Source organism: Ictidomys tridecemlineatus, chromosome 3, assembly GCF_052094955.1.
Source record: "Ictidomys tridecemlineatus isolate mIctTri1 chromosome 3, mIctTri1.hap1, whole genome shotgun sequence".
NCBI lineage: Eukaryota > Metazoa > Chordata > Mammalia > Rodentia > Sciuridae > Ictidomys > Ictidomys tridecemlineatus.
In genome coordinates, this window is record NC_135479.1 from 90,706,727 (window position 1) to 90,778,815 (window position 72,089).

The 72,089-nt window shown below is 34.4% G+C and overlaps 1 long non-coding RNA gene across 1 annotated transcript; it reads right to left on the reverse strand.

Annotated features, from left to right (window-relative positions):
* Nucleotides 1-29,077: 29,077 nt before the first annotated feature.
* Nucleotides 29,078-58,605, reverse strand: LOC120884324 (uncharacterized). The gene is made up of 3 exons (XR_013435705.1): nucleotides 58,399-58,605; nucleotides 32,670-32,902; nucleotides 29,078-32,022 (listed from the first exon to the last, which is right to left on the reverse strand). It is a non-coding gene; the product is annotated as an uncharacterized LOC120884324 (long non-coding RNA).
* Between the last annotated feature and the right edge of the window lie 13,484 nt (nucleotides 58,606-72,089).

Sequence of the window (72,089 nt, forward strand, 5' to 3'; positions counted from 1 at the left end):
TTCAGATTATTATGACATTTTGATCTTCATGACATATCTGTTTATAGATATTTCTCTATGAGTTTTGTAAACCACTTATAGCATTCCATTAGTTTGTGGACAAAGGTAAGTTTTAGTGTCTGAGTCAGAACAACAAATCTGAGAAACAGATCCAAGAAAAAGATCACTCACAAAAATGAATATATGTGATTTAAAGTTGACTAGATAATTTCCTAAACTTCATGAATGATCAGCACTAAATGTATTTTGCATTGTCATATGACTGTGAGCTTTTGGGGACCAGGGGCAGAGTATTATGGTTTTGATTTGAGGTGTCCCCAAAAAGCTCACATATGAGACAATGCAGGAAGGTTTGGAGGAGAAATGATTGGGTTATAACCTTACCTTAACCAGTGAATTAATCCCTAATGGGATTAACTGAATGGGAAATAGAAGGGTGTGGCATAGGGAGGAGGTGATTCATTGGGAATATGTCTTTGAGGTATATATTTTGTGTCTAGACAGTGGAATCTGTCTCTCTCTGTGCTTTCTGATCATCATGTGAGCTGCTTCCCTCTGTCACACTGTTCTACCATGATGTTCAGCCTTACCTCAAGCCCCAAGGAATAGAGCCTACAGTCTATGGATTGAGACCTCTGAATCCATGAGCCCCCAAATAAACTTTTCCTCTCCTAAAATTGTGCTGGTCAGGTCTTTTAGTCACATCAACAAAAAAGCTTACTAAAACAGAAATTGGTTCCAGAAATGGGGTAATTGCAGTCCTTAACCTGGTCATGTGATTTAGAAGCTTTTGGAGCTTTTTGGAATTGGTGGAAGGAATTTTGAGATGCTTAGCAGTGAAAGCTGGAAATGCTTTATATTGTTGTAAGCAGAGCTTAATGACCAGTTCTGTGGAAGCTCCAAAAACCAGAATGCCAATAGAATTATGTAGAATGAAAACAGGGCTCAAGGGGGTTTAAAGGAAAGGGAGGAAACTATTGGTAATTGAACTAGAAGCCATTCCTGTTATATTCTGGATGGGAAGTTGTCTGCATTTTGTCAGTGCTAGAGACTTTCTTAGAGGCTGATTTTAAAAGCGATAGAGTTCTTAATCTGGCAGAAGAAATGTTTAGGTGGCATAGTATTCAGGAAGTGGCAGGGGACTACTGGTGGCTTTTAGCCAAGTTTATTGTGGATATTCAGAAGCAGAAAGCTGAACTGCAATATTTGAAATCCTTGAACTTGAAAGGCAGAATTCAAACCAGAGCTAAGGAAGTTGCAGTTGTTAAAGACTTTATAGCCACTAAAGAAATACTAAAAACTTTGCCCAGAGATAAGAAAGATGGCTTGAGGGCATCTCAGAAGCTGGCAAGACCACACCCATCTCAGGCTCCAGGGAGCAAAAGTAAAAATTCTCTTGAGAAGAGACTAGTGAGGTATCCTTTTATACAAGGGGGCATAGGAGGTTTTTTTCAACAAGCTCAGCCACCTAGACACTCAGAGGCTGTTACAGGCAGGGTCCCTGGAGGGTTGGCTACAGCTTTAGATGGCAGCAGACTTTAGCATCAACAATGAGGTACTGGTTGTGCAGGAATACAGGGTACTTTAATTAGGAGGTGGAAGAGGTTTCCACCAAGATTTCAAAGGAAGGCCTTAGAGACCAGACAAAATATAACAGGCTTGGAGTCCCTGAAGGGTACCCCATGAGAAGTCAAAATATGAAGTGAGCAGATGTGAGGAAGAAGACAAAGCTGTAGTTAGAACTCCTGAGATTAAAAAATGCCACTAATGTGGGACTTCATCCTGGGAAAGTTGCAGGAATTGAGCTGGACAAGCCAACAGAAGGGTCAGTTGGGCTGCCATCAACAAGGCCACCAGGAAGGAACTATTCAAGCCCTTTGGATAGAATATCACAATGCCATGTGCCCCAGATGCAGGACATGGAGCTTCAGGACTTGTTTGCCCAGCTGGATTGTGGTCTTGCTTTGCCTATCCCTTCTTTCTATGCCACTAATTTGGTGAATGGAAATGTTTACTCCCTACCATTATATATTGTATATTTGTAAATTGTTTGTAATTTTACAGGAGCTCACAAAGCAAGATTGCCTTGAGCCTCAGAAAAGACTCTGGAATAGAGCAATTTTGGAACTGTTGAGACCATGGAGACTCTCCGGAATGGACTAAATGTATTTAGCATTGAGAGGTGAGTGTCAGCTTTTGGGGGCCCAGGGCAGAATGTTATGGTTTATATGTGGAGTCATTCAAAATCTTAATGTAAGACAATATAAGAAAGTTTGGAGGAGAAATGATTGGGTTATAACCTTAAACTAAGCAGTGTATTAATCCCTGATGTGATTAACTGAGTGATAACTGAAAGCAGGTAGGGTGGGACTGATGGAAGTGGTTCATTGGGGGCATGGCTGTAGGCTATATATTTTGTATCTGGAGAGTGGATTCTCTCCCTGATTACTGGTCATCATGGGAGCTGCTGCTATCTACCAAACTATTCTGCCATGATATTATAACTCATCTTGAGCCTAAGGAATGGATCCTACTGTCTATGGATTGAGACCTCTGAAATCATGAGCCACAAAATAAACTTTTTTTCTTCTACAATTGTTCTGGTTGGGTACTTTTAGCCACAGCAACAAAAATAACTTATTAAAACATCATCTTTCTTCTTGGTAGCTCTACCTCTACCCCAATGAATAGTGCATCTGCTTCGGTGGATTTCTTTTCTTTTTGATCAATTAGACCAGTTTTGGGTTCACAGCAGTTTCTGGTGGAGGGTACAGAAATTTCTCATTGACTCCCTGCCCCATATATGCATAACTTACCCACTATCCACACCCCACACCACATTTTTACATTAGTATATTTGTACATTAGTACATTTGTTAAAATTGATGACTCTACATTGCTATACCACTATCATCCAAAAATCTATAGGGTTCACTTTTGATTTTATACATTATATGGATTTTCTAGTGTATTCAACACTAAAAGCCATTATAAAATCATTAAGCTACCTGTTTTAGTTAGCATTTTTGCCACTGTAACTAAAATGTCCAAGAAGGAAAAGTATTTTGGCACTCATGGTTTCAGAGGCCTCAATCCATAAATGGACAGCTCCATTCCTCAGGGTTAGAAGTGAGGATGAACATCATGGCAGAAGAGAATGGCAGAGGTAAGCAGCTCACATGATGATTTCTAAGCAGAGAGAGAGAGAATTCTACTTGCCAGGAACAAATACAACCCAAAGTCACACTCCCAATGTCTCACCTCCTCCAGCCACACCCCACCTGCCTTTAGTTCCCACTCAAATAATCCCATCAGGTGTTTAATTCACTGATTGGTTTAAGCCACTCATAACTCAATCATTCCTTCCCTGAACCCTCTTGCTTTATCTCACAGGTGAGCTTTTGGGGGATATGTAACATCCAAACCATAACACTTCCCTAATATTCCCCAGTATTCCACCTATTCATCTCTCTCAATCCATTCATCCCTGGAAGATTATGATGCTATCATTGTTTTCCATTTTTTTGCCTTTTCTAAAATATTACATATTTGGAATCACTAAAACACATTGCCTTTTCAGATACATTTCTCTCCTTTAGAAGTATGTATTTATGTTTCCTCCATTTTGTGTGTGTGTGTATGTGTGTGTGTGTTTTGTGCTGGGGATCGAACCCAGAGTCTCTTGCATGCAAAGCAAGCACTCTACCAACTGAGCTATAGCCCCATCCTCCCCCCACATGTTTTTCCATGACATGGTAGCTCATTTATATTTAGGCCTGAAAAATATGCCATTACTTGGAAGTAGCCAAGGATGTTTTGTTGCTTTACATTCAGACAATCATAAAGCAGCCATAAGTATTCATATGAGGTGTTTGAATGGACATATAATTTTAATTGGGTCCAGTAAACTGTACCAAGAGGTACAGTTGCTGGATCTAATGATAAATACATTTGTTTTATAAGAAACTGCCAAGTTTACTGTTAGTCTTTTCCTCATGCTCTTCATTCCTGTTCTATTCTTAGTGGCTCTCTTTATATCAAAGAAGACATTTGACATTTGTTTTTTAGGGCTTGGCTAGCTTCACTTAGCATAATCTGCTCTAATGCCATCCATTTCCCTGCAAATTCTATGATTTTGTCGTTTCTTAGTGCTGCATAATACTCCATTGTGTATAGCTGCCACAATTTTTTTATCCACTCATCTATTGAAGGGCATCTAGGTTGGTTCCACAGTCTAGCTATTGTGAATTGTGCTGCTATAATCATTGATGTGGCCGTATCCGTATAGTGTGCTCTTTTAAGGTCCTCAGGGAATAGTCCAAGAAGGGCAATAGCTGGGTCAAATGGTGGATCCATTCCCAGCTTTCCCAGGAATCTCCATACTGCTTTCCAAATTGGCCTCACCATTTTGCAGTCCCACCAGCAGTGAACAAGTGTGCCCTTTTCCCCACATCCTCGCCAACACTTATTGTTGTTTGACTTCATAATGGCTGCCAATCTTACAGGAGTGAAATGGTATCTTAGGGTGGTTTTGATTTGCATTTCTCTGATTGCTAGAGATGGTGAGCATTTTCTCATGTGCTTGTGGATTGATTGTATGTCCTCCTCTGAGAAGTGTCTGTTCAGAAAAGACTAACAGTAAACTAAGACGAATGGGGGGAGAGAAAGGAAGAGAGAAGGGAAAACATATGGAAATGGTAGGAGACCTTCAGTGATACACAAAATTATAAGAGGTTATGAGGGGCAAGGGGGTGGGGGGAAAAAAGGGGAGAGAATTGAACAACAGCAGAGGAGGTAGAGAGGGAAGATGGGAGGGGAGGGGAGGGGAGGGGGGATAGTAGGGGATAGGAAAGGTAGCAGAATACAACAGTCACTAATATGCCATTATGTAAAAATGTGAGTATGTAACAGAAGTGAGTCTGTATTATGTATTTGGGGAGTTCAAAACCCAATTGAGTCTAATGTATGAAAGATGATATGTCTTGAGCTCTGTAATGTTTTGAACAATCAATAAAAAAAAAAGAAAAAAAAAGAAAAATTGAAATAAAATTCCAAAGGGGAAAAAAAAAAAAAAGAAACTGCCAAACTGTCTTCCACAGTGATTGTTGCATGGTTTATTTTTTTTCCTGCCCACAAAGAATGGGAAATCACCAGCATTTTCTGTCAGTGTTTGGAATTTTGACAATGAGGTGTGTAAGAGGTGTGGAGTGGCATCTCACCACTGTTCCAATTTGCATTTCTCTAAGGACATCTCATCATCTTTCATATGCTCATTTGTCATCTGATATCTTTTTTGCAGAGATGTTGGTATAGGTCTTTTGTCCATTTTTCAATCAGATGTTATTTTCTTTTTGTTGAGTTTGAAGAGTTCTATGCACATTCTGGATAATAATCCTCAAGCAGATGTTTCTTTTGCAAATAGTTTCTCCTCATCTGTGATTGGTCTTCTCGTTCTGTTTCATAGGGAAATTCTTAATTTTAATGTAGTGTGGTTTATCACTATCTTTCCTAGGCTGTGCCTTTGCTGTACCTAAAACATCATAACTTTACTCAAGGTCACCAAGACCTCTTTCTCTATTGCTTTCTGGCACTTTTATAATTTTGCATTCTACATTTAGGTCTATGATCCATTTGAGTTGGATGCCTTTTGAGAAATGGTTGCTAATGATCTTGTTGACAAAACTACCTTTGCTCCATTCATTCCCTCTTCCCCCACCTCTGTCAAATCAGTTGCTTATATTTATGTGTGTGTATTCATTTTTGGTCTTCCATTAAAATTTTCCTAGGCGGATATAGCAGAGGCTGGGACATATGAACACAAACCCTTTCAGTATGGAAGGACTTATTTTGAAAACTGCTTGGAGTGTTGCTGGCAGAGCGCTTTCAGCTGTCAGCCTTCTTTGCAGCTGGCCTTGGTTGAAGTAAGTAGCTTTGCCCAGGGGTGTGAGCCCTTTCTGAGGTAGCCCACATTTAAAGAATCATTATCACAGTGGGAATAATAAAGCAGGATTTGCTCAACTCAGGAAAATGCTGAAGAGTCCTGCAGACTCAGACTTTCCTGAGACTGTGGCTAAGAACTTTTGAAAAAAAAAAAAAAAGAGAGAGAGAGAGAGAGAGAAATATACCAAAACCTCTTTTACTCAGTCTGAGCTGCTGCAACAAGAGACCACAGAAAAGGCAGCTCATAGACAACACTGGCTTATTTCTCATAGTCCTGAAGGTTGGCAAGTCAAATGTCAAGGTCCAGTAGGTCACATGTCTGGGAAGGACCCATTTTATAGTTTGTGGATGTCAGACCCTATCATTGTGTCTGGTGAAGGGGGCTAGCTTTACTCCAAGGTCTTTTTTGTTATAAGGGTGAATCCTATTCTTGAGGTCAGAGCTTCATTTCTTCCAAAAGGCCTCTACCTTCTTATCATCAGATTAGGGGTTAGGATTCTAAATTGTGAATTTGGGGATACAAAACATTCAGCACACAGCAAAATTCAGTTTAACTGTGCCCGGTCATTCTACTTCCAAACCCTTCCTTACATATTTGCTGGAAGAGCACTCCCTAAAACCTGGCTGTGTGTTCATCTTTCCCTCAGCCTCTGCTCCAGAATCAGTTCCAGATAAATTGACTGGATGATGGCCAAAGTCACCAAAGAAATACTACCGTTTATGGAAAAAATAGGAATAAAGGGACAAGGACCATTGGTACTTGAAGTAAGTTTACAGGCAATTAAAGACACAGATGGAGATGGATTTTAGCTTTTACTTCTGTAGTAGCCATTTTCTTGTTGCTTTCATATTTTGATTGCTTATTTATTCATTGCCAGATCTGTTTATAAAATATTTTGGTGATTTTCAAAATCCTCCTGCTACTGAAACATGATTTATTTTGGAAAAATAATCAGGGGAAGAGACTTGGAAGCTACACACTAAACCTAGAATGCCTAGGGCTGCTGATCATCCTTTTTATATCACTGAAATTCAAGAAACTTAAAAATGATTTTCATGTTAAATTCCACTGGGATGAGAATCTTAAATATTATTCTACAAGGGTAACTTGAAGAAAGTACAAACAATTTACTCTTAATATTTTGAGTGTTTGTGATTTCTTTTAAGTAATAATATTTATTGTTACCCACTGAAACATGTCTATATGGGGTAAATTTTTTAAATGATTTTTAAAATTTTTTCTACGGCCCTGATTTTGCTATAACTTTGGCCAATCAGATATACTTTAAAATTCCAACAAACCACGGTCTTTCCTCTGGCAAGTTGCTGTCACACCATCGAAAACATCACTTCCTGGAACTTCAACCAGATTAGATTAAATTTTTTGTTATCAGAAACTCCAAATTTTATTTGCAATACTTGTATTGTCATTTCAATTATTCAGTGAGTCCATTTTCCTCATTGAAAAAAAAGTCATCCAGTAATATAATATCATTTTTTATCAAAAATGTTATAAGATTTATGTTAATCATCAAATAAAACAGCTCAGCTAGTTATGAGAGGTACACTTCGAGCTTAGAGACACATATTAACTCACCTGAGAAGTCATGGTGTTAGTGCAGGCAAAAAGTTCCAAGTCTCAGAAAGTTCCCAATGTATTATAAAAAATAAGCACTATGTAGTGCTCTTTATGGTATTTGATTTTCTCTATTGCTTCATAATACTTTGTGGGCTTTTTGTATAATCATGATTCTTTATTAATTCTTGACACTAATCCCTTGTCTCTTTCTCATTGTCAGTATCTATTTCAGATTTTTGTTAGTGATTCTCACTTTTCTTTGAGTCTTCCTTGAGAGTTTTGCTATTCCCAAGAAGGCTTTAGAATGTCTTCATTAACACAAACCTTCAGAGTTTTGGTTCTGATTGCATTAAGGCAGAAAATCAATTAGTTAATTTGAAGATAAATCTGGAACAACAGCTCTTCCAATCAGGAATATTTATATAGATATAGATATAGAGAAGATATCCCTTCAGTATTTCATATACATCATGCATCTACATTATGTTAGTTTTTTTTTTATTTTTTTGCTTCTCAATATATGCAAATTACTTTAAAAATATAAAAAAATCTAGAACCCAGGTGTGTCTACATCAAATTCTGAATATGAGAAAACCCTTTAAAATTCAAAGCCTAATTGTTTTACAATTAAGAATAATAACAAGGTACATTGTAACTTACATAGGAGGGCAAAATATACATTTCAGATGAGCAGAATACTGTGACTTTTTCTCAAAAATATGTTGCAGTATAAAAAGAAAACTAAAGAAAGAATAAAAAACATGACCAACAACACATAATAATGGAAACAAAAGGAATCAAACTCAACACAGTGAAAAAAAGTGAGGGAGTAAAATCTAATCTAAAAAGAAATTAACTCAAAATAATGCATTGAACAGGAATAATAAAATTTTGATGAAGGAGATTTCAGAGCTGAGAGTATGCTCAGTGTAGAGCATTTATCAGACATGCACAACTTCATAAGTTCAATCTTCACAACTAAAAGAAAAAATAGAAAAAAAGATTCCATTATCTTTGAATAAGAAAACATTAATTTGAGAGCAATATAACAAGAGAAGAACTTATAGCACAATTTTGTTCAAAAGTATAAAAATAATTTTGGAGCTGGAAAAAGTCATAAATCTAAGATTTAAGTGGTAGAAAAAAGAGGAGATGAATAATATAATTTTTCTAATATTTTAATAGTATTTTGTGTGGATTCCAAACAGTGAATACGGATTGATAGGAGAAAGAAGTGTTCTCAGTTTTTTTCAATTTAAATAGGTCTAGAAGAATTTCACATAAATATATCTATCCCAGAAAATGAATTGGGAAGTGGGTTGAAATGGTAATGAGTTAAAAGTGTCTTTTAATTCTGTTCTGAAAAACTACATGATTGGACAAATATGTTTTGCAGTTTTTAATATGTGTGCATGCCTCATCAGAGAGCCTGTAGGTTTGGCTGCAGACCACTGCAAAAAACAAATATCACAATAGACAGCAGATTGGTTTTTGTTTGTTTGTTTGTTTCACAGTGTAGATAAAGTTATGCATTCACTAATCTATAGTCTGTTGTGTGCAATAGTCACAAAATAATGTACATACCTGAATTAGAATGTACTTTCTTGCTGAAAATGCTAGCAATCATGTAAGCTGCTGGAAAAATGGCACAGATCAACTTTCTTAAAACAAGGTTCCTGAAAAACTTCAATTTGTAGAAAAACACAATGCTGCAAAACAAAATAAAGCAAAGCTTCATAAAATGAAGGATTCTTATACTTTAATTTTTAAAATGTCAAAATTTCAAAACAACACTGTGTAAGTAACATATAGTAAACTTAATATAGTAGAGATGCCCAAAAGTTGAGCTTCTGGAAAAGTGAATTATTTTCTTAGAATTTGCACTAATGCTTCTCCTTTCATACATTCATATATTCATACATTCCTGTATGGAACTCTGTTAGCACTTCAGGTGGGAACATTTCCAGTCATAACAGCTGCAGGACAGCTGTTTCATGCTTGATTGAATGGCAGGGGCATGTGCTGGGGTCTGTCCTGGCTTATGTTTCAGAAGGAAGGTGAAATACGTGGCATTGCCTTGTATACCTATAATGTGAATTGGGGTTACTTTCTGAAATTATAAATGTGAAATAGATTTGTAGAGAATATTGTATTTTTACCTTTGTTTAAATTTGATTCAAATTTTCTATTATTTTTCTATGAAGTTTATGATTTTAATTAGGAGATAATTTGTTTATAAGGTGAATTCTAAAAGGAAATATTTTCTCATTTAATTTATTGTCACAGCCAATTAGATTACAAAAGAAATTTAAAAATAAATTAGATGTTGTAATTTTTGAAAATCCTTAAGCCTCCAGTTGCAGTTCATCTACATAATGCTTTATTCTACATTGTTAATTTAAATATGTATGCTATCAATGTAACTCCTAAAGTAAAGGTATTGTTATTGAATGTGGACAGGTTTTAGAGAATCCATAAGATAATACGGATTAGATAAAATAATAGAGGTATTATAATCTTCTCTAATGAATATGCAGAACTCTAAGGAATTTGAGGAAAAGTACAAACTCCTAAGGAACACATATGGAGTAGAAAGGTTATAAACACAAACGAATATCTAAATAGTGCCTGGAATTCTCTATTCCTCTTTTGAGAAAGATATATAATATCTTTTATTGTGATGTGTTAATTTTATTGCTCACAGATAAGTTCATACACAATATTTTAATATATATTGTATCTCCATGAAATCTAAGTTCAAAGTTATTTGGACTATGGACCAATGAGGAAATTTGTCTTTTGCTTAATGCATTAATTCTGCAATAGCATAATCTATTCTGAAAGGTCAGGGTGATAGAGCAAATGACATAATGACAGACAGCTTGAGATAGAAGCACATGGAAGTTGAAGAGGGAGAGAAGAACTTATGTGGAAAGAAGCTAAGACAAAATATTTTTCTTTAATTTTAGTAATTACATAATTTCAGTTCTTATTCTTCTCCCTCACACATCTTTTTTTTTAATTTTATATCAGACCTAAGATTCAGAGGAGCAATATCAGTAATTTAGCTCAGATACAATATGATTTAACTGAAATTTTGTGGGGAGCAACTCCTAAACATAACAGTATACTGCACCTTTGAGAAAACAAGTTTAGAATCCCAACTAAGAGACTTACAAATAAAATTTTCCTAACAAAACCTGTCTATAAACTAGTCCTTGTTCACCTAACTAAAATAAATATTGCTTTTCTTGAGAGCATGAGATAACTCTTTTAAAGATTTTCTTTAAATTTCTGGTATGCTTCAATCTTTTGAGGCATTAGGGATTCCCTGAAGTGTTATGAAACAGTCTTTTCTCAGGATAATATGTTTAGTGTGAGTTGCTAGTGTAGCAAAATAAATGACTTCTGAATGTAGTTGCATTTAAAACTGCAATAGCAAAGTCATAGGCTTTCTTTGTAGCCTGTGAAAGTCACATAGTAAAAAATGGATGTCTATTCATTTTAATCTATTTTATAGTAATACTTAAATGAACAAGGAAGCACAAATTTAATAGCCTCTGATTGACTCTTTGAGCTTGAAATATCAAGAAGTTATATACTTTCTTCTTATTGCATTTGTAAGTTAATTTTGAGAAGTGATGCTCCATTTCCATCTTTGTTTTTGAAAGACATCAGCTTATTTTTAGCAAGCATCATGGTCTCTTTCCTGTCAAGGGTATGTTTAATAAATCTCAGCTCATGAATGATTGATCTTAAAGAATTGGAAAGCATCTCTAGTGTAAGCAATTAGATCTCTTTATTGTTAAGTTTTGGTTCAACAGGCATGAAATTCTAGGACATGGATTGTGAGGTATAGTACTCCAGGGTTCTCACTCCACAGGCAAGTTCTAATGTTTTCAAAATGAAGCACCAGCTTCGCATTCACAGTTCTCCTTTGTTCAATGATCCCTGTAATACGTTGGATGTTTCTGTCTGTCAAGTGTTGGTTGAAGCCATGTTTAGGAGATACTCTCAAAGTTTCCAACAATATTAAGAAAAAAAAAATAGTGCTCCTTGCAATGCACTATGCAAAACCAGAGGAATAGACTGGTACACAAAAGGATAAAATTTATACAGCTGAATTGTTAATTTTAGTCAGAGTAAGGACACCATTTTCTACATGCTGAGGTTGCCCCTAACCATGCAATTACATCTGGCCAGTGATGTGTGAGCAGATAAAATGTGTGTCACTCATGGGTCAGGTACTTCATTTCTGATGATCACTGCTTTGGTCCATTTTTTTTTCCATAGCACAGTGTTGTGAAGCCTTTGTTAGGATGAAGCCTCCACACAACCTGGTTTCTGAGGTATGGCAATGAGTTTAGGCCTCCTCTGTTGACCCATGTTAGACATGTAGGGTGAATAGGGAATGCACCTTTTTGTTGAGGCTATCCAGTCCAAATATCACAGTAGTTAAACAACCTGTACTGACAAAAACAAAATATAAAATTAAAAATAAATGACTATATAATCACTGGTTGGGTATTATGTAAGGAATATAAGAAAACATTTCCTATCAAAAACTGTCCATACTAGTTAAAATTTGTTACACCAATATTTACATTGTCTGAAATTCAGAAGTGTTTTTCTTGAATGATAAAGGTTTTGTTTTTGAATGACCATAAGTCAGCATGGTAAACATTTGCATATATATGAGGCTTAATATCTGCTTATTGAAAGACCAGCATTTGACCTAAAGTGAGAAAAATATTTAGCCCAAGGTCTCATTTCACCAAGATAAGTGAAATTGAGAGATGTACCCAAGATTATCCTTTATATTTAAAAAAAATTTTAAAAATCAAGTTTTTGAGAACTGGGTCGTAGTTGCACTCCTGACACTACATTTGATTCATATCATCTGTCTGTGCATGTGCAAGCCAGCTTGGGAGAATTACAGAGGGAAGGGTGTATTGGGGAGAAATTTTGTAGTTTGTGAAAAATGTGGGTTGAAAGATGGGGAGAGATACAGAAAAGAGAGAAGGTAGAAGGAACTCCAACTCACAACACAAAAGACTGCAAATTCCTGCATTTATGTGAAAGTCACACATCTGTTGTTCAAAAGGGAGTCTGTTAGAGTCTGTAAATAAGTCAGGATGGCACCTGGTATTTTGCCATAGAAATGTTAGAGTTCCTAAACAAGTCTGGATGGTGCCTGGCAAAATGCCAGAGGGAATGGTTTGAGAAGTAACAAAAGCGAGCCATTAAGTGTGGAGATTCCTTATTGGTTGACTGATGTATCTAGTTTATGCTAATTAAGATAAGCTGTGCAAAATGTATAAATAGCTCTGTTGTCCTACAATAAACGGCTTCCACTCCTGCTGTATCATCATGGTACACAAGTTATTCTCGACGTCCTGTGTCCCCCCCCGACCCTATTATTTTGCTGCAGCAGCCGGACTGCAGCAGGAGTCCACTGGCTGCATACCCCTTGGACTACATCTCAAAGGGGTCACACCTTCTAAAATCATGTCAATACCTTTTATAAGTAAAATCACATATCAACCTTTTGAGTGAATTGCTGTACATTTCACAATCCGCTCTACAAATCTTCAGGCAAAATTCTGTTTCTCCCTTTGGTAAGTTCTGGATTTGTTTTCTAAGCCTTTATTTTTTCCAGCAAACATGTTTGATGTGTAAATAAAGTTTTCTCATGCTCCTCTTTTAGGAAAAAAAAATGATTCTGATTCTTTCAAAACATTCTTCAAATAATGACCTGGATTCAGTTACTATTTCTAAAATCACTGAGATATTTAGATAACATTTACCATAAATGAACCCAGCTAAATTTTATTACAGCTTATCAGGACTGAGATGCACTTGGTATAGTATCTGTGCTTTGTTTATCTCTGCTTTAATAGGTATTTCATTGACATTTTGATAGACTCCTCCAGTGCCTGAGGTTATTAAATTCTGTGCTTCAAGTTATTAAAGTCAAAGCAATTCAATTAAAAGTACTGCTTAGATTGTGCACTATTCAGTTATTTTATTTTAGCTTTGAATATTGCAGTGGGAAATTTTTAAAAGCTGGCGATTTTAAGTATGTTTGAACAGATATTCCTAAGTAATAAACTTTCTACAGTTATTTTCTTAAAACTGCTGTTTGACCATTTTAAAATGGAATTATACTCTCTGTTCCCTATTTTCTCTCCATACACACACACACACACACACACACACACACACACACACATACAAATTTAGGGCTCCAGATTCTTAGATTTGCCATTCTCTCTTTTACAGGTAGGGGCAAAGTATATGAAAATTTCAGTTGACAAAGTCAACAGTTTATATCCTTACAAATCTGGGAAATAATTCAAGTTCAAATGAAGTTTATTTTCCATGAAACTTGACTTTGTTTTACCAGGATTACAACTTATTCACTCTACAGTATTGGAATGGTAAGCTTACTGAATATGTGTAACTTGTACTAAAAGTAATGGTCCTACTACTTTCTATTTATCAAGATTCTCCAGGTAAAATTTTGTTTTGTATATGTGTACGCTTGATATGTATAAACCTCAAAACAGAGTAAGAAGTTAAGTAGAATCATTTCTTATGTCCAATAAAGAGAATGTGGTATAAATTATCTAAAATCAGCTCCGGTTCAATCCTTGGCACCACAAAAAAAAAAAAAAACACCACATATTAATAATTTACAGAACAGAATTCAAACCCAGATAAATATCACTTCAGCCACATGCTATGATATTCTATCTTGGCTCACATCAAACTTATAAAATTATATTTGAACATTTATAATAATAATAGCTTATAATTTTTGAGTGCTACATTGTGCCAGATGTGGTTATCAGTTATTCAAATATATTAGCATATTACTTCCCCAACATCCCTTATTAATTAATTAAACTAATCAATTTATTTAATTAATCAATTAATTAAATTAATTACAGAGATTGAGTGCTGTGTACAGACTGTACAGTTGGATCAATTAACATTGGTCATAATACGTTGAGCGAGGACTCTACCCAGTTTCAGAGACCAGGCTCTAAACTCCCATATTAACTCTGGCTTTTAGTTTTAATCCCATCACCTTAAAGAACAAAACTATATTCATGAATGCCAGATAAGGGCTTCCCCCTTGACAGGGAATATGCTGTATGCATTACTCACCTGTTCATAGCCTACATTGTTTCTCATCTTGACCACCTTCTTGGATCTTCGTCTATCTACTTCCTAGGTATCATCTTGTTTGATAATTCTCCTAAATGTATTTTTACCAGAAATTCTACTTGAAAATAGGAATGATCACAAGGCCAAATCCCTCTTCCGTCAGTAAGAATATCCTGACCCTATGACAATATCTTTCAAGGATACAGGAGGGTGGATTTGTGATGTCATCAAATATTTATTGTAAAAGAAATAAATCCTTATCCAAGTTTAAATAGTAATTATGTAATTAGTACATATATTTATCCTTGATAATCTTTCTCTAGCTGTATCTCGTACCACCATTCTGAATTTTACACTATTACTCATCTTAAATTTCCAGAATGTGGTACAGTTTGTATCACAGTCAGGTTCCATCACTGTGCCCCCAAATCTTCCCCAGAAAACTACCACTAACCCTTTGTTGCTATTAAGCATTCATAATATCTCTACCAATTGAGAAAGAAAAACTTTTAACTTTTATTACAACTTATTAATAATTTTAATTTAATGATCATATGTGGTCAGAGGCTACCATATTTGCACAATAAATCATAGCATTAATCATTACATAGGTATATTTCATAGTACTTTACTAATGAAAAGCTCAGTTTCTGTAACTCATGAACAAATTATTTATGAAAAACAATTAATTGGGCTAGGGCTGTAGCTCAGTGGTAGAGCACTTGACTTGCAGATATGAGACCCTGGGTTTGATCCTCAGCACCACATAAAAAAATAAAATAAATAAAGATATTGTGTCCATGTGCAACAAAAATAAAATTTTAAAAAGCTAGTAATTGTTTTCTCATGTTTTAAAAAATACTATTCTTTCAAATTATTGGGTTTACAGTAAGGATGTTGGTAAAAATGTAAACTATTCATAATTCATTTTTATAACAGTGAATGAACACAATGAGGGCTTTCACTCAACTTTATCTTTCATGTCTCTATTGCTACCGAACATGGACAGCATTAAAAGTTACACTTTCACATTTTAGATTTTTAAAAATTTTATTTTCTCTGTCTTACAATTAATCTCTTTAAATAAATTAATGGAGTTTCGTGCAATATTTCTTATACTATTTCCATGTCTTTCCATGTTACTATTTGTTGAATTGTATATAAAACATGTGAGTCAAAACTTCATTAAAAACATGTTTTTATTTTCCTTTGAATGAAATTGTACCTCAGTTATTAAGTAATAATGACTTTTTTATTAGTTCTAATCAGTTATATATCACAGTAGAACGTTCTTCAATTCATTGTACAAAAATGGAGCATAATTTTTTACATCTCTGGTTGTACATGGAGTAGAGTCACAACATTTGTACAATCATACATATACCTCGGTTAATGATGTCTGTCTCATTCCACCATCTCTTCTACCCCCTTGCAAATTCCCCTTTGCTCCATCCAAAATTCCTGAATTAATGCCAGGCTCCCCCCAGTTATGGATTAGCATCCAAAAAACAAACAACCCAATCAATAAATGGGTTAAAGAGCTGAACAGACACTTTTCAGAAGAAGATATACATTGGGCCAACAAATATATGAAAAAAGGTTCAACATCTCTAGTAATTAGAGAAATGCAAATCAAAACTACTCTCAGATTACATCTCACACCAGTCAGAATGGCAGTTATCAAGAATACAGACAACAATAAATGTTGGTGAAGATGTGGGGGAAAAGGCACACTCAAACATCTGCTGGTGGGATTGTAAATTGGTGCAATCACTTTGGAAAGCAGGATGGAGATTCCCTTAGAAAACTTGGAAGGGAACTGCCATTTGATGCAGCTATCCCACTCCTCAGTCTATACTTAAAGGATTTAAAATCAGCATATTGCAGTGATGCAACCACCTCAATGTTTATAGCAGCTCGACTCACAATAGTTAAATTGTGGAACCAACCTAGATGCCAATCAATATTTGAATAATAAGAAAAAAACAAACTGTGGTACTGACATTGTTTTTGAGATGAGTAGAGTAATAGAATTGAAGTTTAAGCAGCTACTAATTATAAACTATCAACTATTATTTTACTTCATGAATTGTGAAATGCAATACACATGTATTCAGAGAAGTTCATATATATGTAGATCTTAAATATTTAATTGTAGCATTGCTTATCATAAGACCAGAAACTTGAAAATATATGCCATTAGGAAGCATTGTGAATCAAATCAAGTATGAGATTTTAAGTCTTTAGACTATTGAAATAAAATTAATTTTATATGCAAAATGGAAAATTGCACTACAGTGTAAATTATATTATTTTGCAGTCATTAAAAATATACTGTAAAACAAGTAGGTGAATAGATACATTCTAAAGCTATAGGCAAATTAAAAAAAAGATTTAAAAATTCTACCCTCATAGGAAACATGAGGAATTGTCTTATGGAAAAAAATATATTTATTCAAATTTATACTCTTGTGAATTGTTTTCTTCTTTCACCATGTGCCAAGGATGGATATACCTGACAATAAATCTTCACAACAAATCTGCATTTTTAAGGCAAATTCCTATGATTGGAACTACAGAATATAAACAATATTGAGTAAAACATTCTCTAATTGATGCTCTATTGATTACTATGCCAGCAGTAAATGCATGTCAGAGAATTCTTGTGCATCCATAAAAAGGTTAGAGTACTTTCTTTTCTAATTGATGTAAGAAAAAATCTTGCATCATCCTTCATAAATTAATATATATGTAAAAATTAAAGTGGATGAGCAATTGTCCTCACTGTTGAATGATGTTAATTCTTTAATTCCTCATTTATATGACTTACCACTGATGATGCTTATTTTTCTATATAATTAGCATAAAACTCATTTTTATACTTTGATCTTTAATTGTTATAAGAATTATAATCAATTTTTTGTAATCAAAAATACATTTTTGCCTTTATGTTGTAATATTTCCTAGTCATGTTTTCTTACATTTTGTTTTTACTTAACTCCTAACTTCTGGTGTAATTATTACCTCAGAATTTCAAGACATTCAATATAATAAATGTTGTAAGATAGGAGATTCAATTTTATTTTATTTTATCATTCTTTTATTTATTTATTTTTTTTCACTATGGATAAAAAATTGTTAATGTGCCATTAAAAATAACTGGATTTGTTGCTGAGCATTACATTCTAGTTTGATAAACTCTATGTATACACTACATAGAGTATATTACCCTATGTATACACTAGAGCCATATACACAGGAAAGACTATTCTTACTATGCTATATCTCTCAAATTTTGTTTTAATTTACTCTAAAAGGAGAATTTTTAAAAATTTCCATTTAACAAATTTTCTTTGAGATTTGAATTACAGGCGCCCTAGTTACATATATTCCTTTTTGGCATAATTGAGTGATTTCATCAATGCCTATCCCTTCATATATATTTTGTTATTTTATTCTATCAGTGTAGTAGTTCTTTTTCATGTATTTATATTTCTAGTTTCATTATTAGATATTGCATATACTTGAAAATGAAAAACATCCCATTTTATATTTTTTCTAGTTATTAGCATATATTTCTTTATACTTGTGTTTTATATTTTGTCCACTTAATATAATGTATAATAAAATGAATATTAAAATAGTTTTCTGATATGGTAAAATACCACAAGCATATAAAATACATAATTAGTAGTATAACAAGAACCTCAAGAGTTGCCACAAAATTTTATAATTTTAAATATTACAGATAAAAGTGAAATTATTTCTAAACTGCACCCTCACTAACTATACTTCATCCTCAGAAGTAAACACTATTTCTTTCATCATTCTATGTATAGTGTACACTTTACTTCATATGTATGCAAAAGATGTGCTACCTAATATTGCTTATTTGTAAATTACAAGTGATAACATTTTATGTAAAAATTCCATATCTTGTATTTGTTGCATCATTACATACTTTTGTGATTTATCTCTAAGTCTAGATTTTAGTTTTCAGTAAATAGACAATTTCTCTAAGTATCACAGTTGATGAAAATTTGATTGTTTATAATTCCTTCTTTCTCACATTCTCCTCCCTTCCTTTTCTCTCTCCTTTGTCTCTCCCTTTTTTCCTCCCAACTTTCCTGTCTTTTATTTTACAAACAATTCTGCAATTCCATTCCTGAATGCCTCTCCTTGCAAACCTGTGATATTTCTCCAGCATATGTACTAAAGAAGATTGCTTATGCTTTGTTGTCAACCTTATTAACCATTGCCTCTGTGATCCTTGGCTCTCTTCTTAGCCAATAAGTGCCAGAGTCTAAATGTAATGACGTCTACCCAGATGACCACAGTTGGTTTTGTTCAAACTCTGACTTTTGCCAATATAATGAATGTGAAAAAGATTCTCATGGTACGTTTTTTACATGTTTATTTTTAATTAAGTTTCCTTGTTTGGCTAAAAGTCAATTTAATGTCTTATAATGATGCACTTATTTATTTCTTATTTGTTTTGGAAAAAACTTTAATTTTTATGTTCTGAGTGTAGATTTCAATCACTTATTTGGGAACTTCTTTTTTAATTGCATAGTTTGACCTGAAAGCTGTCAATTAATATGGTACAACTTTTAATTGATTATTTTTCATAATTTGCAGTTTTAGTGGCGTTTCTAAGAATCCCCCAAACCAAAGTCACAAACATTTTCTTCTAATATGTTTTAAGTGTTTTAAAAAGCTAAGATAGATTAGCAGAAAAAAAACTAAATGTTACAAAATGTACAATACAATATGCTTCCAGTTTATTATCCACACTTGTTAACAGAAAACTAAATATATCCCATTTTCATTTTAATGATTGCTTTAAATTACTAGAAACAGGTGGAGTGCACCATCAATGGGGAGTTTGTGGTGTGTTCCTCTCAGTCAGACAGGTGAATGTCACCTATGAAAGGATCATTCTCCAAATGACTCAGCAGAGCTCCAACAGGGAGAAGTGAATTATGTTCCTCTTATTTAAGCACACAGAAAGTTTTGTCAAAATGATGTAAAATAAGTAAATATTTATTAGAGAAAATGTATGAATTTATATCGATGTGAAATTGTTCCAATCTGTACTCCACATAAAAATAAGACTCCCTGGGTTCTTTAATCAAGACAATCTTCCTTAATCAATGATCCTTTTTTTCACAGACTGTGATCAACGATATTCAGAATGCTCTTTTGAGTATCAGTGAAATTCTGAGGGCAGTTCTGAATCTTGGAAGATGACATCATCCTCTGAAAAGTTCAGTTCTCACTATATTTTGTTTGATTTAATATTTGGAAGCTGGTTATTTGTTGCATAATATAATTGAGATACCTAAAATAAGATTCTATAATTGTGTTGCTAAAAGGGATAGTAAAAATAATCCGCCCCAGATTTACTTGTGTGAGGATTTAAGAACTCATGTCCAGATAAGTGAACTGACAGCTTTTCTATTTTAGAAGTTGCCAAATATAAAATTATAATCTAGGCTTAGTATGATGGCCCATTGTCTTCTCCCTGCAGCAAGTTCTGTCCCCAGAATAGTGATGCTCTCATCAAATCTTAGTCCCTAAACAAGTTGATGACGGTGAGGTAGAATAATGTACATGTCTCTCTGTATTTTATTTTTAGTACCGTGAATGACTAAATATATCTTGCACATGGTGCAGGTATCAGGAAATGTCATTCATTCTCAACAAAATACTGAGCTTCCTTTCCATCTTTTATTTTTTTTTAATTAGTAGCTGAAGTAGGAAATGCAAGCTGTCAAATAGATTTCTCTTTTGATACCCTAAACAGACTAGCTTCTTTTTAACTATCTGGTAGCAACTTACTATACAGATCACATTAAGAAAGTGGGGCTGAAGACATTCCATCGCTATTTTGAGAAACCATTGAAATACCTAAATGAATTCAGAGTTTAATTTGTATTTTCATGACAAGGTAATACCATGTTTTAAAATGACCTAATTTTATCTTGCATAGCTGACAAGTTTTAATATTCATACAAATATGAAAATATTAAAGGGGGTGGAAAGCATAATATACCTGAAAGAAGCATTTCATATTGTTTGAACAGGCAAAAATTGCAAACAAAGTTTAATACCCTTGAACCTAGTACTTTACATTTAGCCAAACAAAAATAATTAAATATGAACATATTATTTTATACTTTTACAATTTATTTTATCATTTCAACAGTAAAGTCAGGATGGGCTTTCCTCATCTGTGAGTACACAGAAATATTGAATTACTTGCTTGTGACCTTACTAAAACATAAGGAAGTCAACATCATAGTCCAGGCAGTCTTGCGTCGTGATGCTGAATTCATTGGATGGACTTTAGTTTGTTAACTCCACGTTTGCATTCTTTCTTACTCATACAAATAGCTCCCTGGCTATGTGCTTATGAGTAACTAGAGAAAAGAGCGAGTATACATTACTAGTAGAAATCATGGAAGTATCAATGCCTGATTTGATAAAGCACCTTACTACACAGCAGATATAAATAATCTTATTTTATAGATGCAGATATGAGATTTTCCCAGAGGTTGTAACTGTCCCCAAAAAAGACACTTGTGAGAAAACAATCAACCTGAGTTAGTACTTAATGTAAAGTTAAAATGTCATATATAGTTAAAATGTCATAACTATAATGGAAATTTGTGGTTTCATTTCTTTGCAAGTGTCGGAAACTCAACATGAACAAGTGCAAGTTAAAAATGGTGGTTCTTGGTCCACAAATTTTAAGTAAGAGGTGAGAGTCATTAAACTATAGAAGATCAATGTATAAAAGTGACTCAAACCTTAAGGATAATTCATATTTTCTTTCTCTCTCTCTCTCTCTCTCTCTCTCTCTCTCTCTGTCACACACACACACACACACACACACACACACACACACACACACACACACATAGTCTTTTTTTTTCCTCACTTAACTCTGCAGGATAGCTTCAATCTCTCACTAAAGACTCTCTCCCTGTGGTAGAGGAAACACTGGGGAATGATACTGAGTAAATCACATTGTTATACTGTGTGCATGTCTGATTATGTAATAGGCAATCCCATCATTATGTACAACTATAATGCACCAAGAAAAAAATATGGAAAATGTTTTTAAAAAATCAATGTAAGTGGGGAAAAAATAAAGAAAATGGCAACACCCAGGGTGCTCTCGAAAATGGACTTTGCAACCAGACTCAAGAGCTCCCTGTTAGTTTAAAAAAAAAAAATACATGTTTCTGGATCAACCAATAGGTTAAGGAGTGCACACCTGCAGGGTCAGAGCTCCTCCTCTTCTTTAGGAGCTCTCTGGAGAATTGGAGCAATCCTAGTTTATATAAGTACTTTGTTATATGTTGATCATAAGATGGCTTGATATCTAGTTAATGTCTTCTGTGTAACCACTTCTGGGCTGAATCATTTATATTTTATGTATAATTAACAAAAGAATCTTGTAGGGTTAGTTATATTCTATTTTACGGCTAAGGACATAAGGAGTCAGGGAGAGACTAAGAATTGAGCCCAACTCTAGGAAACTCTGAACCAGTGACTTCCTACAAAAAACAGATTTTAATGTTTCATTTATAATTTGTTTCCAACAATTCAATGTCATTAAACTTTTATCCTGAAAGATTCTGAATTTTAACTTGCTTTTGAAAGAAAATAATAGACCCAGAAAAAAATGAATTTTGCAGAAATCAAGTTTATACTGATTTTTCTTCAACTACCATTTTGATTAATGACAGAATTGTGCTTTTCTAAATGTAACTTTTTAAGAAGTATGGAAATGATGTGCATAAATGTTCAATAAAAACAAAGCAAAACAATGAAGGAAGGACTGACATAAAATATTTTTGTAATCTCAACCACAATATAAAAGGAAATAATATCTTCTATAACAAAAATTGTACTTCATAACTTCTTGCATGAAATTTAAGATTCAATAACACTTTGTGTTGGTTGATTTTATAATGTAGTGGTAGCAGTTTGTTTTTTACTAATTGGGAAAATAATCTTGAATGGCATTCTTAATTTGGCTAATGATTTTATATTTCCTTAACTGTCTGAAATTAGAGGCAGTTCTAATAAGGAGGATTTAAAGAGCTTTGACAGTATATTTCCCCTGTACAGCTGGCTCTGTCCTCAGTGTGATAGATGAATGTTCAAGCCTCTGGCCTGAGCCTTTGGTTCCCTCTCCAAGGACGATGAGTGAGCCGTCTGTTGGGATATCCATGCCAGCGGCTCAGTGGTGATGGAATTTTCATGATCCATGCATAATCCTTTTCTCTCCCTTAGCTCATAAGCAGCAGTATTTTGAGTAAAGCCTAACTTTCCAAAAATGTGCAGATGAAGGCAAGTACAATAGGAAACCATTGGAAAATGTAGAGGGAAGTGCCTTTTATCGTTTGAAATCTGAGAAAACTGAATTTACCACGATTGTGAATTCCACAGAAATAAGCCAGAATGCTATAATCCATTAGTAATAAATACTATGAAACTAACATAAAGTTATGAATCAAACCATTAAGGAAAAAAAAACAGTCTTCTTTTTTTAAAGTATAACATTTTTATATTTTTTGAAACTCATTAGCTCATATCTAATTCAGACACAGGATTCCTCACAAACAGTTCAAATACCTGAGCTGGAGGAGAAGAAGGCTGAGACCCATGGACACTACTGCGTAATCTTATTTAGAAGCACCTTGGGTCCCTTGTCTCTTTTCCTCCCTGATTCTCCCCACGCATGCACTGGAAATCTCATTGGAAAATGTGGTCATCTGGCAATATTACATTTTTTTTCCTTATTTGTTTATGTTATGGAGACAAAGTGATTAACTGCCTTTTCTCTAATTCAGCAGGCATCATGAATGGTGCCAGAAATTATAGATAGTTAGCTATTCTCCTTCAACCCAACTAAGTGAAAGAGGCATCAAATCATCTTCATAGAAATTAGTATAAATAGAGTTGTAGGCTGTGGATTGCAGTATTCTTGATGCTTTGGGAAGTTATATTCTGTCTTAATATTGAATTTCATTTTTTCTCTATGATCCAGTTTTAATTGATGTGGGTTTTTATTCAATTCATCAGCTTTGTGGCAGAATAATGACTTTCAGAGGCTCATGGAAAGACTCATGATTCCGAAGACTTTCATCACCTGCTTGCTTCTGGGTTGATATTTCATATTAAATAATACCAATTCAATTTTTAAAAAGTTTTTCCAGTAACAGTTGGACTTTATTTTCTAAAAGCTACTTGTATATTTATAGCTGTTTACAGCCACGTCTTTAACAATCTGATTTTACAGATGAAATATAAGTGAGGGTAAGTTCCCTGCCCAGGACCACCCAGAATAATTAAAAGCTGAAATGAGAATTTGAGTCTCTGTGTCACTAAGCCTTGCTGTCTTGGTAAACAATACAGGGCTTTTATTTTTTGGCAATTTTGTGAAAATCCATAAAATTCCCTTAAGAAATTTAAATACATTTTCTTTCAAGAGAACTATTTTATGATAACATGTAAATGAAATAATTATACATAATCTAATTCAAAATCAGCTGTCAACTATCCCAAAAATTTTAGGAAGACTATTTATTAGTAGTATAAGTCTGACTATATGTTTGGCTCAGAGAAACTTGAATGAATATCTTAATGTTATAATTTAAACTTGAACAGTTCACAAATAATGTTCTGAAAAGTTGACCAGTAGGAATATCAATGCTGTTTTTACCCAATAACTATTTTGAATTTTTGCTAAATATACTTGGAGCAGTATGTATTATGCTAAAGAAGATTCTAGACTGGTAGACAGTTAATTTGGAGCCAATTTCTACCCATAAAAAGCTACTGCATTAATAAACTGAGTTAGAACAGATGACCTCTAATTAAAAATAAATCATGGGATATAAAGGTTGTTTAAAAGCTAATGTGAAGTGAATTCATTTTTGTGTGAAAAATTATTCACTTAATGAATAACTTAATAATATGCAAAGGGAATAAGGAAATGTTTCTACAGAACAATCATTGACTCACAGAAGATGACCTGTGGAATATATTAATCCTCCTAATAGAGCTCTGCTTACAGAGAAGAGCAGTGTTCAATAGTTTATCAGTTCATTCAGAGGCTGGACTTTTGACTTGGTACACTTTTTGACTGTAATACACTGCCTGGTGTATTAAAGATCTGGAGAATGGACAAGACCCCAGAGGTTACATTGTTGCTTTTCCTCCTATATATTAAGTATTGGGAAAATTGGAGAAATATCAGGGAATTGATTCTTGGATGTCAAGAGGGTAATAGCGACATATGAAAAGTATAATGAGCATTCTCTCAAATCTGGCAAAAATGAGGCAGAGAGGCACCATACAGCTAAAAAATTGATCCCTTATTAATATTGTGCTTATTTTAGGTAAGAGATATCGTGATATGATTATTAATGTCACATGAATAAGAGGGACACTCTAGTGAATGACTATTTTTGTAGTATAATGGAGTTATGTATATATAAGATATATATATATCTTGAATGACCATCTAGTAGAAAATAAATGCAATTAACGCTAACATTTTAATTCTTTGAGTCCATACTATTGAAAACACAGTGTAGGAGTGAAATAGACTAAGAGTATAAGGTGGTCTCATAAAAGTCCATGAGTTTGTGGATATGATGGTCTTGGGCTGCTTTTCTTTATGGTTTGCTTCTTAAAACTTAATTTTTCAAAATCCAAGATGGTAGATAAAGTTCCATTCATCAGTTCTCCATTCTAGTCAGCAGTTAGGAGGAACAGAGATGTGGAATAAACAATTTTTATGAAATTTAACAGAAGCTAAAATATAGACACGGATATTCATTTATATGGTAATGTCAAGAACTTAGTAGGCAGGCTGAATCTACTTCTAAGAAGGAAGGGATTTTTTACTTCTTATTTCAATACAAAAAAAAATCAGATATTTTAATAACAACAACAACAAAATGCTAGATATTTGAGTAGGCAACAACTAGACTCTGCACTAACATGTTTAAGGTCCAAAAGCACAACACACGGTATATTATTGATTTAGATCATTTACTCTCAGGGCACTTGATCATGAGAATTATATAAGTTAAGTGTTACTGCCATTATTTTTGCCTCATATTGAAAGGGTCTGCTGCTATCTTTAGGGTGCTTAGTGCAAACCACAGTAAAGGTACTTTTTCTAGCAAGAAATTCAGAACTATTGAACAAACTACTTATGAATTTCAAAGGAGATAGTGAAAAAACTCAACATTTAAGGAAAGCTATAGTTATAAATAAGCATAAAACTTTTATGAAATTCACCATCTACAGATAATTTTCACATATGCACACTTGCACACACAATTTTGAAAAGCAGGATTTCCTTTTAATCTACCAGCTAATAAAAGGCTGAATAGATTATGTGGGATATGTGTGTGTGTCTGCCTGTGTGTGTGTTTTTGTATATGGCAACAAGAGGTCATCCTAAACGAAAAAGAAATGAAGTGGTAGAAATGACCATTGATTGTCCACTCACATGTGTTCTATACACTGCGCCAAGTCCTTCACACCCTTTGTCAAATTATCACCTTGAACAACCTTAAGAGATATATAATATAGTCACATTGCAAATAAGGGTAATAAGGTTAAGAGGGTTTGGATATTATATCAAATAAAATGGGAATACTAGGCCTCAGAAAGAGGAGCCTCCACTATGGATTGAAAGGACATAATTTTACACTGAATTCAACTTTCTAACATTGAAATATATTATTAAATTAGGGTAAGGACTTGACTTGTGTGGCTGAACATGTACTAACTTCTTCAAATAATCTAAACAATAAGAAAAAAAGTTTAGTTAATTCTGCTTTTACTCTAGAAAAAAAAAACAGGTTAAGAAGATACATTATTTCCCTGACATCTACAAAAAAATGAATATGGTGAAGAAAATGAGATTTCACTTTCACAAACGTTATGCTTTTTATTGAGCTGGAAATTGAGGGAAGAAATTCATTTACTGAGTCTTACTTACAGCAAGGCTATTTCCGAGAATGAATGAGAAATATGTATATAAAAATTGGAAATAAAATGCAAATGTAGCAAAAACATACAATTTAGTTTGATTACAGTATAGGTCAGCCTGGCAGATGAGCTGCTTGAAATAGATGATCAAGATTGTATGAGTTAATTCTGTGGCGTGCTGAGACGTAACTGGCAGTGTTTCTAATGCCTTGCACCAGGAAGCACATAATTACTGCTGTTATTATGGAGGATGTGAATGTGGTCTCCTAGCAATATGCTAAACATCCTCTCTCTGGAGCACTTTAAGAGCTTCATCTGCTGCACTTGGGGAAGTTTTGATTTGCATAGAAAGCAACAATTAAAATCCAAAAGTAATAAAAATATTATTTGATTCCTGAAACAGGTTATGCCATATAACTATATATATATATATATGTGTGTGTGCAAGTATCAATATGTATATATAATATATACACTTTTAGCTGATATTGATTTTAAATTAATTTACAGGGTATGATGGAATGATATTAGAGATATTAATCTCTTCTATGGGCAGGGCAGCCATAAAGAATTATACCTATTAATATATTGATAAAAAGGAAGCTGTAAATAAAATATTCAAATGTATTATATGTGCGACTGTGGTCGTCTGAGTTATTAAATTTTTATTTAATTATAATTTAAAAGCATAATATCTAAAGCTGTCCTTTAAAATGTATCATGTGGGTCTATAAAACTGGAAGATATTAGTTACCATGAAATTGAAAAATAGAAGGAAAAATACTATCTTAAAACATCGATAAAAATTAAATTATCATACACGTTACATTTTGGAAATAAGATGTGTGAAGTCAAACACTCTGTCAGCAGAATTTCTCTCTTCCCCTTAGTCAATGAATATTTTTTTATGTGTTAAGTATGATGCCAACTACCATGGCTTTCCCTCTGAAACCTAGATAAATCAGATAGCATCCAAAGGTAATTTAATAATAAATTGCTCTTCTCCTATACAAATATTTGCATATGGAATCATGCAATGTAGACACCTTGCATAATCACCAGAGGTGATTTTATTAAAAAGACATATTTTTTCCCTCCTGGATTTTCACAGGTGACTTCATTACACATAGATCATTTGCCTCGAGTAATTAAATATCTATGTGACATTTGAAGTCCTCAGGTGGCATGGAAAATATCACATTAGATTGTTATTATAACTATCATTTAGTAAAATTCAATGATCCCTGACCAGGATTCATTTTAAGAAAAATAGGAATGGGACATTTTTTATGCTAAAAGCTGACTGGTAGCTTGCTGGGTTTATATTTTAGAATGTAAATCTATTGTCTTCCCTATGGTGATCACAGAGACTGATTTCTCTTTTCAGCTACTTCTATCGTAACTCCACAGTCCTTTTCTAAAAGTGAAGGGAATGTGAAATGAATATTTCCTTGGCAGAAACACCTGAGTGCAAGTACTCGTAAATCAAGAATCTGTCTATAAACTCAGATATGCTTTGTGTTTATAATTATGAACACACAAGCTTTATGAACCCCAAAGTCACTCAATACAAAATTATTGAATTAATAGTGATAATTTTACCCAAACCTAGTTGCTCCTCTCCCTTCCCTTCTTCCCCACCCACAGTTTGTTGTAATCAGTTGCCTAATTTTGCAGAGGACCACGCTAAACCAGTTTAAACCATCACTCCAGTTTGAGTATGAAACACGTAAAATCTAGAAATTACATTAAAATAAAGAAAAGAAAGTAGGTACAAATTCTACATTCTTCTGCATAGTTACTTATGTGTATACAGTAATCACCACTTACCCATGATTTTTTTCCCTTGGTTTCAAGTATGAACAGTCCTCCATAGTCAAAAAAATAGTCAAAAAAAGTGGAAATTTCAGAAATAAGCAAGTCACTATTTAAATTGGGTACTTTTCTGAGTAGCACAATGAAATCTGTCACCATCCCACTTGGGGCATGAATCACCCCTTTGTCTAATGAATTCCATGCTATCTTGGCTACTGGATCACTGGTGGTTTTTGTAGCAGTCTTGGCCACTTGATTGACTGTGGTGGCAGTGCAATGCTACTATTCAAGTGAGTCTTACTTAGGAACTAACTCCATGCTGCAGTGTCTACTCCACTCACCACCCATCATGTAGAAACAGTGCATCATCCCATTTACCACAAGAAGACTGGAGGGTATGGTACAATATGATATTTTGAGAGAGAGAGAGAAAGAGAATCCACATTCACATGACTTTTATTATAGCATATTGTTATGATTGTTCCATTTTATTATTAGTTATTGCTATTAATCTCTTACTATAGATGATTTGTAAATGTGACTTTATCATAAGTGTGTATATATAGGAAAGCATAGGGTACATACTTTCCACATTTTCAGGCAACCCCTGCGTGTCTTTGAACATATCTCTCCTGGATAAAAAGGAATTGCACTGACCTCAATTGATTTTTTTCCAGCAATTTCTTGGAGGCAATGGATTATTAACACTGCAGCAAGTTGGGAAAGTGAAGTGTCAAAATGTTAACTGACTTATGAAAGGGTACTCATCTAGAAAGTTGGAAAGCAATCCCGTCCCAATGCCTATGTTTTTTTTTTTTCTGTTATCCTAGAGTGTATAAGGCCAAACATGAGACATAATATGAAATACACATTAAAAGACTGAAAAGAAGAAAAGATGACCTGTCCTGTCATAAGAACCTTTAATCTATATCTTTTCAAGCATGGCTAACATCGTGCGTAAAACAATAGAATAATTTAAAGTTTATTGCCAGAATGATGGCAGAATTAAAAATTAACCAACTTTAGGACTTTAAATAAACATGTGGTTTTGTATTTTTATTTATTAAGTATTTTTCCACTTTCTTGCAGACATTCAACATAGTTCCATATATTAGACTTACAGATGTGGACAGGACAAGATCCACACCCTTCAGAAAGTGTGCATTCCATAACAAATAGGAAATTTACCCAATTATACTGAAGCCAAAAGAAAATCCAGCTCTTCATATATTGATAAATATTGTTATAGGGAGAAACAGACAACAGTAATGCAGTGATTTGGAAGAGTCACTTCAGAGGATATGGCTCTGAGCCACACACATGAAGAGTGAGGGCTAGTGGGCATAAGGAAAAACTAGAGATGGCTTTTCCGGACAGAGGAATGAAAGAAAAAACTATAACAATGCACCGGTGTTGGTGTCTCCCAAGGAAACCAAGAAGACAGAAAGATTAATGTAACATAACAATATAAAAGGTCCATGGAGGTGGATGGCTGTGTATTATCTTTGCAGGTCCCTTCAGGCTGTGTTTAGATGGTTGGAATTTATTCTGAAAACAATGGCATGTTGTTGGGTTTTGCTTGTAGATGTGACATGTCATTTATTGGATTATTAAAAGAGACTTATATGGGACAAGGAGATAGTTCTGTACAAACAAAAACCAAATAACACAAAGAAACAGGCAAGCAAATGAATGAGAAAAAAAGTGGTTTTCTAGACAATCAACATCAGTCCATGGACAATAGCAATTATTATCAATCAATTCAAAATTATTACTTGACCTAATCTAGTATTGTTTTCTCTGCAAACCTCTCAGGTATACAGTCAAGAAAGAAAAGGCATTCAGATAAAAAATGACAAAGGAAAGCTACCTCTTTAATATAGTTGGTATGAAAGTACCTGCATCTGACATGGCTGATATGGAACAGTTGTCTTTGCTATACAGAGATATTTTAAGACCCAATAGTAGAACTGATGAGATATATCTAAAACATTTGGACAGATACTTCACAAAGACAATACACTGAAGTGTATCAGTGAAGCAGATAAAATTATTTGTGACATCTATTCTCTTATGGAAATCCAAATTAAAATATAATGTTGTGCCACCCATACTTACTGGAATGGCTAAAATAAAAAAAAAAAGACTAGCAATCAAAATTTTAGAATTAAGAGGTTTTGAAACCCATAAAACTACTAAAGAAAGTATCCAATAGTACAATCCCTTCAGACAAGTACATGTAGGATTTAAAAAAAAACAAAACATTAAGGATCATGAAAGATAAACAGAAGTATCCTTGTTTGAGGAGCAGTAATAAATCCAGTGTGTTGGGGAGCAGAAAGATGAAGATTAGTTGGGTAGATCAAATCAGAACCTGAAAGACAACTAGATCTTGGTAGCTATGAAACCAGTTTATTCTGAGGATATTGTTATTCTCTTTGAGGTGAAATACCATGGAGACTTGGGTCCAGAGGAGGAGAGTGATTAGGTTGGTTACAGAATTACTGTGTTTGTTTGTTTGTTTGTTTTCTCACATTGAGACTAGATCTTGCTGATAAGAGAATGCAGTCATCAAGGGTTTACACAGACAGAACATTAGCTGACTTGTGCAGTGGTCCACATAACCAGTCGGAGGTGGGCTGCTCATGAGTGGGGAAAGCAGTTTGATTTTGAAGGTAAGACTGATGCAGTTTATTAAAGTCAAGTATATGATAAGGATCTGTCAAGTATAGCTGTAAGGATACTTTCCATTGTCTGATGTGGGAAAGGTTGAATGGAGGTATTAGATGAAGAAGAAAAGGGATTTATTTTTAAAAAATATAATAATAACAGATTAGTTGCAAATTAACTTTAGCAAACCGATGTTATTCATTACTTATGCAAAATAGAATTTGAGAAAGTTACCAGGAAAATCATACATACAAATAGCAAGTAAAAACAAAATATTAAGGCAAAAAAATGATGTATTTCTACAGAAAACACAGCTACTACATATTACACGCAACTCCTATCAACTTGTAGACATCAAGAGAAGAATAAACCTGAAATTACTGAAAATGTTTAATATTCTATTCTTCAGAAAAGGAAGACCCCTTGCATTATCAAATAGTAAGAATTCATGATACAATAATTTATATTGAAAATATGGACATTAAAACATACAATGTAACAAGAGGTTTCAAAGAGTCAAGTGGTAAGGTCATATTGTTTAGCTCATTTGATAAAGGAGGAAATGTAAACACTGTGATTGATGTCTACTATGAATGAAAGTTGGGTCTCCTGGGAACTGTAACTTCATATTCAAGGGGTGTTTTTGAACCTTTAGGAGAAGATGATGAAGCATTTTCATGCCGATTCCTGCTGCTGCTTCTCTTTTATCTTCAGTTTCTGGTCACCAACTCCTACTACTCACATTTTGCCAGCCCACCGACAGTGGAAGGTCCTCCCCTTGACATCAAGGCTCATGTGCTCATGTTCATCTTCAAAACCTATGGCATGGTGCAAGGTTCCGTCAGTTTGCTATTGACTAAGATCAGTTTAGCCCACTTAAGTCAGACTGAGTGACAAAGTTCTAAGGCAAAATATTGGATACTTTTAGTGTGTTGAAATATCCACCAATAAGGGAATATTCTTTTGTTGAAAACTAAAGACACACTTCTTAAATTTGTTTTGTATTTGAAATAACAACTCCATGTCAGTGAGCTTTACTCTATGTCAGTGAGCTTTGAGATCCAAGAAGAAAGGCATGAAGGGTAAGGATAATACATGTATAACTTTGCTCTGTTTAATACCGGAATTTTGACTTGTTTTAAGGAATAAGAGAGTCAAATGGGCATTGTTGTAGACTGGCACACACTCCCAAAGAACAAAATTTGATAAAAATTCAAAGTATATTAGGAATAGTGCATGAGATTTCTGTTTTAGGAGATGTTGGGAGCCAGCGACCGCACCCTGAATATGGCGCTGGTCTCTGCTTCCGCTTCGTTAAGCGGTTAGAGTTGTTAGAAGTAAACAACTCCTTGTAAAGCTGTGGGGCTGGGCTCTGGCCTGCTTCCGCTGCGCTGTACCTATTAGACTTTTCCACGTGGTGCTAGTTCATTGGCGGGGCTGGGTACTTAAGCTAGGGCAGACCTACCGCTCGCTCTCTTGTTCCTGTTTTCTTATCATGCTTCAAGGGTCCTGAATAAACTGCTGAAAGAAGAATCCTGTGTTGTGTTTCCCTTGCTGGCGAGGGGTCGCGACAGTTGGTGGCCCGAGCGGGGAAGAATATTCCTTGAACCCAGGATTCAGAACTTTCAGCAGTCAGGGTGGTGCACCGGTAAGTTCCCAGGTAAGTGGGAATCCGCAAGTAAATAGCGGGGCGCTCCTCTGTAAATAAAGAGAGAACGGGAAAAATAATAAGAACAGGACGCTCTTCTGTAGATAAAGAGAGAGCGGGGCTTTTGTACTTTCACTTTCTTTATAGCTTTGAAAACATTATGGGTGCTACCTCTTCAAGCCCAATTTTGTTGGCCCTGGATGGGCTGCTATGTTCAAAAGGACTTAAGGTAAAGCAAAGCACTTTGCAGATGTTTTTAAGAGAAGCTGATATAGGGGCTCCTTGGTTTGCTTTTTTGGGGAGTCTTACGATTCCCAGCTGGGACAAATTAGGGAGAGATCTGGATTTCGCTTATGAGCAAGGTACTTTAGAGGATGGCGTTATACCACTTTGGAAATTGGTTAGAGGATGTATAGCAGATGGTAAATGCCAGGAAGCTGTGGGTGAGGGTCAGGCCGTTCTTGAACAACTACATGAGGAAAAATCTGAGGGGTCACATAGCGAAGTGGTAGAGAGTATTAAGAGTAAGAGTAGTGAAAAGGCAAAAGAGCCTGAAAATAAAAATAGGAGAAGGCTCTATCCAGACTTGACCGAACTGAAAACACCCGAGGACACAAGTGGCTCGGAGAGTTCTGAGGACCTGGACATATTGTTACAGCAACTACGTAAGATAAAAAGGAAAAGGAAAAAAAGGGAGACACAAAGCATGAAAGCCTATCGTGAGAAGGGGGATAAATCTAATTTTGATAAATCTAATTCTGAAGAGGAGGTTGAGAATTTAGAAGAAGATGCAGTGCCTGTTGCACCGCCCCCATATGTGAGGGGAGTCCAAAGCTCCGGGAGAACTTTTCATACACAAGTTTGGAGAACAGTTAATACAGACATGGGACTAGTGTACCCGGTTTTTCAGGACGCTAATAGGGGAAGATACCATGAGCCTTTAAATTTTAAAATAATTAAAACTTTGGCAGAATCCGTTCGCACTTATGGTATAGATGCTGCCTTCACTCTTACTCAGGTAGAGGGGCTTACCAGATTTTGCATGACCCCCTCAGATTGGGCTAATCTGGTGTGCGCTTGTGTTTCCCCAGGCAAATACTTGGACTGGAGAGCATTTGTGCTAGAGGGCGCGGTAGAGCAGGCCGCCCAAAATCATGTGGCGGGACGCCCCGCCTGGGATAAAGATATGCTTTTGGGGCAGGGCAGGTTTGCCAATCAACAAACGGGATATCCTCCTGAAGTATATGAACAGATTAATAACATTTGTATCCGTGCATGGAAGTCACTCCCAAATAGAGGAGAAGTGTCTGGCAATCTGACTAAAATTATACAGGGCCCTACAGAACCTTTCTCAGACTTTGTTGCTAGGATGGTGGATGCTGCGGGAAAAATCTTTGGTGATCCCGATAGAGCCATGCCTTTGATTAAGCAACTTGTTTTTGAGCAATGTACTAAAGAATGTAAGGCAGCTGTTACTCCCTATGTTGGAGGCGGCTTACACTGATTTAGTACATTTACTACAATCAAAGGGCTTGCTTATTTCACCTGATAAAGTACAGACAGGAGACTCTGTTAATTATCTTGGTGCTAGTATCTCTTGTAAAACTATTACACCCCAAAAGGTAACTCTTAGGACTGATAATTTACATACGTTAAATGATTTTAAAAAATTATTGGGTGACATAAATTGGATTAGGGGCTACTTGCATATTCCCAATGTTGAATTAAAACCCTTGTATGAAATTCTTAAAGGTGATTCAGATCTTACTTCCCCTCAACATCTTACTGAGGAAGCCAGGTCAGCGTTGCTTAAAGTGGAAGAGGCTATACAACATGCTAGCCTTTGCAGGCTTCAAGAGGATAAGCCTCTTCAATTATGTGTGCTCGCCACTGTACTGCAACCTACTGGAATTTTGTGGCAAGATGGTCCTTTGTTGTGGATACATCCACGTATATCCCCTGGAAAAATCCCTTGAGTATTATCCTGATGCAGTTGCTTCTTTAGCTATGTTAGGGATACAACAAAGTATACAATTTTTTGGTTTTCCTCCAACGTCTGTAATTGTCCCTTATACGTGTCAACAAATTCAAGTTTTGTGTGCTAACCTGGATAATTGGGCTATATTACAATGCTCTTTTCCAGGAGAGATAGATAATCACTATCCTTCACATCCTCTTATTACATTTGTTAAGGAACATCCTATCATTTTCCCTAAAATCACTTCTTCTACGCCTATCCCAGGAGCTGCAAATATCTTTACAGATGGATCTAAAACTGGTATTGGAGCCTATGTGGTAAATGATCAACCTCCTATCCAACATCAGTTTGCTCCTGGCAATCCACAATGGGTGGAGCTGCAAATTGTCATAAAAGTATTTGAACAATGTCCGTTTCCTTTTAATTTAATCTCAGATTCTGTTTATGTAGTTCAAGCTTTAAAGGTGTTGGAAGCAGTGGGTCCCATACACACATCAGGAGTAATGTCTTCCCTTTTTCTCCATCTTCAAACATTGATTTGGAATCGCTCCGCCTGTTTTTACCCCTTGCATATTCGAGCCCACACAGGTTTACCAGGTGCTCTTTCTGCTGGCAATGCACAAGCTGATCTTGCTACTTGTCCTTCTTGGATGTTCCCTGTTTCCTCCTTAGATCAAGCTAGAAACTTTCATAGTAAATTTCATATTAATGCATGAGCACTTCAGAAGCGCTTTACTATCTCCCGTGCTGATGCTCAGCAGATTGTATTGGATTGTCCTAATTGTATGATTTTACATCATCCCTCTTCTGTGGGCGTAAATCCTCGTGGTTTGCAGCCTTTAACTATATGGCAAATGGATGTCACTCATGTTCCCGACTTTGGCAAACTTAAATATGTCCATGTGTCTGTAGATACTTGTTCTGGCATTATCCATGCTTCTGCTTTGTCTGGTGAAAAGGCTGGAAATGTTATCACGCATTGCTTGGAAGCCTGGGCAGCTTGGGGATTACCACAGACCATTAAGATGGACAATGGTCCAGCGTATACTGGATGACAATTTTCTTCCTTTTGCAACCAGATGGGTATCCAGCTTGTCCATGGTTTGCCCTACAATCCACAAGGTCAGGGTATTGTAGAGCGCGCTCATAAGACTCTAAAAGAGATGTTAATAAAACAAAAAGGGGGAATTGGCTTAGGCCACACCCCGAAAGAGCGCCTCTCCCTGGCTCTATTCAGTATTAATTTTTTGAATCTGGACATCCAAGGGCGCTCTGCTGCGACTAGGCACTGTTCGCCCTCTGCCCCGAACTTTGGGCACGTTAAGTGGAAAGATGTACTTTCTGGACAATGGTATGGGCCTGATCCCGTGCTGGCATGGGCACGAGGTTCTGTCTGTGTTTTCCCATAGGACCGAACGGAACCGTTGTGGGTGCCAGAGCGCCTCATGCGGAAAGTTCCTCAAGCTCCGTCAGGAAGGAAGAATGAAGATGAACAAGATGAGGTGCTTGATGCTTCTCCTGATGGTGATCGGACATGAGGTCGTCTGGACTGCAGAACGACTCCTCTGGGCGGGCGTAAAGACGTGGCCATATCCATTGCCTGTTACTTCTCAGGCTGGTGTACTTCCATTTTTCTTCACTACTAATGGCTCTGCCACCGTGGATTGACCGACCTTGCCTATGGATACTGTAGCAGCTATTGATAACTTTTCTACTGTTTTATTATTTGACACATTGTGTTTCTCTGTACATGTTAATTACTCTGATTCCATACCTTGTATTATGTTAACCAATCAATCTTTGGGCTGGTTTGATAGCGATGGTTCTCGGGGCTCAAATGGTAATGCTACTGTAATCAATGGTGTTTTTCCTGCTAAGGTATTGAGAGCCAATACTTCTATTCCTCAACAACCGGCATTGTTGCCCCGTTGTAAAGCCATAAAAACCAGTTCACCAGCTTGGACTGGATGTCAGGGCTCATTGACCCCTTAGTTTATTAATTCTAACAAAACCTTTACCTTTTCTTTAACAACCACCTACAAGAATGCTACTTTTCTAGGGTTCAATTTCACTTATAACAATCCTACTCAAGCTGCTTTCTCGAATCCTTTTGACTCCTGGGTATTATGCACTCGTTTGAGTGCCTGCTCACAACTTAATGCCCTCGGATTTATTGATGGAGGTAGTGTTCAAAAATGTAACTACACTTACAATACTTCTGTTGGCAGTTTCGAAGAGCAAGTGAAAGTCAATTGCAGTGACCTATTTAGGTTTGCACCAACACCTGTGTGTGTATGGCCCCCATTCATGTTATTGATGTTCAATTATTCATCTCCTTTACTCAATTGTTCTAACCAGATGTGTAGACTTGTACAATGCTGGAATGCCTCTTTGGAGGACTCTGTTGTGGTGGTACGTGTGCCCTCCTACTTGCCTTTACCTGTGTCTATTGATGATGATAATTTGCCTGTATTATTGCAAAGAAACAAAAGAGACCTTGATATAACCGCAGCCATTGTGGCAGCCGTTGCAGCTTCTGCTGTTGCGGCAGCCACTGCCGCCGCGGCTCTCGCTACTGCTGTGCTTACTGCAGATGCTGTGAACAAGCTTGCGGGTACTGCTGCAACAGCCATGGAGACTCAGACTATGATGAATCAACATCTACATTGTGGCATTGTGCTTCTAAACCAGCAAGTAGATCTACTACAAGACCAAGTGGACATTTTGAGTCAAGTGCTCACTCATGGGTGTTTACTGCCCATGGATGGACTATGCATTACTCCCTTAGCTTTCAATAACTTGACTAGGGCCACTAATTTGTCTAGACAACTGGGAGCTATGCTTACAGGGGTCTGGTCAGCAGAGTTTGATAACCTGACTATGCTGTTGAGACAAGAAATTGTTAGAGTGAATAATACGCGAGTTCATATTGCTTCCATGATAGATGTAATATCATGGTTGTCTAAGTCTTTTAGTTTCTTGAAGCAATGGGCGGGCATGGGTGCGCTGGCTATGGTCCTAGTACTTGCCATTGGATTGTGCCTGTGGTGTCTGGTTCGTATGCGCAAACGGCAGCGGGTGCAGAATCTTATGCTTGTACAAGCCTTTGCCGCTTTAGAGGCAGGACAGTCCCTTCAAGCATGGCTCACCATGCTCAAGTGATCGACACAGCACAGGGTGCGAGGCAAGGCACTGCACTTGGGAGCTCTAGGTTTGAGTCCCAAGAAAAGCATGTCCTATTGCATGTGGGTTTGATGTCGACGCCCCACCTCCATGAAAAAGGCATTGGTCGGAATGGTGACTCGCCTGGGGAGGGCCCCCTCAGGAGTGTGCCATTATTTACGGCCACTTTTGCACAATGGAGATAGGACCTCTACTTTTACCTGTTGCTTGTAAAAACAAAAAGGGGGAACTGTTGGGAGCCAGCGACCGCACCCTGAATATGGCGCTGGTCTCTGCTTCCGCTTCGTTAAGCGGTTAGAGTTGTTAGAAGTAAACAACTCCTTGTAAAGCTGTGGGGCTGGGCTCTGGCCTGCTTCCGCTGCGCTGTACCTATTAGATTTTTCCACGTGGTGCTAGTTCATTGGCGGGGCTGGGTACTTAAGCTAGGGCAGACCGACCGCTCGCTCTCTTGTTCCTGTTTTCTTATCATGCTTCAAGGGTCCTGAATAAACTGCTGAAAGAAGAATCCTGTGTTGTGTTTCCCTTGCTGGCGAGGGGTTGCGACAAGGAGCTAATCTTTTTTGATGAAATATTCTTGTGTGTTTTTTATTAAAATTTGAAGATTTAATTTAAAATTTTTATAATTTATTCTAATTAGTTATACATGACAGTAGAATGCATTTTGACACATGGTATACAAATGGAGCACAACTTTCCATTCATTTGGTTCAGAGTCACTCCAGTAGTATAATCATACATGTATATAGGGTAATAATTTATGTCTCATTCTACCATCCTTACCATTCCCACAGCCCCTCCTATCCACTCACTCCCCTCTGCACAATTCAAATTCCTTTATTCTACCTCTACTACCCCCCAATTTTGGATAAGCATCCACTTATCAGAGAAAACATTCAGTCTGTGTTTTTCTGGGATTGGCTTATTTCACTTCACACAATATTCTCTAGTTCCTTCCATTTACTTGAAAATACTATAATTTTATTCTTTTATCAATGCTGAGTAATATTCCATTGTGTATATCATGATGCTGCATGCCTATAATCCTGGAGGCTTGGGAGGCTGAGACAGGAGGGTTCCAAGTTCAATGGTAGCCTCAGCAACTTAGTGAAGTTCTAAGCAACTTAGTGAAACCCTGTCTCAAATTTAAATAAATAAATAAACAAAAAAATAAATAAAACAATGGGGGACTGAGAATATTACTCAGTGGTTAAGCACCCCGAGGTTTAAACCCCAGTACCACATACATGCACACCTCAAAATTTATATTTACTCCACAGCTAAAAAGCTTTCTGTTAGCTGTGGTTTTGTAGCCTTTATTATTCATGTATTTTTTTAAAAAAGCAGAACCTAACCATTTCTTAATGATTCAGTATATTTTAAATTGTTATCAACTATGTATTTGCAATTTTTTCTCAAACATGATACTAAGACTGATATAATGAGCAAATAAACTACTTATAAACTGTTATTGGAACAAATTATATTTTTCTATGGAAATGGGTTTTCATTTATTAGATTTTCACTAATTTTTCTGCACTTTTTATTGAATCATATCCCATTACATATCATTAACTAACAATTTATTTTGCTATGTCTTGAAGCAGAATACCAAGACAGGGACTTCATATAAAAAGCACTTTGACAGTCAAATAGAAAAATTTTCTACTACTGAGGTGAAGTATTTGTCTCCAGCTATTATCACCCCCCAAGCCTATAAAGATCCATTCATAAGTCCAGACCTGTAACTCAGCTCCCTTCATTCAACTGGAGATAGAGCAAAGGTTCCTGCTAAAGTGTTCTAACAATAAACGATTAATACCTGCCTTATCAAGAAAGAGATTAAAAGGCTTAAATAAACTGTAAAAATTATATATACAATATATATATATATTCAATTACATATATATTTACAAATTATCACATACATGTATAATAAATATACTTGCATATGATAAATATTTACATATGTGCAAATAATGCAGAATAATGTAAAAATGCAAAGAATTTACTGTTAAAATAAATTTTGTAGTGTGATTTCATTAAATTCTCTGAATGTCTCATTATGTAAGGATTGTGTAGATTTGCTACTTAAAACCTTAAAATAAAATAAATAAACCATTTATAACCTAAATTTTAGCCTACATAAAAACCATGGTGCAAACTTCGAATTCTTATATAAAAGTTTAAGGCAAAATGCTCAAGGGCAATGATGTATTTATATGAGGGGTTGATAAGAAAATTAATTTTACTTTATCTAAAAAATATGCAAAATTAAAATGTATGAACAAGGAAATATGTTCAACTGCTAAGAATGCTCTCTTGGCAGTTTGGAGAAAGGAGTGACAGGGTGTTTTACTGTTTCCCAGGTCACTTGTATATAACTGCTGTAGTTTGTTCGATTTTATTGCTAATCAGTCACTACTAAAATGCAAACTCCCTGCAGGCTACATTAGCATTGGTTGTTACTGACATACCCCTAGAGCAATGTCCAGCACAGCACTCAGGAAATGTGCTAATAAACTGACTTAAGCTCAGGCTCTTAGGCCAGTTGAGCTCACAAGAGCTTTTTTTATTCTTCTTTTTGTAATGTTAGCTCTTTGTCATGCCATTAGCTGAACTAATTGTAACTAAATATAATGAATTAAATTTAGCGATGGATAAATTTTAAGCACCCTGTTGGCACATTTAGTTATTTTACTATTAAGCCTGAGTAATATAAACCTTTCTCAGAATTTATACTTTCATAATGGACACAATGAAGTCAGTGTGATAAACTTCAAACAGCATCAGAATTACAATGAATTTCAACAGAAAAGCCCAGTTTATTATTTTAAGCCACTCTGCTTTTTTCTGAAAGCATATTTTGGCATTTATGCAAAAGAATTATGTGAAACAGAATAATGTGATTTTTGAAATGTTTTTATTACTTCAGAATCAATGTATAAATATATTCATATCCTCTTGTACAAATTAGAAAGAAAATATATTAAAGATAGCTCATGAGGCAATACTTATTGTAGGTTCCATATGTGTGTATGTATGTGTTCATATTTGCAAGTATATATATTCAAACAAATAAATACAATATTTTTGTGATCTATGTCCTAACAATCCTTTTATAAGTTGAAAACAATGTAAATAAAAAATGCATTTAATATATCTAACGTACTGAACATCATAACTTGGCCTGGCCTACCTTAAATATGCTCACAATGTTTACAGGACCTTGAAGTTTGGCAAAATTGTTTAACACTAAGCCTATTTTATAATAAAGTGTTGAATATATCATGCGATTTATTGAACACTGAAATAAAAGAGAAGGAAAGTTTGTGCTTTGAACCATCATAATTTGGAGATTGTGTTCTGTATATATTTATTTATTTGAATTCAATGAAACTTGAATATTTCTGACATAAAGTCAGTGGATGAAATGTTCTGCAATGAGCTGTTTCAAGGATGATTTTTTAACATTTAACAATCAGAATGCATGCATATTGGCCAATCAGAACAAATCTACCCTCCAGACATTAGGTATAACAAATCTGTATGATTAAACCTATGTAGAGTCCTTCAAAGGACCCAAACATGGCCAAAGTTTGGATATTATCTTACATTATGCAGATTCCTTAGAATCCTTTAATACAGGTATAAATATGTTCTTTAACAAATGCATTCAAAACATGCTAAACTAATCATAAATCCAGCATTGTCACAGAACCCAAAGTACATCATTCATGACTGTTTTCTTCAGATAAATGTGTGTGTTTGTGTGTATGTGTGTGTAATTATGCTAAGAGACAGAAAACTTAAGAATTCTTCCACTTAAAGGCACAATAGAGCAGAACCTTCAAAAAACATCAACAGTAATCCTAGGGCTCTATATGATGTTATCTGAATGCTTATTTTTTAAATCCATAAAGTAAAAGTGAAACTGGAATTCATAGTTTCATTAACTACAAACTGATATAAACTGGCATAATTAACTTTCTACTCTTATCTGAGTCAAATTCATTTGAAAAATATACAGAGTAAAAAATGGTATTAAAATCAAAATTTTTGTGGTCCCAAGGAACTAGCATAAGGGAAGTGATAATTTGAACAACCTAAAAAATAACAGTATATTAAAATTTAATTTATGTTAATTGTATCTGAATTCTTAAATTTCATTTTGCTTTGAGTGTAGCTTTTAAATAATTAATGATTGATAACATGTATATGCGGTAGGTGGTAGTAGGCACAGTTTCCTGTAAGGAAATTTCACATTGATGTGGTCAGTTTTCATGTGTGATTTTCAGAAGTGTCATCCTAATAATATTTCAAAATATAAGCATATTTTTGGTGTGTGTGTGTATTCTATAACAAAAGACACAGAGAATTTGGTTAATTTGCTTGATTTATTCATAAAAACCAAACATTACATTCTGATCAACTGCATAGTCTTCTATTAATACTATTTGATTCTAAAAAGACTCATATTATTCCTTCTGCTGCTAGTGACATTAAAATTGTCTTATTTATTGTTTAAATGTAGTTCACATATAGTAAGTCTATGATAGTGATTATTTTGATTCTTAATATCAGAAATATTCTAATTTTATATCCCTCCACTTTTCCAGATTATATCAAGGACAACTTTTTTTTGAAATAGCAAGGTTTTAATAAATTGTGCTTTAATACTGTTTTTAATTCACTATATTCACATTTCATGTAAAATTTAATAATCTTAAAAATGACGCTCATTTTTACCCTAGATAATAAGTTTATTTATCCCAGATCATCAAATTTATTCTTGCTTAAAATGTTTCATCATTCCTTCCCTCAAAACTCCTCTCCAGTAACGGATTCTTTTATTTTTCTTTTCTGAAAACCATTCCTTGATTACTATGATATGATTCCTATATACACCCTCATCTTAACTCAATATTTAATTTATAAAGGTATGCTTATACTATGTCATTTGAATACTTTTATATATTTTTTTCATGAATATTTGTTAGCCCCCAATTCACCTGAAGTTTATAAAGAAAAACTCTATTCATCGACAAAGACAAAGATTTCCCTCCACTTTTCCAGATTATATCTAGGACAATTTTTTTTTTGAAATAGCAAGGTTTTAATAAACTGTGCTTTAATACTATTTTTCATTTTCAGAGATATATCTTTGAATCTGGAAATACCTCTGCTTCTTTAAAAACTGTGGTAAATAATAATATAACTATGACAAAAATAAGGTCACATATTTTTAAAGTTTTTTTTTGTGTGATTGTTGTTTTGTTTTTCCTCATCAACTCTGGCCTTCCCCTTTCATTAGTATGTTCTTCAAAATAGTTCTATGGAAAAACATAAAAGGACATAGGAAACTTCGTATGTTAATTTTCTCACATTCATTTTATCCACCACCACCTTGTGGTACTGATGTCCTTTTGGTGACCTTGGACCCAGTACCAGTTCAAACTATAGTCTAGAGTTATGCTACTGCATGCTGTGAAAATGGCTGTCTGTAACCCTCTCCCCTTCACACCCCACAGAACGCAAGTGGTGACAGAAGGATCTGTCCCTCCAGGGACTGCAGTCAAAACAATCCCACATCTAGGAAAGACCATGAGCCCGGTTCACCTCCACACAAGGTAGGCACAAGTGAACATGCCTTTTCTTGACAATGTAGTTAATAAGGCTGGAACTTGCTGCACTTTCTCTTTCCACCGGTTTGAATCCCATGTGCAATGCAACCGTGCACATTTTCATGGATGACTGTGAAGCCACAGACACACAGAGCTTGCTGTGGTCCGATTGTGTCCCTCCAAACCATGGGCTGATGAAACTCAGTGGCCTGAAGGAGACTAGTCAGTGATGGAGCCCGTAGGAGGTGACTAAGTCCTAAAGACAGAACCCTCATCAATGGTAGCAGGAGCTGATAAAAGGGCTTGAGTGTTTTCCTCTCTTCTGCCATTTGAGGAAACTGCATCTTTTCCTTTTTCATTGTTCTTCCATCTCTTCTGCTATGTGAGAATTGGTGATGAGACTCTCAATAGACCCTAAATACCAGTGCCTCAATTGGGGACTTTGCAGCCTCAAGAACTGTAAAAAGTAGATTAGCAATCTTTATAAATTACACAACATGTAATATTTTGTAAAAGAAGCACAAAGGGATTAAGACAGCTAAAATTCCTGAATTGTCACTCAGGGGAGAGAGACCTGACAATAAACAAAGACTTGGATTTCTTGTAGCCAGAAATCCCCCCCCCCTTTTTTTTTCTGAGCACTTTGCTTGTTACAGCAGCTAGCATTGCCCTGCTGTTACAAGTGTGTTTCCATTCTTCTTGCAGAGAGATTGGCTTAGGTATAGATCCACAAGTCAGACTCAGAGCAAAGGCTAAGTGGCACATTCCTTGACCATAAAAATTAGGTTGAGAAAAACACATAACTTATTCTGGCCTACCAAAGAGAACATTAGAAACTGACTGAGGTATTAGGAGAACTGAACATGAAAGGGGTCTTCCTTAAACTCTTCTCTTGACACAGCAAACCACCAGCTTTGGCAGCTGGCTCTACCTTTGATTTGTAGGAGAGTTGTCCACCTGTCTATGTCATTTCCTGTTTGTGTCCTAGATAGTGTGGCCTCTTTCTTTCTTTCTTGTTTTCTATTGATTATTCAGCAGCTTTTATGTTCTTCAACATTTTCTATTTTCTTGACTACTTTCCATTAACATCCAAATATGTTTGCTGTTTTAGCCTATAAAATAAGTCATGGGCTATTGCCAACAATGAAACCCCCTATGACTCAATTTCCATCTTACATTACTCACATAGTACTCTCATACCCATTCCCTGTCACCTGCTGAACATTAAACTCCACTACCTGATGTGAGATAAAGGATCACTTTTATATTAAAAGCAGATCTACACATGGTGAAGGTTCACAAGAAAAGACAGAGCCTGGGTCCCTCATTCTGCCCTGATTCAGACTGAGGGGTATGTGGGTCACTTTCACCTTTATCACAAAGTAGGAAGCACCTTGTCAGTATAGAGACGCACTGTTTCACATCTGACAGTGTAGAAGTATGTGCCCGGTATTACCAGGCACAGTGTGGAATGCCAGCTGCTCTGAACCCCAAGTCCTTCAGGGCACATGGGGCTTCTCATGCCTGAGCGAGGGAACCCTGACTTCCCTGGGAAGCTGAATTGGTTGTGGCCTGGATGTGACCTCTCTCACTGGGGGAGCTCCCCTCTGCCAGGTTGCTCGGTATCTCAGGCAAAGCATTTGGGCAAACCTCCTCCTTGTATCACACTCGCTCAGAGAGTTAACATTTTACTGTTGCACTGTCTTATCTTCTGTTTCAATTCCTCACAATTCTGAAACCTCTTTTACCAAATCACTCAAGTGTTCTTGTGGCTAAATCCAAGGAAATATAAATTCACATTATACTTGTTGTTCCGGGGTGCTTTATTACACTTGTGTCCTGACAGTTTTACACTCCTTTACAGCTGCCATGAGGTTATCATGAGTAAAGTCTCTGGTCAAATTCTGGCACCCATGCTAGTATTTATTAAATATCTGTAAGCAAACATGGCTCATAGCAGTTTATAAACCTGTATTGTCCAATAAAATGTTGTTAGCCCTTTCTCCTTTTAGGTGATATGGTCACACCTTCGTGAGGCAGACTGACATTGCAGAGGCAGGATCCTGTTTTCTTCTATAAGCAGCATCTATCACAAATGAAACCCAATTCCAGGATGCAGCACAATATCCCTGTGCTGGACATTATAGGATGGAGCCTCCAGTGATAACGTTGAGATTGTGGAATATTTACACATGGTTCCTTAAAGGTGGGCAAAGCCTCCAAACTGTTTCAACTTGTGCACATGTGCTGAGCATCCAAAAAAGAGCTCTGAAGTTCGCTGAAAAGAGCTTATCACAGTTCATCATAATAATTAAGAAGTCATTCTTATCATATAATGTTAACTTGTTTGTCACTTGTTGATCAAGACAAGGATTTCAGAGAAGCTGGCATCAGACACCTCTTTATGTATGACTTGCCCTATGCAAAACTAGATGACCGTCCCAGAAGGTAATTCTTCCATGACCACTCAGTGTCCCTGCATTATTCATTTTTGATTACTGCAACTGGCTTACTGAAACTCAAGGTGAGATAATTGACACGTGCCTGTGCCATACTATAAGTACCAAAGTGATTTAAAGGGAGTACAGGCATCCTGACAAGCTGCAATGCTGTGTCATCCAGGGCTCTTAGCAGCTTAACAATGTTACCAAAATTAAGTCCTTCCTTGGAAACAGGAGACCCGGTCCTGTTTCCTTCCTACCTGCCTTCCTCTTCCTTTTCCCTTGTTATTTATCCATTATAAACTTTCCAAACAAGAGCTAACTTTCTTTTATTACAATGGATGGTCAGGTTGTCAATATTGAGAGTGCAGAAGTAATTCTTAGGAGTTTTTGTCTTTGTGAATCCTTAGGCAGAGAAAAGTGGTGTGAATATTCTTTGTATACAACCAGAGATATGAAAAATGTGTGCTCTATATGTGTAATATGAATTGTAATGCATTCCACTGTCATATGTAAATAAAAAATAAGAATAAAAAAGAAATGTTATTAATATGTCCCTTATATTAATAACACATTATATTTAATCACCAATCCTTGTCTCACTGTTTTCCTTCTCATCATTGACTCTTATTTCCTCTCTTATCCATTCTAATTAGTTTGATGTGTATGTCCTTATAATGTATGTATCTTTATTTTTGTACATATCTTTATTTTCTTCATTTAGTCCTCATTATTACATATAGTTATATAATGTGTGCTTCTTTCTTGATAGTTTTAATTAATAAAATTTTATTTTAAAGTGGTATTACACATAAATGGTGCAGAACATACCTAGAGCTCACACATATCAGCCTCTACCCTCAGATTACCCTAATAACTTGCAACAGAGAAGAACATTTATTATGACTAATAAACCAGTATTAGTGCATTATTATTAAGTAAAATCTATAGTTTAAATTGAGATTGACTCAGCATTGTACAGTACTATTGATTTTAATAAGAGCACAGTATCAGGGGTCACCATCATAATATCAAACAGAGTAGTTTCCACAACTCAAAAGATTCCATGTGTTCTACCAATTTATTCTTCCCTCTTATTCCTCCAAACTGAGAACCCACAGACTTTTTATGGTCTTATAATGTTGTCTTTTTGAAATTACCATATGATTGGAATATTATTGTTTATAGGCATTCCAGACTGGCTTCTTTCAGTTAGCAGTATGCATTTAATTCCCTTCAAGTGTTTTACAAGATCGATACTTTATTTCTTTTTTTTGTGGCTGAATAGCTTTCGATTTTATGAATGTACCACAATTCATTTATCCATTCATAAAAGGACATCTGTGTGTCTCCAAGTTTTGACCTTGTGAATAAACTTCTGTGTGGACCTACGATTCTTAGCCATTTGAGTACATATAAAGAAGTGTTTTTATGTGGCATTGAGTAATGAGGGTAGGTTTTGTTTTGTAAAAAAAAAAAAATGTCAAAACATTTTCAGTGTTATCCACACCAGCAGTGAATGAGGGTCTTGTTCCAAATTCTCATGAGTCTTTGGTGGTATCAGTTATCAGTGTCTTTTAGATTCTGGCCATTGTACAGGTATTTAATGGTATTCTCATTCTTTTACTTTGTAGTTCTCTAATGACATATGATGTTAGGCATATTTCACATCTTGCCTTTCTATAGCTTCTTGGTGAGCCATGATTTAGGATTCTTAGTTTGCTTTTTACTTGAATCTTTTTTTTCCTGTTGAGTTTTTAGAGTTCTCTATGCAGCACTATTGTGAATAATACTGCTATCTCTGGTTCCATTAGAGAGCTTCTATTCCTGGGACCCTGGGACTCTCAGTACCTTCTCCACTCTCCAGATATTGGGGTGAAATCTCATTTTGTGGCATCTATGCTCTCATCTTAGTGATGTTCAGTGTCTTCAATTTCTTCTTGTAGAGATGAAAGTGATAACTTCTGAGGTTTCTACATGTCTGAACTAGAACAGAAAGTCTGACATTAGTTTTTTTTTCTTCAAATAAATTCACTTGAAAAAATGTAAGTCATTGACCTAATATTCTGTACTGTACACCAGTCACATTGTTTTTGCATTGCTTACTGGTGGGTACCAAGGATGCTCTAACACCTTGCTCTGCAAATTCCCTGGTGCACATGCCTGTCCGTTTCCTAGCTCATATTTTCTTTTTTGCTTATATGTGCTACAATTTTTTTTTCCAACTACTAGTTTATTTTGTAAGCCTTGTTGTTGTTGTTGTTGTTGTTGTTGTTGTTAAGGCAAATGCTATTCCTATCCTATCCTGAAATTTCAAGATATGAAATGGGGACACAGAAGAGATTCAGTAGATTGCAGAGTAGCAGTACGTGGATACATAGAGAGTCATCTGAGATGACTTCAAAAATAACTTTAATCACTAAGTTATACTTGAATTATGCTACGATAAAGCTCAAATTATACGATACAGTGAAATTGGTTATAATTTCATTAACTGCAACTACTGACTACTGTAAATGTGAAATCTTTTCCAGGGGAACTTCCAGTTTCTCCAGCAGTAGGCCACATTACTGGCTGCTTTTGCTCATCTCAACAATTCTTGTAATTGACTGTTGTTCTTACTTTTCACCACCATTCTAATAGGCACACACATGTATCTTAGTTATGTTGTATTTAAATTCATTTAACTCAATTGCTTTGTTTAAATTTAATTTAATTTTATAATTATTCATTTAATGTACAAATGATGTTGAACAATGGTTTTAGCTATCTCTTCTGTGAAAAGTAGAGTCATGTTCTTTTGTAATTGTATGCCTTTTTCTCATTAAAGAATTTGATCATTCGTTTTCAAGAGTTTCTGATAGGCTTTGAACATTAATTACTTATTAATTTTAGCATCTTAACTATCATCTCAAAAACTTTCATCAGTTATTTTTTTACATTTGATATCTTTCATTATATAACAACTATAATATCATTAAGGTCATCAAGATAATCAATGTTTTTGTTTTATATTTTTAATACTGGGGATTGAACCCAGGGACACTTAACCACTAAGCCAAATTCTCAGCCCTTTTTAGTTTTATTGTGAGACAGGACCTTGTTGAATTGCCTCAATTCTCCTGCCTATTCTTCCAAATTGCTGGGATTACAGGCATGTGTCACTGCTCTGAGTCCTATTTTGGGTTTTGGCATCCTATCAAAAACCCTCTTCTTAACCTAATGCATCATAATATTGATCTGAATTTTTTTCTTAACTTGTTTATTTCACTGCTTACATATAGTTCTTAATTTTTTTAGGTATTTGTATTAGCTAGGGAGTCAGTATTTCTTTTTTATACAGAGTTAACCAGTTTCCCAGAACCATGTACCATCACCGCCATCTTTACCATGACACAATTTCTCTTCATGCATACTTCTATTTTTGAATTTCCTCTTCTTCTCCAATAATCCAGGAATAACTGATCAGGAGTAGCTTCTTCTCCAAAATGACTCAGCCATCACTGGCTACATAAGCTTTAATACAAATGCTGGAAAAATGAAGTCCCCAAAGAGGAAAAACCATTTATATTTGATTGGGATTTCTTTGTTTATTCTTTGAAGAACTGATATCTTCATTACATTTAATCAACCCATAATGAGTACAGTAGATGTCTTTCAGCTCTCTGGCCTTGTGCTTCACTGGAGATTGTAAAATGTCTTCATAGCAATTTGTGTATTCTTTGTTTATAAAACAGTATTTTCATATTAATCAGTAAATTAAATTAATATAAGATTAATTATGACTTATTCATAACAAAATGATCAAACAATATTTTCTTATCATAAAACATCTTGAATATTTGAGTTCTTACCCAGGGATACACAGCTTTTCTGCAGAGTGACACTCGAAGCCATGTCCCACTTGGTCCTGGCCATGAGTCTTTATACTACATTGTGCTGACATGCCATCTCTAGAGATAGAACAGGACACTCACTCAGTCGGAATAAACTTAATTCTGAGCTGGAAGTACAATTGGACTCAGACTTGTTCAACACTCCAGGGAAATACCACTTTAATTCTCCTGAAAACCCAAGATGGTATCAGAGTCTGAAGTATTTTACTATGTCAATAATGATTTTTATTGCTTTGAATTTTGTTACTGACTGCATTCTTATCATTGAGGTATGTTGAAGCAAAGGACCTCAGATTTTTAGAAAATTATCATGATTTTCAGTTCATCTATTACAATTTTTATTAAGAAATATAAGAAAAAACTCTTTTATATATTTGAATATTTGGTGTTAATGATTAAAATATTTGAATGTGAACATATTCAAATAAGAACATATGCCACTCTCACCAGAGTGGTTATGTACATGAATGAGATTATTTTTCTTTGCCAGAAAATCTGTTTGGGCACAATAAACACTAAATCCATCTTCATTTTTCATATTGGATAAGTTTCCTATTTAAGGGACACAATTTATTTTATTCAAATCATCTTTCTTGTTACTGACAGGCATTAACTAGAAGAAGATGAGTAGGGCCATCTGGCATTCTTCAGTAGCTTATTTTGACACCTGACTCATTTGTTTAAATAATTCACTGATTTAATATAAGCTAACATTTGAAATCACAAGGTGCCTTCATTTCCACACTGAATCAGCATACATTTACATTCCGTAGTTAGGTAATTCATAAAGCAAATGAATTAATGCAGGGATCAGTGCTGAACCCAATTGGCCTGTTTTCCTATTCCCCATTTAATGGCTCTATAAACTCTTCTCTGGTAATTTACTTGATATTAGGCTGAACTAGAGATTGTGTTTGGCTTCACAAAAGTGACTGATAAGATGCCAGCCATCTACAGATGTTGGACTAGAAGCATTATTTTCTGTTTTAATCATTGATAGCATGTACAAAGTTTTATACATTGTACAATGTAATGATGTGGAGATAATATTTTTGACTTAATACATGACAATAATGAACTCACAAGAGGCACTCTTCATTTCACCAAAGTGCTGAAATTCCACATGGACACTATTCATTGGTCTCTTTTAACTGGCAGAGACAGTCAAAGCTACATTCTTTAAATACTCAATCCTTTCATTTTAACTAATAGACAATGTACCAACATTGGAGTGCACTCTTTATGCATATTAATTGGATAGGGAAAAAACTGCTTTGGCTCCTCTCCCCACAGTCTTTAAACAAATAAAATAATATAGGAGGGACCTGCTTTAACTCTAAATTATTCTATATTTTGAAGCAGTGACATGTGAAGGCCATGAACATAATATATTTTTCAATCCTTTGAAATGACAGAACAAGACTAATTTTAGACTTCAGATCTCCTCCTTTATAAAATATAAAAAGTGTCAAAGTGTTACTTGTATTTCCCTTTTAAAAGATTAGGACAAATTACCAGTGTCTCTGAAATTTATTTTTCACTATTGAGTTTGTACATATTATTATATAATAACACTTTAATTGTTAACACTTCTGGAAATAATAATCTGATATGACTAAAGTACTATTTATTGGTAGAGAAACCATCTGTAGGCCCTGAAGTGTTGAATCTTTTTCTTTTTAATTAAAAGGCACATATTTATTTTATGACTATTTAACCAGGTGATAGGATGTTGCATAGCTTAGCTTGGCAATCATGAAATAAATACTTGTCCTGTGATTAAAATTTATATTTTAATGCAAAATATTCATCACATACATAAATGAAAACATAACATTCTTACTACTATGTTTATGTATATGAATGAAATTACTTTTTTGTTAGGAAATCTCTTTGGGCATATTAGACAAAGAGTTTTTCTTTAGTTTTATTCAGATAACTTTTCTTCTTCTTAAAGGGGCATAATTTATTTTATTCAAATCATCTGCCTAGTTATCAACAGTCATTAAGTGGGAAGACAAAGAATCTAAGAGCATGAACATGGGGTTTGTAGGGCCTAGTGGAAATGTATTTATTGTTGATTTCTTTAACCAAATGGGATTCTAAATAGGTAATATTTATCAAACATTTTTATACTTCCAGATTATTTAGTCTCTCTCGTTCTCTTTGTCCACATGATTCTGCTTTCTATTCATCCATTTGCATATCTGTTGATCTGTTTACCTACCTACCTACTACCTACAATATTTTTCATATCTCTGTGTTGAGTTAACTTCATTTTTCTGTATATTGTTCCAATAATATCCACATTCATAATTATAAATTTCCATTCCTTTTGAATGTCTTGTGTGTTCATATTTAGTTAAAAAAATCAGGCAAACATTAATTTCAAGAAATCAAAATATCATAAAGGCTTTATAGTGTATTTCTAGATGGATCATTTATTTTAATCATGTAATAATGTGCTTCACAATTTTTTTCCTCAGAGTTATGCAATGTGAAACATATAGGCTATATAATTTGTCCTTATAGAAGCAAGATGTCATTCAAATTAAACCAGAACTCTGTTTTTTGTAAGACCTCAGTTCATATGACTCAAGATTCAATCTACTATATATTGTTTATCTTACAAACAAGGCTTGATGCTAATTCTTTGTGGGGCACATGCTAAAATATGCAACTGGCTTGTTGTCGAAGGCCTTATGATTCCCATGAGAACACAAGCATGGATATGAGCATCTATATGAAGCGGAAATCTGAGATGTGTCTTGTTTCGTTTGGCCTTGTTCATGCTGATTAGATACCAGAGTATCATTTCTTTTTGTCTGCATAAAGAGTAATATTGTTCTAGTGGTGTCTTAAAAGTTTTCAGTGACACTTTATTTTCCCCAAGTTTCACTAAAAACTTAGATTTTTTTCCATTTCTACAATTACCATACTCCCATACTGAAAAAAAATTATACTTAATTTATATTTGTGTTTATATTGTTCCTGATGTGAAAAAGCTTCAGAGAGGGGTTATTTAAATATTTCCCTGATAATTTCAGAGCACTTGTCCTTATCCACTTGTGAAGAAAATTTTATAATGTTAACTTATATATTAGAAACAATTTACACCATGTTAACTTTGCTGACTTAGCATTACAGGTTTCATTTTCTTCTGTAATAGTATGATGGGTAGTTAAAGAATGATGACATTGGACATTGGAAAGAAATATTCCATGTTTCAGAAGTGGCCTATTTCAGATGCTATCTGAGCAACATTTTATGTTATATATACATGTAATTTAATGTTTAGTACTGAAATTTAATTCAATTTAGTACTGAAAGAATATTTAGTTTTGAAATCTTTTGGAATTTCAAAAGTAAAAGTTATTCTGGTGCAATTTATTATATAGTGCGAATATATTTGTGCATCTTTTCCTTAGAAACTTAAAATAAAATTATTTATATTTGTATGGATCCAGACTATGGTCAATACTTTTTTTTGGTATGTGTTTTATTATATCATTGTTTAAAATATCTGTATCACTTTGAAATAATTCAACATAAATAAGAACTCAATTAAAATTTGCCTACCAAATTCAACACATTTGTTATTCAAACAAAAGGCACAAATATTTGGGGAATATTTCATGTAAATATATGTGTGTATCAGAAGAAAAGTTCTTGAAATTGGGAAGAATGTTTTTAGGAAAATGATGGTGGTATGGGCCAGCCTGCTAAAGATGGAAGTATGGATATAATCAGAATATATTTTTAAGTAGATGACAAGAATAGGACAAATAGACATCTGTGTGGTGCTAATTAGGCCATAGGTCCATGAAAAACTATTTTAACAACTGGTGAAATTAAATAGAGTCTCTGTGTTAGAATGATGTATGGCATAAATATTTAATTCATTAATTTTAATGGCTGTACAGCTTTATTAAAAAAAATATTAACAGAGTGCTACAGTATGTCTTCCAATACCATCAAATGGTCACAAGAGATAGAGAGCAAGGGAAGAAAAGTGTTTAAATTCATCAAAGGTTAAATCAGAGTGAAAGTTTAAAAATCTAGGAACTTACTTTTACCATTCCTGTAACTTTCTGTAAGGCTTAAATTACTTTTTTTTTTTAATTAAAGTATGAGTAAATTCCAACCCTTATGTTATGGTTATCTTTTTAAAGAGTGCTTCTATAAAGGAGCCTTAGAAAGATGGAGATATGGTCCTCTCTCTGAAGCAAGGATAGTCATGCATACTGCTCTCTCCAGAACAAAGGGAAAACAAGCATAATGCCCATTATAAAGTCTTTCTGTTCCCTTAATTCAGCCTTCCTCTTCTATAATTAACTAATTGCTTAAGCACATGTCACCTGGCCATCTGTGTGACACCTTGTGGGAACCAGAGCTTAAACAACTGCCAGAAAGACACCAGCATTCCAACATAAATAGGATAGCATCCTTTGTTTCTAAACCAGGATCCTTGTATCCTCTGCCAACATCTTAAGCTATAGTAGGCTAACCTGTTTCTTTGTAAGATGGATAAAATGTCTGATATTTCATAATTTTTAGCAAGAAAACTCCTATGAGCTATCTTATTTTCGTCATTCATACATTAAAACCATTTGCACATAAATTTACACCTGATATAAATTTGAATTAAATTTATCCATACATTTAATTAGATTTGAGAGCTTCATAATATTGACATTATCCTTTGATCTCAAAGGACACAGTATTCCATTTTATTTAATGTGTCTTCCTATTTTGTTAGAATTTGACATTTTCTTCCTAAAGTCTTTCTAAATTTATTAGAATTTCATATTTGCAATTAGGGATAGCTATTGTGTGTGTTTAAACAACTGTTTTTATTTTAATTATTTTGCTTAATTTCATTATAATTAAATACTTTTATATTTAATGCAATTTTAGATAAGTTTGGTTATGCATCTGTGTAATTGTTTGCTTTACAGTTATCTCCTTTGGTTGTTTTTTTCTCTCTCTTTCTAACTTATATTCAGTACTGTGTGTTTTTTGATATTTCATTTTCATAAGTTAAAGTTTTCTTCTATTTATACTAGTAGCTTATCTTGAAATTGAAAACTTATCTTTAAGTTATTTCATTCTACCTTTGGATAATATTACATTATTTTACAAAGAATGTGAGTACTTCACTATCATATTCATATTCTTTCCAAGACTCAGAACCTTAAAGCCATCTTAAAGCATAAGCTTTTATTCTGAAAAGTGGTTTTCCTCAATACCATTTTTGTTAATTTGATGGATTTTGTGGTTGTTTTTTTATAGGCATACTACCTAATTCCCAACTAGATTATAAGTCACACAGCTTTTATTTTCTTCTTAACCACTATAGCTTGAATATTATTTCTTAAACATTTTTTTTAAATTTTAGTTGTAGATAGACAAATACAACTTTATTCTATTTATTTATTTATTTAATGTAGTGCTGAGGATCGAACCCAGAGCCTCATACAAGGTAGGCAAGAGCTCTCTCTACCACTGAGCAACAACCCTGCCCAGATAGAATATTATTTTTCAATAATAGTTCATAATAAATTATCTGTTCTTACTTATTATGATATGAAGATGATTTGGACATTTGGTAAACATTTAAAAGTACTTTTAATGATCACTCTTAATCATGAGAAGATGGCTAAAAAAATTTCAAGATAAAAGAATATTTATAATAGCTTATATTAATAGATCACCATTAGATGCTGTATTTTATTTTCCTAATTTTTCCCATTTAAGGAAAAATCACAAAAATATTTATTTTGTTTAACCATTTGCTATAGTTACCCCACTACAGAAATTTCTTACACACATGCAGAAAGAAAAAAAATATGTAAAAGCTCATTTTACCCAAGCCTCAAAAAATTTTAAGAAAAAAAAATAGTTCACAATGAAAAACATCAAATTTTATTCATGTTTAACCTAAAAGCAAAACTAAGATTTCTGAATGAGGCAGAATGTTATTACTTACAACAATTTTAAATCGATTACATACTCCCCAACCTCCCACTGGGGGTGATATGATGAGACCCAGATGGATGTACAGGAGGGAAGGTGACACAGGAGAAATCTCCAAGGTTCTGAACCTGAGATAATGCATGTACATACCAGTAGAAACAAAAGACCTTGGAGGTAGACTTGTAAAATCTTAATATATATGCATATAATTGCAATTACCAGAACCAGAATATAAAACAGGCTTTTCCTCATATACTTCAAAAAATGCAATTGACACATAAAATATACAAAAAAGAATTACTTTCGGAGAAAAAAATCTACAAATTAAAATAAGAAAAAAATTGAAATCAAAAGTGAATAAAGTGGGGTTTGGTAACAGATTAAGAAAAACAATTAAAATTGAATGAAAGGTAGATTTGAAAGAATTGCACAGAAAGAATTATAGTAAGAAAATGAAATATACACAATGAAGCTTAAGACAATTTGATGCTAATGAGAATGTCTAACATATATTCAACCTACTTACAAAGGAAACTTTAAAATAGATGATTTCTATACTGTGACTAATAAAATTAATTATGAAGCAAAATATAATCATATCTAAACTAATCCAGGGTAGAGAAATAGAGAATAGGGAGACAGATAGATGATAGATGAGATATGTAGATAGATAGATAGAGAGAAAGAGAATCTCCAATTCATTTTTTATCTGCTTTATATAAACACATTACCCACCCCTGCCCAAATGTTTTATTTAGTGCATGATAGTTCCACATGAAATTAAGGCTCATTTTGATATATCCATGCATGTGTGGGATATAATTTGCTCCACTTCTGTCTCCTGTTCTTTCCCTTTCCTTCCCTTCCTTTCTTCCCCCATTCCTCTTGTGCTGCTCTTATGATCTCCCTTCCATTTATTTATTTAAATTGGTGCTTTATAGATACATATAAAAGTAGAATTCACTGTGGTATTTTTATATATCTACATAGAACAATTTGCTCCATTTTAGTTCAAAATACTTCCCCTTTCCTATCCCTCCTTAATACCCAAATTTGATAAGTATTGCACACAACAAGCAAATTAACCAATTTATATTGATTCAAAAATATCAGTAAAAAATAATATGAAAAGTCTGGTCATGTATTTTAAAAATAACATATTTTTGAAAAGATTGGGAATGTATTTATCCCCAGAAATGCAAGTTGATCTAACATTGGAAAAACACTGAATAAAGTCCACTATATAAATGTATTAAAGGCAATATTTACACAATATCATATCAACATAGGTTGGAAAACATACGATTGAATTCAACATTATGATGAAATCATTGTCTTTTGAAAATGAAGATTACAAAGAACTTTAATTTCTACTTAAAATTGTTATTATTAAATAAAAGTAATGGCTTCAGCAATGGCCAGTATCCTTTGAAATGGTGAATATTCCTTCTTGAACCTTCTTTCTTGAACAAACAGATGCTGAGATGCTACACACACTAGGCATAGAATCAGCAGGGCCTGTCACTGATGTATGAAATAAAATATAAAGTCTTTCGAATGAAGTGAATGTCCTCTGTTGACAAACTCAGTGTTAGAAAAGATTTTAAAAAGAGATGGAAAATTCAAATAATAAAGGATAAGGAATTCTACTCATCAGCAGGTTAACTAAGAAAGAAAACTGAAAAACAGGGAGCTAGTACATACCAAACTAAATGTCTGTAATGCAAATTGGAAGTGTGTACCGATATTACAGAATGTTCATTTGAAAGCCCTGATTATCTGTGAGCAGTGACCCCCAAGCAGACGTGATCACTTAGTTTCTATTTCTACCATCAGTTTTAATTGTTAGGTGTCCATGCAATGAACTGTTAAGTGTATGAACTACCATCCCTGAAATGTCACAAAATATGTAGCCCTTTAGAATACAATACAGTGCTGTAAAAATCAGAAGCAGGAAAGAATCTAGAAGGAAACTACCACAATACCTAACCTTAAACATACATACTGATGTGAGTTCTAGACAGTTTGCAATGATACAGTTGTATTCCCTGACATATAAGTGGGTGCATATATTGATGAAGAGAATGGAAACAGGAAGGTAAGGTGAAAAAGAAAAATTAAAATTAAATCAAGATGATTTTAGTTCAGAACAACAGAACATCATGAATGGCAGAGTAGGATTAACTTGTATCTCCAATTGAGTTTTTATATGTGTGTGTGTGTGTGTGTGTGTGTGTGTGTGTGTGCGCGCGCGTGTGCGCGCGCGCGCTCTGCATAAAGACTGTTTCTTCCATTAGCAATTTGGCAAACACAATTATCAAGCCAGAAAGAAAACAAAATTTAGGCATGCAAACTCTTCCCCCAAAGGACAAATTCTCACTGCAATCTGTAGAAACTAATTTTGATACTATCACATTGAAAATATAAAACAATATTATACAGTATACTTACAGAGTTCTCATCCATCTAATTCGATTTGTAAATGTTTAAGCAAATCCTAGCAGTAAAACCACACCAAACATTCATTTTGTAACTGTAGTTTTCATTCTTCTCAAAAGGAATTTTACAATGTAGGTCATATATTTTGAAACAAAATCCAATCATTTTAGCATCCCAGTTTAGTTGTTTGTGAGTTAATACACAAGCATTTTATGAAGGATTTTTCCACAAGACAATGTTTTCAGTAGAATCTTTTGAGAAACATATCACTTGCTGAGAAACAGTCCTTTTAAAAATAGAACTCATTGCTATGCACATTAGTGGACAACCTGCTGTTCCAGACATCCAAAGAGAAGTTATTCTGGCTCAAACAGTAAATCAAACCCGAATGCAAGAGTGTCCTCACTTAAAATCATTATTATGCTCTAAGCATTATGTAAGCCATATTGGAGCCGTGGTGCCTTGTACAATAATACATTCTGGAAAGCGGAGCGAATAGAATTACCTGCCACCCTATTTAACTTTGATTACTTTGCACCCATCTAATCAACAGTGTTTGTATCAGAGTGGAGTCATGGCTACCCTTTCAAACCTGTTATACAGCAGTGATTAAAATAATGAGGATTTTCACTGATGAATCAATACGCTTTCTTCTCATGAAAATTCCTAACATTTTGAAGCTGGAAATTTGCTTCTATAGATCAGCTCTAACTAAACTGATTAAGGGTTATGATTTGCTACTAAATTGTTGTTTTAAAAATCACTCCTGACCAAAACATTAAACTATAATTACATAGAGACAGTTTGTACTGCAAGCAATCTTTGTCTTTAAAAAAATCTCATTAATCTTTTGCTTAGCTAATTATATCTTTGAGTTTAGCTTGAGAATGCATATATTTTGAAGCAAAATTGGAAATTATTGGAAAATTTCATGTGCACAAGAGAATTCCAGTCTATGAACATAGAAAATCTGGAATATTCACTCTCAAACACCATTACCTTACCAACATCAAAATGTAGGCTGTAGAAAAATAGAGACAATAAGATTTTGCTCAGATTGTACAGAATGACCCATATATTTCTGCCTACAATAATTAAAACAAATCAGTTTTCATGAAAAATATGCAATACTATCACTAAAGTAATATATTATTCAGTGCTTAGATTTTTATTCAGTATTTTCAGTTGCAGAATATAAGCTATTCAGATTCTTATACTATTGGAGTGTCAAATAGTCTAGCTATATTCAACTGTATGATAAGTTGTTGAAAAATTCATTTTTGGAATTCTGCTTACTTTAAAATCATTATTTCTAGAAGGCTATTCCAAATCATATCAATAAATGAAATCATAGTAAAAGAATTTCTCTATGTTCATGTGTTTCTTGAAGGATTTAATTCTGCATTGTCAATAGTTGATATCTGGTGGATTAAAAAGATTAAATTATCTTCCTGGTAATAATGGTCGATTAAAGACAAGCCACATAATCTCCCTTCCCATGGTTTGTTCTTAATCAATCATTATTTCATAAAGAAAGTAGCAAAAATATGCCACATCTCTCTGTCAATCTCTATCTCTATCTATATATTAGCAACAAGTGGAAGAGGAGATAATGTCTCAAGACAACCTACAAAAACAGGGCAGTATGTTGTAGATATTCTACCCACACAAGTACTGTGTCCTGAGGAATCCTTTTAGGAGGTATTTAATAGAATTACACTAAAATGTTGAGGACCATCATCAGCCCAGCCAAGTCCTGTTTATTTACTCTGATATCCCTTCTAATACCTCTGGTAATGCTCAATCTTAGGAGTCTGGGTCATAGAATATGCTCAGCCCTCAACTGCAAAGCTGAGAGACCAGCACGTCTATAATATCAAGGGAAGGAGGTTGTGGAGATTCCACCCATGTTATATCAGTAAACTTATGTTTTAGAAAAAGATATGCTACATAGACATAACTGGGTTAAAATAACCAAATAGTTAGAAGAAATGTCAGCAAGAAGTATATGCAATTAAAACTATATAAACAAACCTCAGATTGAAGAGAGGAAAGAGGGAAAGAGGAGAGGGACAAAGAAGGTAGGAAATAGAGACAATAAGAATAATATGCCAACTTTTAAATGGCACATAACATGAAGAACAGAAGACAATGCTCCACAAATTGATCATTCTGCAGAATAAATCAAAGTGAACACAATTCAATAAGGATAGCTGAAATAGAGGATAAACCAACAGAATACGTTTGCAGCTATAAGGAAACAGAATGAATATCTTAAACACACCACTAAAGAACCCAAAAGTAACCACAAACAGGAATATGGCAGAGCTGAGCCATGAACCTATGATAGAATGCAAAGTCATGAAAAAGAATGATGAGAGAAGAAGCCTAAAAAGGAAGAAATGGTATCAAGCCATAAGTAGTTGGAGGGCAACGAGGATGCAGGAACAGTAGAGGTGATATGAAAATTAACAACAATAACAACAACAACAACAACAACAACAACAACAAAAACCAGCTTTCAAACACTGATCACTTAATTATGTCTAGATTATTCAATGTGCTTTGCACCTATTAGGTTCATTTCATCCTTGCAAACTTCTATCATAATATTAACATCTTCTTCATCTTCTGATTAAAATTTGAGAGGAATTACAAAAGATTTAGAGACATGCATATTTTAAGTTCTGGGGTGAAGCTACAGATTCAGTCATTCAAATTCCAAGATTGTCCTACCTGTTCGTGCACCATGGGGCTACCTGATGCACACAATTTAAATAGTCCTTTAAGAAGAAAGATTTGAAATGTATCCAGAAAAAAAAAATATTCCTGAGTAGATGAAAAGTTGAGCATAGAATTAAAGGTCACATTACAATTAAGGAAACATTAATGCAAAAACATTATCAATGAGGCACTCCTTGGTTAGGTAATTAATCCCAAGGATAAAGAGATCACTTCAGTGATGTGAGTCAGAATTCGTCATGCCATCTCTAACAGATCAGATGTTAGTGGATTTTAGATTTATGCAAAGCAACACTCCATATTGACAGACACTGCAATTCTGTTACAAAATGTCAAATTCATGCAACCACACAAAGGAAATGGGGTCCTTTCCACTCATGAAATTTTATAGAGTAAATACCAAATGACAAACACAATGAAAAAAGAATGTAAAACAAAAAGAAGTGGTGAATCAAGATTCTTTTAGCAAGAATAATCATTTTCTATCTTTTAAAAATAAAGAAAATATATCTTAAAAACAAGTTAATTTTACCTTGATGTTCTCTGTGATACTACTGTGTATACTGACTTAGACCAATTATTTCTATTAAATATAATATGTAATAAAATGTCACCTCAATTTAAGTATTAGTTTGGCATTTTTTATTTAGTAAACTTCTATACACACACACATATATATATATATATATATACATATATATATATATATATATGTCAGCCATGCCTATTTGACTCTAAATGCTTAGAGAATAAAGAAAATGCAATGCTCTATGTACCATAATTAAAGATAATTTTGCATAATTATAGATTTAATAAATTCTGATGGGAATACATTTGCTCAATTTCTCTTAAGCATTTTAAAATGTTTCATTCAGGGAATTATCTAAATTTTATTTTGCAATAAAATAAGAGTGTGTAGCAGTGAGCATTTCACTTTTTTCTTTCAAAATATTTATTATTATTACCAAAAGCAATTAAGTAAAATGGTTTTTATATTGCTTATGTTGGATTTCTACAAAATTCAAAGTCCATTAATGACAACATTATTGCTCCTACTTCTGGGTCTATCTAAACTCAATTGCATCAAGAAATGTGTTTTTGTAATACTTTTCCCAAAATGTTTTGCAAACATGGTTTCAAGGTATGGAGTCTAACAATTATGCAACAGCATAAATAATTTAAAAAACCATTGATATGTACCCTTTTCAGCCAGATTTCATGGCATGTAATCTGAAGATGTGGCTCCTGCTCTGTTTCCTTCTTCCCCCAGTGTGCAATCTCAAGTGATAGGATACCATAGCAAACTAGACAATTCCAAATTGTAACAGGATCCAAGCACAAAAAAAAGGAGTGTTAGTATAGCATTAGACAATTCATAAGTGGCAGAGAAATTCAGGCAGAGATGACTGTTCTGTACCTGCCCACTACAGAGTTAGCTTTAAAATATGGCAAAACTTAAAGGTTATGTGCAGTGATTTGTATTTTAGGAGAAATAATATGGGCAGGAGAGAGGAAGACGAACCAATCATAAGCCCACATGGGTTTGGGATAGGGAAAATCAAATGACTAGTTAACATTTTACTAGAGATATTACAGGCCATAAACAAAAGTAACTATTGATTTGACACAAAAGGACTCCAAAATATTGCAGTATTAAAATACAGAACTGAAGATTTTGAAGGCAAATGTAACTATTTACCATAATCTTATTAACAAATAATCATTTTAAAATGACTAGGATTGACTAAAAATTTTATACAGACATGCTTGGTGGTGCATGCATATGGTTACAGCAGCCTGGGAGGATGAGGCAGAAGGATTGTGAGTTCAAACCTTAGCAAGGCCCTGTTTCTAACTAAAAATTTAAAATGGGCTTGGAATGTCACTCAGTGGTTAAGTGCCCCTGGGTTCAATTACCAGTACAAAAAAAAAAAAAAGAATTTTATATAAATGCACGTCAATGAATTATTTTATTGAATCTAATCTGAGATCCTCAGTTTCCTGATCTTTCACTTGGAACTATGACTTATCAACAATTCTTCAACAGAATAGTGTCTTCGAAGGTTAAATAGCTTGTAATAAGCTCACTTATTAATATTAGGTTCTTATATAAGTTACACTTTCATGAGTTTTCTAAAATTGATGAAAACAGGTAATCATAAAAAATAAATAGAAACAACTGAATGTTATGACAACATTTAAATATTTGGAAACCAGTAACTATTACTTAAGAATTCCTACAATGACAAATTAATTTTCTGATCAGAAAATGAAAACTGAAGGAGAAAAATTACACAGAGAATGTTTGCTGTTTGATAGCCACTTGGAAATCATCACAAATAATTCACATATCACAGGCTTGGGCACCATATTAGTGGAGAAAATAGAAACAGAGATTCAGTTACTTACCTAAGAACGTCACTTACATAACTGACAGCCCTAGAATATATACAAGAGGAATTTCACATTCTTGATAACATTTAAGCAAAATTACAATGGAAAAAGAGGAAATTAATTATAAACTCCTCAAAGCAACAAGATACTGATTGAAAATTATCTTGGTTTCACAAGTTAACCAAAACATTAAACATATGGCAAATATTATGACAATAATGTACTCTACCTTTCAAAAAGTTTGCACAAAGTAGTTTCAAAGTTTTCACCATAAGGATATGAATGAAGAGTCAGATATATTTAACCTGATTTTCATATTTTTTATATTTAACCTGATTAACATTGTAAATGTATATATGTATTGAAACATTACAAGCTCTTCCATTAATATGTACAATTTTTGTTTTTACATGTCAGCTAAAAATAAAATTCAACTCTTAAAAATTAAAAAATAATATATAATAGAAATTATATTTTTTAATAAAGGGAAAAGCAGTTAAAGCATTTGTCAATAAATTATTATTAGGAAACTGCAATTGGTGAATCTATGTCATAAAAAAAAGGATACTCTCCATTTAAGAAGTAAGAAAACATCCATCATTTTATGAAAGTGCAGTTCTATTGGCTGCAGATTTGAGGGTAGAGTAAGAATTTTCATCGTCCTGAAGCATTTCAAAAAGTCCAGAGACAGGAAAAACAGAAAAGGAATGCCAAGAGGATTTTCACCAGCTTTCCAAACACCACTCAGGAAGTGGCCCAGCACTTACGTATGACACATTGTATAAATAGGAGCTACTGAAGTCACTTTTGGACTAAGTGCTGTTCCCAAATGATCTGTTTTATGTTACTTGAAAGTGTAACTTTGACTGGGAAGTCAATACTAATTTCTAACTGGTACAACTAAGAGATTGCAGGCATTAACTTTTTCTAATACAGAACAAATTATAATTAAATGCATGTTGTCATATGTGTTTACCTCTCAATTTTATGAAACTTATTTCTATTTGGTTTCTTAAGGCTGTTCTCCACCATGTGCAGGCTATTTCACCACACATTTGTTTTGCCATTTTATAGACACAGGTTTGAACTTTTTAGTTGATTGGTAAGTCTTATGTAACCTAATCAGAATCTAAGTAGGTGATGATTGGGCCATGGTTAAGGTCTAACCTTCAGGTGGGACAGATGACCTTGGCAGTAGTCCAATGGTCACTTGAAAAAAATGGTTTTCTCTCAGTAGACAGGGAATTGAAACTAAAATTTGTTTTCATGTGTTTTGCCACGTATCAGTGAAGCACATTCAAGAATAATGGCCTGCAGGGTCTGGCAAAATGTTAATTTAATAAATTATTTTCAGAAATATGAATTGCTAAATAAAATCATATGAAGCTGAAGAGAGGAGAGGCGTTGTTGTAGTCTGTTTTAGGCAGCCATCATAAAATAACACAGAGAGGGTGGTTTTTTAAAGACTGAAATTTACTTTCTTATAGCTGTAGGGAGTCCAAGATTGGGGGTGGTCTTCTTTCAGCCACATGCTATAGTGAAATGGATGTGAAGGGAGCAAATTTCTCCTTTTTAAAGGACTCTATGGTAACAGCCATTATTCCATTCATGAGATCAGAGCCTTCATGGCCTAGCCACCTCTGAAAGTTCCATCCTCCTGGTACTATTTCAGTGATTGTTCAATTTCAAAGTGAGTTTGAAAGAAGACGAACATTCAAACCTTGGCAGGAGATAGAAAACAGATGGGAATAAGAAGTTAAGGGAATATGTCTATAAACTCGGTCCTTTCTGCGACCCCCACATGCTTTCATTAAAAAAAAAAAAAAAACAATTTGCCTACAGTTCTTCCTGACTTAATTTTATAGAATATGTTATGTACCTCAGCAAACTACTTGATATCTGCAGGAGAAATACTGACCCAACATGCCAAGAGGAACACAAGTTACCCTGAAGTGGGTGTCCCCACTTTTGTGGCTCTTACACAGACCAGACCCCAGAATTCAAGGAGCTTAGCATAATTTATCCTAACCATAAAATCAGTAACAACAATTTCCATTTATAATCAGTCAGCATGGGTCAAAGTGAACTAGAGTTGTCCTAGGTATAGGGGAATTAAAAGTCTAATGTCATCCTGCTGTCAGTCAAAAGAGGTGGACCTGGGTGAGACTCTCTGGAAACTTCTCTGGGACCCTAAATAAAACTGATGTGCAGGAGAGGCATGCCATTCCTCTCCTCTCTGAGAAGACTCATTCTCTTGAGAATGTTCCATTTTCCCTTTCCTATCCCTTCCTATAAACTCATGCTTACTGCTCTGAACCACAAGTCTGAAATTTTTCTGGCACAATTGTAAGAAGTGGGATTTGAAAAGGAGGCCTCTGTAATTATCTCAGTTAGGAGACAGACCTCTTCCCTGTACCAGTGGGTATATTAAGATAGGAAGAATGATCCTGAAAATCTGGTAACAGAACACAGGTCTGAGTGAAATCATCTCTGTGCTGCTTATTTTCACATATATTTCTTATAATTTTAAATTGATCAAAATAAAATAAAATAAAATCAGAACCAGGATGCCATGAATTCCTATGTAACTAACTCAAATAAAAGCAGCACCAACACAGAAATAACCTACAAAATAGTAGAAACACACCTCAATTATCAGAAAGAGTAAAAAGGATTTTAAGGTAAACCTAAAAGGGTTATAAGACCACTGTTTTTCTTGCCATTGTTTTTTTATTGGTTCTTTTTAGTTACACGAATCCATTTTTATAAAATTATACAAGCATGAATTATATTGAATTCTAACTGGAAGGAACTTTATATTTATTGATGTACACAATGGTTGGGTTCACTGTGGTGTATTCATATATGTAGACAGGAAAACTATGTCAGATCTACTATCTTTTCTATTCTTATGACATTTTTTTCTTGTTTTGTTTTTAATGTTCTAGGATTATCTAATTTTCAAAAAAAATTCCCATTCTTTCTCATACACTTCAGTTTTTTTTCTTGTATTTAGAACTTTTGATGGATTCTCTAGAGTCATTAAAGTGAAGTTCTCTTAACCCAAACATATAAGTCATTTGTATGTTTCTCTGATGTTCTAAAGTGCAGTCAGTCACAGCATAATCTCACCTAGATGACTAATTCTATTCAACTACACAGAGATTTGATGTACTGGGCAGATTAAACACTAAAGCTTTTACCTTAGTAATGCTAGCACAAAGTGCTACTTTGAAAAGAAGTCCCTAAATGATGAACATCTCAAGGAGATAGCTTGAAGGAAACTCCTCCAACTTATTTTCAAATTGAATTTGCTTCTCCACCAGCAGACAATACGTTCATAACATCTTGCAGAGTTCAGAAGAGAAAGCCCTCAGCAAACCCAGCACTCCTGGGCTTAGAATCAGGGCATGTCCATCATCTGGTAAACTGCTCTCTTAGCACACTTGTCATGCTGCCCTGTAGGACTGGGGTACAGATCAAAGGAGGTACTTGGTGGGGATGATGAAGAATCAAGTATCACATAAGAAACCATTATTTACTGTTATATAAGTATTCCTTGGATTTTGCTCTCTGGATCATATGCAGTAGAAATTTACTAAAGGCCTCACAATATTATTTTCAAAATTATCTAAATATTGTGTCTCATGTGAGTTATTAGATTGAAAGAAAAGAGCGAAGGCCATGGCTTCAGTGTACCAACACCCCCAAATAAACTCAAAACACATTAAATTTTCTTTTCCCATTTAAGTTGTAAGAATTTCTCTATGCATGATAATAGGAACAGAAAGTTTCAATGATATAAAGTTTCAGTGATATAATATAACCTAGTAATATATCATGGCACATAGAAACCAGAAAAATATTTAGTTTGGGGACCTTACAAATATTATTATTTTGATTATCCATTCATTTAAATAAAGGCGTAAGGCTATTTTCCAATTTTCGTGGTAATAAACAGATAAATAGACTTAGGCAAATTAATACAAAAACCTAAAGTCTTCTAGCTTTTTTTTTTCCTTTTCCATTTTCTTTGCTTCCTCTTCTTCTTTTTCTTCTTCTTCTTCTTCTTCTTCTTCTTTTTTTTTTTTTTGGTTGGGAATGTTAAAAAGACATATTTTGATTTTTGCTTCAAATAGAAGAACCCTCTTTTCATAATTTTAAGCCTTAGGCCTTACATTTATCTAGAACCAGAGGAATTGCCTGGAAACCCACAGAAGCCAAACAGACTCACCTAAGACGAATATGCTGGACCCAAATAAACAGATCCTTGTCGTTAGTTATGAATTCAGGTCTTTTCTGTGATTCGAAAATAGAAGTAGTTTTGTTTGTCATTTCTGTTTCCCACAGAGGTTTGTGAAGACTGTGTTTTGGGGGAGAGAATAAACACAGAAATAGGCAGTGAGAGGAAGAACACCTTTGTCAGAAGGCTAGTGATTTTTCTGAGTGATAATGATTAATTGTGTTTTGACAACTAAAGTATAAGAAAAAAGAAAGAAAAATTATTGATATTCAATCAACATGACATTCTTTCACTGGGGTTATATAAATGACTGGGAGGAAGTGAAATAAAAGACAACATTAACTTTAACTCAGAAAATACGAGTTGCAGTGCAATGAATCATATAGCTTATGACTTGAAGTTCTATTCTTTGATATTCTTCCCACTGATGCTGTCACGGTTTGGATCTTTAGTTTCTCATGTGTTAGACAATGTAGCAATGTTCAGAGGTGAAATGAGAGCTGTGACCTCATGAGTGGATTAGTCAATCTGATGGATTAATAATTCAAAGAGGCTAACTGGGTGGTAACATAATTGTAAATGAGTAGGCATGACTGGAGGTAATGGGGACATGCCCTTGGGGGTTATAGTTTGTCTCTGGCTCCTCTCTCCTCTATCCCTATCTTCAGTTCACAGCTGCCATGAGCTGATCAGCTTTCTTCCTCCACACCCTTTTACTACAGTGTCCTGTTTTTCCTCAGGCCCAGAGCAATGGAGTCAGCCATCTATGAACTGAGACCTCTAAAACCATGATCCCCAAATATACTTCTCCTCCTCTAAGTTCATATTATCAGGTAATTTTGTCACAGTGCCACAAAGCTGACAAAGTTGACTAATACCAATGCTAAAAGCTTTTTGTTGGTGCTCTTGTTACCTTGGGGGAAAATATAAAAATGGGTATTTTTTATATTGATGCTGTCATGGTTTGGAAAATATATAACAAACATACTTAATAAACATCTTCTTGATATTTATTGTGTGTCTGGGTGTTTTTATGATATGCAAACATGCTTCCACTAGCCATTTAAAACAAAATATCTCCCAAATTGATGAAATTGACTTTGGAAAGCAAAAACAGCACCACCATAGATGTCCAAATCCTAGAAATACTGAACATGGAGACAAGTATCTACACACACACACACACACACACACACACACACAATAAAAAGATTAAAACACATTTACTCAGATTTGATTTGAAAATTTAATAGACCACTTAAATAATAAAATAATACTAGATGCAAAATAAAATAATACTAGATGCAAATATTACTAATAAATTAATTGAGGAAAATATGTGAAGCAGTTGGAAAAAAATAAAGTAGTTATGTCAATAATTATATTATCATTTGAATATCAAATTAGGCCATTATAATGTCAACAGGGTTCATTTCATATTGCTACAATGTTGACATTATAATAACCTAATTTGTGACATTTTACTTTCCATAAATTACACAACATAGAACAAATAAGGTTGAAATTGTTAAAAATGTGTTAAGAAATATTTTAAAGAGGTAGGAATGGTGACACGTGACTATAATCTCAGTAACTCGGGAGACTGGCAGGAGGCATACAAGTTCCAGGCCAGATTCAGCAACTTAGTCCCTATCCCAAAATAAAAAATAAAAAGCATTGGGGATATGACTCAATGGTAAAGCATCTGGGGATTCACTCACCAACATGTATATAAAATATCTATCTATCTATCTATCTATCTATCTATCTATCTATCTATCTATAGAGATAGATATTAGTTTAAGAACAGAGAAAAACAAACATGGATATAGAACATTGGATATATTGCATATATTAATATAGTACAACTGAATGTATGTACAAGTACATATAAATGCACATATGTATGATGTTTACTAGAATTTATCCTCAAAACATTTAAAATTAAACTTAATGAAAAATTCCTGACATTTTTTAGACAATTGGAAAAAGTTTTTTTTTCACAATTTAGTGTCTGCTACCTTTAATATTTTTAAATTTGAGAGACTTTCTTTGGTCCTTAAACCAAAATGGACATCATCATATTTACTATCTGCCTAACCTTCCTTCTCCACATTAACTATTGTTAGCATAATCCAGTTAGTGAATGGAGCGATGCCATCGTTTAAGTGACTGAATAACATTTTCTTATGGATATTCTAAGATTATTTATCCAAACCCCACTTTTCTTGCTCCAAATTAGTCCTTTTTATTGTAACATGAACAACAATGTCAAACAACCTTGGGACTTTTGGAAATTATTGTGTACACAACTAGTTATTTGTTCTGATAATTTCTGAGGTAAACATATGAGCTCAATGATTTTATACATCAGATTTTTAAATGTTTTAACTAATTTCCTTTTAGAAATTTTGTAGTGATTTTAATTATTTAAGTTGTTCATGAGAGGTTGGGGTGAGGTGGAATTCCAGGCCATTGCACTTAACCTCTCCGTAGATACTATTTTTTGAGGCAGGAGGATCACAAGTTCAAGGTCAGTTTCAGCAATTTAGCAAGACCTGTCTACAGAAAACAAAATAGAAAATACAAAAGACTTGAGATGTGGCTCATTGGTTAAGTGCCCCTTAAGTTCAATTCCCAGTATCCCCCCATCCTCCCCAAAAGCCTACAACTGTACGTAAACATTACAGAAATTAATTAGGGGGTCTTAGAAGAACAACAAGGAATAATGAGCTTCAGATTCACAAAATGTTATCACTGTGTCCATGTTTTTTACTTATGAACAGCTGATAATTATTTAGTCAACCAAACCCATTTTACCATTATGGACCATCCACTTTCAGACTGCTTTCAGTACTGTGGAGTTGAAAGAAAATAAAGTGTTAGCTTGATCCTGCTGTGTGTTCAATTCTATTTGGCAACTCAATATACTTTAAAGATCTGGTGCTACAAAAATATTTATAATTGTTTAAGAAAAAGGCTGGGATCTGAAGTTAACAATGGCTTACATGTTTGACAAGATCTGGATCTGAAGTCACAATGCTTCAGAAGACTTTCTCTGATTTATTTTGGAGAAAGTGTTCCTTTGTCTTTAATAATTTCTAATATTAGGCTTATTTTACACCATGAATTACAGGATCTCATTAAAGGAGACCATTTTTTTAGATACTGATTCTTCATATAGGATGATTCAAATTCAGGTATCTGAAGCTTTACCTTTATTTCTTTTCTAAACCTACCTTTTCATTGTATTGTTTTATTTATTTAATTTTTGGTTAATTTTTTCCCATTTGAAGCATCTTCTCCCCATTTCTTCCACTATGGCAAGGAAAAAACCAAAGCAAAAGCCACATTTCATTCTGTCTGCTAAGAACCTCACTTATGGAATCCACAACCGAAGAGGATCATGCATAACTCAGCAAAATAAAACAGACCCTGACCCCTGTCCCCAGGATCTCCTGAGGCTTTTTGGGGTAGATCCAACCCTGCATAGACTTTGGCTCTCTTTCAAAATTGCAGAATTCTAGATAAACATGTTGATTTTTTTGCAGTGATTTGTTGAATATTCATTTTTCCTATGTATTATTTTGTGGTAGTTGCCAGATTTTTTCATTTGTTTTTATACTACAATGAGTCTAGTGTTGCATACATAATTTTTTACAAACATCATCTCTTGATATCTCCTAGTTTTGCCTGGTTAAAAGTGAAAGTAATAGATCTTGGATCTGAAGTCCCTCTGCTATGACTCACTGATGAATGGTAAATGTGAAAATAATTCAATTTGAAAGAAAAAAGAAGTAGGGTATTAGAATCCATGTTTGGAATATAACCTCACATCTAAACATTAGTATTTGAAGTAACATATTTAACTTGAGAGTTGAATACAAAATATTATGCACAGATAAATAAAGAATGCATGCATACATACACATTCATATAGACAAGAATAAACAAAAATTCAAGATCAAAACAAACAGAAACTTTCGTGAATGGGCAACTAAAGTTTTTCTGCAAGAAAAGTATTCAAGTATAGCAAGTCATGCTTTTTTCTTAGAACTGTGTCCCAGTGCAGTTTGTCCACATAGGGCCTCAATCATAGAGAATCAATAAACACAGATTCAAAGAAATTAACCAGGATTCCAAATAAAGCTTCAAATCTTCTGCCAAGAGCAGAGAAGTTTCTCACAGGATGTTTTATTTTTGACCTAGCAAACTAATGTGAACTAAAGGTTGTTTTATAAGAAGAGCTGTGATTTTTAGCTTCAGACCCAGGGAGCTCACCTTGGATTAGAGATTTCAATAGTGTGCATTTGATAGAGAACCA